At 35.8% G+C, this 68395-nt stretch overlaps 1 protein-coding gene across 1 annotated transcript; it reads right to left on the bottom strand.

Moving 5' to 3' along the window:
- Nucleotides 1–19909: 19909 nt before the first annotated feature.
- On the bottom strand, nucleotides 19910–56469 carry LOC148941543 (uncharacterized). The gene is made up of 5 exons (XM_089104693.1): nucleotides 56338–56469; nucleotides 51260–51844; nucleotides 35179–35312; nucleotides 24808–24991; nucleotides 19910–21609 (listed from the first exon to the last, which is right to left on the bottom strand). The coding sequence occupies exons 2-5, from the start codon at nucleotides 51825–51827 to the stop codon at nucleotides 21326–21328; spliced, it is 1170 nt and encodes a 389-aa protein (XP_088960819.1). The 5' UTR covers nucleotides 51828–51844; nucleotides 56338–56469; the 3' UTR covers nucleotides 19910–21325.
- Nucleotides 56470–68395: the final 11926 nt, after the last annotated feature.

The raw sequence follows: 68395 nt of genomic DNA, 5'->3' as shown, positions 1-68395 counted from the left end.
GGTTACTACTGATACCAGTAGATACATCAAAAGAATTGGATTGTTATGCTGATTTGAAATATATAAGTTTTATCCTGTTTAGTCCTACCCATCAAAAATTACGAGCCAGATTTGTCTTATATTTGAAAAAAGGGAGAATGACCCCGTAGAAGTCGTAGAATTTTAATGAAAATGACGCTATAAGATTCAGCGTATCAGAGAATCCTAATGTAGAGGTTTCAAGCTCATATCTGCAAAAATGGGGAATTTTGTATTTTTTGCCAGAAGAAAGATCGCGGATGCGTGTTTGTTTATTTATTTTTTTTTTTTTCATTCTTCCCAGGGGTGATCGTATCAACCCAGTAGTCCTAGAAAATTGTGAGAGGGTTCATTCGAACAGAAATTAGAAGTTTTAGGGCCCTTTTTAAGTGGACAAGAAATTGGGGGTCATCTAGGCCCCCTCCCACGGTCATCTTTTCCCATGTCATCCGATCAACATTTTGAGATAGCCATTTTGTTCAACATAGTCGAAAAATCTAATAACGATGTCTTTGCGGATGACTTAATCCCCCAGAGTACCCGGGGGAAGGGTTGAAAGTTATTAACTTTGCCCATTGTTTACATATAGTATTGGTTATTGGGAAGTATATAGACGTTTTCGGGGGGATGTTTTTCTGGCAGGGGGTGTGTGGTCTGGGGTTACGTGGGAGGATCTTTCCGTGTAGGAACTTTTCATGGGGGAAGAGAATTTTCAATAAAGGGGGCACCGGACTATCCAGCATTATTTAAAAAACGATCAGAAATTAAATTAGAAAACAAGTTTTTCAACTGAAAGTAAGGAGCAACATTAGAGCTTAAAAGGAACAGAAATTATTACGTATATTAGGGGGTTCGCCCCCTCGTCAATACCTCGCTTTTTGCGCAATTTTTTTTAGTACTTTCGAAAGAGCTATTTATTCTAATTAAACGGCCTTTGGCATTCAGGGGTCATTCTTAAGGAATTGGAACAAAATTCGGACTTTAGTGTAAAGAGGGAGGCATTGACGATAGGGTGAACCCCCTCATATATGTAACAATTTTTGTTCGTTTTAAGTTTTAATATTGCTCCATACTTTCAGTTAATTTTTTTTTTATTTTATTGTTATAAAAGTCCTGTTTTTTAGAGCATTTGTCTCTTTAAGCCGAGGCGTTCGCTACCTGGCGTTGCCTTGGACAATTTCATAAGTTCACGATATTTTATCATTGTGATAAGAGCGGGTTTTCATGTTAAGTATAGCTGTTAGTAAATGGTTATCACAAATAAATGTTACAAGAGGCTTCATGCGAGTGGCTTGTGCAAACAAATGCAAGGGAGGAGTAAAAAGGTTAAATCATCAGGATGCTAGGTTTTAAAAACTTCTGCCAAGTCGCTAAAATTCCAATCACAGTAGTGAGATTTTACTGATACCAAGATTTAGCCAGCGCTAATTATGTGAATTAGTTCAAACCAAACACTTTCATAAAGGAGAATTAGCTAGTTTCCAGAACTCGACCGAGCCAAAAGATAAGTTTAATCGATTTGAACCTAGTTAACGTCAAACAGAATTTTCTTTGAATTTTCTGATTGGCTACTAACCGAGCCTTATCAAACAGTTCGCGGTAACGAACTGTACGTAAGGAGCACAGTTTATAGAATTATCCAGTAAGTTTATCGCAGGTCATTTCTGGTCTTCGTTCTCGGTGCGAATAAAAAGCTCCTCCCACTTATTTCTGCATTAGCGGGTTAATCTGTTTCCGTCAATCAATGAGAAATGGTTACAAAGTGCATTATTCGTAATAGCGGGTTTCCACTTGTTTAGCGTCAAAGACAAAATCTGACTTGTCTACCCGTGAAAAGATCTAATGCCGCTTATGTTTATATCTGAAAAAACGTTCTCTGGAGCACTCTCACCTTGGTCCGGGTTTTTATAATGGGTGAGATAGGGAATGATCATACTGCTAATTCTATAAACTGTGTTAAGGAGCGACCCGGCTCAATAGTAACCGAAACCCTAAAATTGTGATACCCATAGATACATCAATAGAATCAGATTTGTATGCTGATTTCAAATATATAAGTTTCATTAAGTTTAATGTTACCCATCAAAAGTTACGCGCCTGAGAAAACTTGTCTTATTTTCGAAAAAAGGGGGAAACACCCCCAAAAACTCATTGAACTTTAATGAAAATGACGCCATCAGATTCAGAGTATCAGAAAACCCTGCTGCGGAAGTTTCAAGCTCCTATCTGCAAAAATGTGGAATTTTGTATGTTTTGTCAAACAGTTCGTGGTAACGAACTGTCAGTAAGGAGCGACCCGGCTCAATAGTAACTAAAACTCTAAAAAACGGAATTTTGATACCAATAGATTCATAAACAGAATCAAATTTTTATGCTGATTTCAAATATATAAGTTTTATCAAGTTTAGTCTTACCCAATCAAAAGTTACGAGCCTGAGAAAACTTGCCTTATTTTCGAAAAAAGGGGTAAACAACCCTTAAAAGTCATAGAACTCTAATAAAAATCATACCATCAGGATTCAGCGTATCATAGAATCCTACTATAGAAGTTTCAAGCTCCTATCTACAAAAATGTGGAATTTTGTTTTTTTTTTGCCATAATAAAGATCACGGATGGGTGTTTTTTTTTTTTTTTTTTTTTTGTTTTTTTGTTTTTTGTTTTTTTTTTTCCCAGGGGTGATCATATCGGTCTAGTAGTCCTAGAATATCGTGAGAGGGCTCATTCGAACGGAAATTAAAAGCTCTAGTGCCCTTTTTAAGTGACCAAAAAATTGCAGGGCAACTTGGCCCCCTCCCACGCTCATTTTTTTCCCGAAGACACCCAATCAAAACTTTGAGATAGCCATTTTGTTCAGCATAGTTGAAAATCTAATAAATATGTCTTTGACGATGACTTAATCGCCCACAGTTCCCGGGGGAAGGGCTGCAAGTTATAAACTTTGCCCATTGTTTATGTATAGTATTGGTTATTAGGAAGTATACAGGTGTTTTCAGGAGGATTATTTTCTAGTGGGGGGTCGAGGTCGGAGTAGGGGTTACAGGGGAGGATCTTTTCATGGGGGAAGGAACATTTCCATTAAGGGGGTGCCATATTTCCCAGCATTATTTAAAAAACAATCAGAAATTAAATAAAAAAACAATTTTTTTTTCAACTGAAAATAAGGAGCAACATTAAAACTTAAAACGAACAGAAATTATTCCGTATACGAGAGGGTTCGCCCCCTAGTCGATACCTCGCTCTTTACGCTAAACTTTTTTAGTAAATTCAAAAGAGCTATCTATTCTAATTAACCGACCTTTACAGTTCAGGGGCTTTTTTTTCGTACAAAATTCAAACGTCAGCGTAAGAGCGAGGCATTGAATAGGAGCGAGCTCCCTAATAAATGTTATAAAAATATGCAAATATGGAAATTCCTTACGTAAGTTATTTCGTGAGTTACATCAGAACACAATTTTAAGGAAGCCAATTAGCCAAAAAAAGGAAAATTAATATGCAAATTTCGTTTTAATTATCCATGTTCGGTGAGCCAAAATCAAAGCTGCATTAATTAAAAAACGTTCAGAAATAACTAAAAAACAACTTTTTTTTTAACTGAAAGTAAGGAGCGACTTTAAAACTTAAAACGAAAAGAAATTATTCCGTATATGAAAGGGTCTGTCCCCTCCTCAACGCCTCACTCTTTACGCTAAAGTTTGAGTCTGTCTCACAACTTTATTTCTTAAAACAATAAAAAACTTTAGCGTAAAGAGCAAGGCGTTGAGGAGGGGGCAGCCACTTTCACATACGGAATAATTTCTGTTCGTTTTAAGTTTTAATATCGCTCCTTATTTTCAGTCTAAAAATTTTTTTTTTAGTTAGTCAGAAGAAAGATAACGGATGCGTGTTTATTTTATTTTATTTTTTTTTGTTTTTTTTTTGGATTTTCCCAGGGGTGGTCGTATCGTTCCAATAGTCCTAGAATATCGTAAGAGGGCTGATTTGAACGGAAATTAAAAGCTCTAGTGCCCTTTTTAAGTGACCAAAAAAATTGGAGGACAACTTGGCCTCCTCCCACGCTCATTTTTTCCCTAAGTCACCCAATCAAAATTTTAAGACATTCATTTTGTTAAGCAAAGTGGAAAATCTAATAAATATGTCTTTGAGGATGACTTAATTCCCCACAGTTCCCGAGGGAAGGGCTGGAAGTTATGAACTTTGCCCATTGTTTACATATTAAATAAAAAAAAAATTTCCGAAAAATAATTTTTTAAAATAAAATTAATGGCCATTTTAAACTTAAGCTCAGCAGATACAAATACATTTTAAAATTAAAACTGAAAACGACCAGAAATTACTATTAAAGAATAAATGAAACCCAAAACGAACAGAAATTAAATAAACAATCATAGCAAAAAAACATACAACAATAAATAACATAAATTAATAAATAGATCTTAAAGAGAGTAATACTTAGATTGAATATGAAAATCGAGCTTAAAACGAAAAAAAATAGTTTGCTATTAAAGTATAAATAAAACTTAAAACGAACAGAAATTAAATAAACAATCAATGCGAACAAAAACACAATATATATATTAATGTAAATGAATAAATAAATCTTAAAACGAGTCAAACTTAAATTGAATATGCAAATCAAGTTTGAATCGAATAAAAATAACTACAAACAAGAGTTTGGGTATCGTCTCACCGCAGAAGCCTAAAACCTACTGCGTCATTGGCGCTTTACTGAAAACAATTCTTTGAAATATTTCCACTTTTGTACCTTTAAGAAATCAAATGTTAATTAAGATTTTAGGGAATAAATATCAGCATATGTATATTAAATTGACAATACACATTTTTTTTTCAGTAAACTCATTTGAATTTTTTTTTCAGTAAAATAAAAAATTATATTCTGGCTTTTAAAAAGCATAGGGGTTTTGAACACTACTCACTTTAAGTTATGCTCGTTAATCTAATATTTATTTTAATTTTTGTTATTTTTGTGTTTCATTTATTTATTGATACTGAGTTGGGGTAGTTGTATGCTTGGTAGATTATATGATAGTCCGGACGCCAGGTGTTTAAAACGTGAACCATACCATGACGGAATGGGGCTGCTACGAGAATTAGCCTACCCTCCACCCCCTAAATTGACCATGCGGATTCAAAAATACCAATGGCACTTGCTTGCGAGTGGTGGAACACTCCGAAACTTGACATTTTATTATATTTTGGTGGTCCATGCAAGAAAATACATGCTTCACAAAGTTTGAGGTGCAGTTTTCCGCTCAAATAGAAATGCCTAGAAGCCATAGAATTTTTTCATAACAAACTAACACGATTAGTTAAAAAAATGGCACAGTTAAAAAAAATGGCAAAACTTTATGAGTCTTGAACAGTATAAACAAAATCAAAATGAATATTTGATATATAATGATATTAATTGTTGAAAGATCAATCAGTTCAATTTTTTTTTTCAGTATAATTTTTATTTTCATTTTCAATGCTGTAAGAACTAGAAAATAATAAATTTGTAATATACGGGTAATTCGTTTTCAGTGAAGCACCAATGACGCAGAAGGCTCTAGGATTTTAAAGTTAAAGAAGGGGGCAATATCCAAAGTTTGCTTGTAGTGAAACTATATTTGTCTTGACCAATCTTGAAAAGAACTAATAAATTAAACTGAATAATTGATGCATAATGATATTAATTGCTAAAAGCTCATCAGTTCAAAATTTTACTATAATTTTAATATTTATTTTCAATATTAAGTACAAAAGATAACATTTGTAATATAATTCTTTTTCAGTAAAGCACCAATGACGCAGTAGATTTTAGGCTTCTGCAGTGAGACGATAACTACAAACTCGTGTTTGTAGTTATTTTTATTCGATTCAAACTTGATTTGCATATTCAATTTAAGTTCCACTCGTTTTAAGAATTATTTATTCATTTACATTAATATATATTGTATGTTTGTTCGCATTGATTGTTTATTTAATATCTGTTCGTTTTAATTTTCATTTATACTTTAATAGCAAGATATTTGTTTTCGTTTTAAGCTTGATTTTCCTGTTAAATCGAAGCATTGATATATTTAAAATCTATTAATTAATGAATATCAGTAACTGTTGTATGTTTTTTGCTATTATTATTAATTTAGTTTCTGTTCGTTTTGGGTTTCATTTATACCTTAATAGTAATTTCTGGTCGTTTTTAGTTTGAATTTAACAGGGATTGTTATCTACTGTGCTTAAGTTTAAAATGGTCGTTAATTTCCTTTTAAAGAATTATTTTTTGGAAAGTTTTTTTAATTAATTTTTGTTCGTTTTTTATTGCAAAAAGTTTAAAGTTTTTTTTTTGGTATGGGGAGGGGTGCTTACTGTCCGATTATTCTTGACTTTAAAAAACCGATCTAGAACTTTCAATTTAAATCGAATGAGGCTTTTATCAAAATCTATACGATTATCTCTCTGATAAAAACCTTATATATGAACAATAGACAGCTTGCATAACTTGTGGACAGCGATTGACAACAATGAATGGATTGAAAAAATAGCTCCAATAAGGGGGTTTAGACCATTTCAGTTGCTGACACAAAGAGATCACGACTGTTTGGAATTGACCTTAATAGGAATTTGTGTGCCAAAGCAATTTTGCATCTATCAAAGAGTATGTATTTTAACCTTATAATTGGAAAATTATAATAGATTTCCTATATGTTCTTCCATACAGAACCCCTTCCCATAAGTTATAAACCCCCCTAATAAGCTATGCCCCAGGACATAAAATACAATGCCTACCCCTGGGCCCTTGTGGTCTTTGTCACCACCGGAGTTTTTGTTATAAGAACTTTGAACTATTCTAACAGAACGCCTAGCTCAAAATTTTTATCTAACGCATTAGGGGCGCGGAAGAGGGAGGGGGGCTAGTTACCCTTCAATCTCTTTTGACTTTTAAAAAGTGAACAAGAACTTTCAATTTCCAATCAAACGAGCCCTCTCTAAAGTTTTTACGAGCATCCTTCCATAAGAAATAATATGAAGGATTCGGAGAATCCTTAAATTAAAACCCTTGCCCTGAGGGCTTTGGGGGAGCTGTAATCCTCAAAGATCTAATTTCCAGAACTTAAAACTATGTTTAATAAAATGGTTGTCTTAAAATTTTGATTGGATGTGTTTGGGGAAAAGGTGGGCGTGAGAGGGGGGCTAGTTGCCCTCCAATCACTTTCGACTATCAAAAAGGGCACTAGCCCTCGGAATTTCCAATCGAATTAGCCTTTTTTGAAGTTTCTACGACAACACCTTCTACAAAAACCTTATATGCCCCCAGGGCATAACTTAAAACCCTTGCCCTGAGGGTTGTGGGGGATTGTCCTCCTCATAAACATTTTTTTTATCAGGAAATCAACTACGCTGAATAAAATGGCTATATTAAAATTTTGATTGGATGTGTTTGGGGAATGAGGGGCGTGCGGGGGGGGGGGGCTAGTTTCCCACAAATCACTTTCGACTATTAAGAAGGGCACTAGCCCTTTGAATTTCCAACTGAATGTGCCTGTCTTGAAGTTTCTAAGACAACGCCTTCTATAAAAACCTTATATGCCCCCAGGGCCTCACTTAAAACTCTTGCCGAGGGTTTTGGGGGAGTGTCCTCCTCAAAAACATATTTTCTATCTGTAAATCAGCTACACTGAACAAAATTGCTATCACAAAAGTTTGATTGGATGTGTTTGGGGAACTGATGGGCGTAGGGGGGGGGGCTAGTTGCCCTCCAATCAATTTGGAATATTACCAATGGCAATATCGCTATTAATTTCCAATTGAATGAACATTTTTTGAAGTTTCTACGACAAAGCCTTCTATAAAAACAGTATATGCCCCCAGGGCATATCTTAAATCCCTTGCCTGAAGATTCTGGGGGAGTGTCCTCCTTAAAAACATATTTGTTATCTGGAAATCAACTACGCTGAACAAAATGGCTATCTCAGAATTTTGACTATTAAAAAGGGCACTAGCCCTTTAATTTCCAATCGAATGAGCCTGTTTTGAAGTTTCTATTACAACGCCTTCTATAAAAACTTTATATGCCCCCAGGGCATAACTTAAAACACTTTCCCTGACGGTTTTGGGGGAGTTTCCTCTTCAAAAATATATTTTCTATCTGGAAATCAACTATGCTGAACAAAATGGCTATCTGAAAATTTTTATTGGATGTATTTGGGGAAATGAGGGGCGTGGGGGGGGAGGGGGCTAGTTACACTCTAATCACTTTCGACTGTTAAAAAGGGCACTAGCCCTTTAATTTCCAGTCAAATGAGCATGTTTTGAAGTTTCTACGACAACACCTTCTATAAAAACCTTATATGTCCCCAGGGCATAACTTAAAACCCTGGCTCTGAGGGTTGTGGGGGATTATCCTCCTCAAAAATATATTTTCTTTCTGGAAATCAACTACGCTTAACAAAATGGCTATCTCAAAATTTTCATTGGATGTGTTTGGGGGAATGATGGGCATGGGGGGGGGGCTAGTTGCCCTCCAATCATTTTGGACTATTAAAAAGGGCACTAGCCCTTTAATTTCCAATCGAATGAGCCTGTTTTGAAGTTTCTACGACAACGCCTTCTATAAAAACCTTATATACCCCCAGTGCATAATTTAAAACCCTTACCCTGAGGGTTGTGGGGGAGTGTCCTCCTCAAAAACGCATTTTCTATGCGGAAATCAACTACGCTGAACAAAATGGCTATCTCAAAATTTTGATTGGATTTGTTGGGGGAAAGGATGGGCTTCGGGGGGGAGGGGGGCTAGTTACACTCCAATCACTTTCGACTATTAAAAAGGGCACTAGCTCTTTAATTTCCAATTGAATGAGCCTTTTTTGAAGCTTCTACGACAACGCCTTCTATAAAAACCTTATATGCCCCCAGGGCATTACTTAAAACCCTTTCCCTGAGGGTTGTGGGGGAGTCTCCTCCTCAAAAATATATTTTCTATCTGGAAATCAACTACGCTGAACAAAATGGGTATCTGAAAATTTTGATTGGATGTGTTGGGGGGAATGATGGGCGTGGGGGGGGGGCTAGTTGCCCTCCAATCATTTTCGACTATTGAAAAGGGCACTAGAACCCTCGATTTCCAATCGAATGAGCCCCCTTTGAAGCTTCTACGACGACCCCTTCCATATGAAGTGCCTCTGGGAGAAAAAAAAAAAATAATAAAACATTGGAGCCGTATGGCCTTTACTACAGGCAACGCTACGGCGTTGCCTCTGATAGTATTGGTTAATGGGAAGTATAAAGACGTTTCAGGAGGGATTTTTTTCTGATGGGGGGGGGGGGTTCGTAGGAAGGGGTTACGGGGAGAATCCTGCCATGGAGGATGTTTCCTTGGAGGAAGGGACATTTTTATGAAGGTGGTGCCGGATTTTACAGCATTATTTAAAAAACGATCAGAAATTAAATAAAAAAAACAAGTTTTTCAACTGAAAGTAAGGAGCAACATTAAAACTTAAAACAAACAGAAACTATTACGTAGCCTATATGAGGCGGCTTGCCCCCTCGTCAATACATCGCCCTTTACGCTATATTTTTTTAGTACTTTAAAAAGAGCTATCTATTATAACTAACCGGCCTTTGTGATTCAGGGGTTTGTGATTCAAACAAAATTTGAACTTTAGCGTAAAGAGCAAGGTATCTACTAGGGGACAAACTCCCTAATATACGTAATAAAACATACGAATATAGAAGTTTGTTACGAAAGTTAATTCGTAAGTTACGTTAGAACAAAATTTCGAGAAATCCATTTAGCCAAAAAGTAAAATTAATATGCAAATTTCGTTTTAATTATTCATGTACTGTGATCCAAAATCAAAGCTGTATTAATTCAAAAACGTTCTGAAATTAAATAAAAAAAAACTAGTTTTTTTTTTAACTGAAATTAAGGAGCGACATTAAAACTTAAAACGAACAGAAATTATTCCGCATATGAAAGGGGCTGTCCCCTCCTCAATACCTCGCTCTTTACCCTACAGTTTGAATCTGTCACACAAATTTGTTTTTTTAAACAATAAAAAACTTTAGCGTAAAGAGCGAGGTATTGAGGAGGGGACAGCCCCTTTCATGTACGGAATAATTTCTGTTCGTTTTAAGTTTCAATGTAGCTCCTTACTTTCAGTTAAAAAAAACTAGTTTTTTTATTATTTAATCTAGATAGAGATAAATCTGAATAAAGAGACGTTAATACAGGTCATGTATTGGTTCTCAGGGTTTGATCTCGGCTTGGTAATACTGGACCCAGAGTTCGAACTCAGCTGTAGCAACACACTTCAGGGTGCGGAATTCGGTTTCGGTGATGAGAGTATATGAAAACGACTCAATAATAATCCAGACAAAAAGATGAAGTAGTAGATGCTAGGAGGAGCTTGTTAGAGCTGAAGACCATTTGTGCGATAAGAGAAACAAGAACTGAAGGAGATGTGAGATAAATACAAATACATTGGATGATTATGGTAGTAGTTGATTTATATGTTTAAATTTTTCATTGTGAATGGTAAAATGCGAGCACTAGCATCAGCTACCAAAGGGGCTGAATTTCGGTATTAGTAGTCTCATTGTGATTGGGCCTTAAGCGGAACAAAACGAGACAAATATTGTTCTACTCACCGTTGGGGGATTGACGCATCAATAAAATTTGACCAGCTACAACGACTGAATAACTATAGTTGGGTTTTAACGCTATATATCTCAATTACCTGCAACTGAATGTACTATTTTACCATATCCCCCCTTCCCAAAAAAAATCGTTTTTATTATTATTTAACAAGGGTAGGCACCTGCGAAAGATTTTAACTCTAGGGACTCTCTTATGAGGAAGGGCAAGATTTCTTAAACCAACAAAAGGTAAGTAAATAACAAAGACCTAATATCTCTGAATCACTAAAACCTGCGTTTTGTTAACTTCACTAATTCGTCGCAGTGGAGCAAAATTGCCACATCTTCTGAAAAGTAATCATGAGAAAATGTTTTTGGCACGGTTTTTGGATGTCTACTGCTCTTGTATTTATTATTGCAGTAGGCAGCTTTTCTCGCGTGTATGTAATACGCCTCAAGACCAAGATTAATTCTGGCAACAGATCAATGGTGCCAATTCATCAAATATACGGGTAGGGGGCAAAATATATTTTCGAAATTTATGGGGGGGGGGGGTTCGTTTTTTCCTTTTTTTCATAAAATTGCCAAAATTAGTATGTGTAAATGAAAATATTAAGAAAAGTACATTCTGAAAACTAGGGGGGATAATTGGGGGGATTAGTGCATATGATGACATCTTGATTTGTGTTACTTTTATATGTATTAAGGCACGTCAGCGAAAATAATTTGTCTTCTTTTGAGATTATTTTAAACAGTATATCCACACACAAAGAAAAACACACTTTAATAACCGTCCAGTGACAATAGGAGACCTAAAATTTCCTCTAATTCTCGGCCACCCAACAATGCCAAAATTAGTTTCCGGTGTCCTCAATGTAATCCCAGCAAGGAATAAGATTCACACAATAGACCTATTGTACAGGCGTTACCATGTGGAAAAAGGGGACATTGTCTGAAATAAAGCATAGTAACGCATTGTGGTCAAAGCTAAGCAACTGATATAGAAGAGAGATCCCTAATTAATTCCTCTTTGGCATTTTTCTAAAGAACTAAATAAAAGATATTTGAGGAAAAGAGAATTTCATAATTATAATTATTTGATTCTTTGAACAATAAAGGAAAATTTATGTTAGTATCAAAATATTTAAAAGCATACAATTTAAAGATCAAATGAAGTCATGGTTGGAGCGATAGCTGCAACCTAATTGTCATTTATAGCTGACTCAGGAATGGTAACTGTTATTTCGATTAATTTTAGCAGTAAAAGTTTATTGCGCAAAGAAACTTATAGATATTTCAATAATGTTCAGAAAGCCTTAAAATGGTGTTGGCTCGAAATGAAAAGTTCGCCATTGGAACTGCCAGTTCCGAAATCGTATACAAAAGAATTAAATACCCTCTCCGCAACCTGAACAACAAGGATAATCACTTTTTGCGTGGAAAGCACTAATGTGTCTCCTTTTCTACGATGGTACCAGTACCATCGTGCTGGTACCCATAACCATGGAGCCAGTAGTTGTAGAATTTTGGGAGATGGCTTACTTGAAAGGAAATCGTTGCCTTTTTGCCTTTTGAATAATAAAAGTGGTCGTGCTGCTGCAAAGCAGTGTTTTCTGCTATTTTGTGCCCCTTAACGCCAAATCCAAGAAAATTGAAATTCGAAGATAGCCAATCAATTTTATATATTCAAAAACTTAAATTAGGAGGTTTTGAACCACTCGGCTTTGACAGGCCACAGTAGTAGTGGCAGATCCAGGAGGCGAGGGGGCGCACGCCCCCTAACGTAGTCTAATTCAGTGTCGTTTACTTAATTAACGCAAGTTTGCGTTAATTAAACTTGCTCCTAACGCAAGTTTATCGGATCAACCTATCTTGCGCCCCCTAAAAAAATCCTGGATCCGCCCTTGCAAAGTAGAGTGTCAAGTTCTGCTATTTTGTGCCAAAAAATTAATTTTTTGCCAAGAAGGGTTAAAACACCAAAGAAAAGGAATTCTAAGATGACCAATCAATTTTTCATTGTCTAAAACCCAATATCGGAGGTTTTTTATTCCCCTAATTTGATAAACGAGGATATATAATATTTTTTCACCACAAACTGTTACCATCGATTTGAAATTAGATACCACTAAAGGTTGAAAGCCTCGATCATGGCTGGGCGGAGCTTGAATAGTCAGTATTTAACATGTTTTGGTTATTTAAGCTATTAATTAGGCACATTTAAATTGTGTTTCTAATCTTTGTTTCGAGCAATTTTGATTTCAATTCGTTTTCTTAATATACTGAACTAAGAATTTTATTTTCAATTAAGAATTTCATATTTTAAGTTTATTTTGTCATTAATTATACCAAACAACTATTAAATAGGCTACATGGCTCAAAACTATCAGCGCAATAAATATACCTGAGGGCATTAGGAAAACTATTGTGACAAGAGAAGCTCCTAGGGTTGGTGGGCCCCGGTGAAACATTAAATAGAGCCCCCCACCCTTCCGACTCAAATATAAGCAAAAGGCTGAATGAAAGTGGGTAGTCCTCCAGTTGGAGCCCCCCTAGCGACATTGCCCGGAACAGCTGCCTCGGCTACCCACGCTCCCTCCCTTTGAAAGGCTGTGATTTTGATCAAATTCTTTATTTTAATAGATTATAAATATTTGGAAATCCACTAGTTACAAAAGATCTTAAAACAAGCTGTTAGTTATTAATTAAATGAAGGTAAAACTGGTATTTAGGTAGTATCAACATTGAAAAAAGAAGAGATTATTTTCCCATACTTCTGTTTTAAGAAGTGTAATCGGTTCTGGTGCATTATGCGGGTATCGCTACACTCTGTATCAAAGAAACCAGTCACGAAACCCCTCAAACTGCTATTTCATTAGCAGACAACGGGTGATTTGCTAGATAAATTGATGGAAAAGCGTGGTTTCTCAATATTTAAACGATTGTTTTTGGGGGTGTAGGAGGGAGAAAGGTACCTTGGTTAGGTTTCGTATTTAATATATGCTATGCTTTACCCCCCCCCCCTAATGTGCAAATATATAGCCCAAATTTGTTTCTAAACTATTATATATTCATCCTATTTTATTTTATTTCATTAGCATTAACCAAAGTTGACTTTTTCGCGGTGCCCGCATAATGCACCAGTACCGTGTATTCTAATTGCATTGGTTAATTTTTGTGACTGGTTTAAAATTGAATCACACTATTACCTTATCTGTCAATATAGAAATTCCCAACGTTTTAAAACCAGGGCAAGCCATGCTTCGAGTTGTCTAATGGTGAGTGATAACTCTAGCCAGCCTGGGAAATGCTATTTCCGGAGAGACAACTCCGTCTTGTTAAACTTCTTACTCTGGCTTCTAAAACTCCTTACTCCGCCTTTTTAGAACATGATTGGTTCTTTCGTAAGAAAAATGATGCCAGTTAAAAGAACCAAAGTTTTATGTCACGACGTTTTTTTCAAGTAAATTTTCTGTTTCTCTGTGGTATGAATAATTTAAAAAAATAAGAATTTTTCAAAAATCAGAAACAGCAGAATTTGCACTTCTAGAGTCGTCTCCATAAAAGAAGTATATTCTTTTTTAAGTCCACAGGGATTAGAACAAAAAAATTCGTCCTAATCACTATACTATAAAATAATATTATAAAAGTACTAAAGTAGAGCACAATATAAGCACTAAAAATATCCTATAAGGTTGCACTACAACAAATATATAAAACTGCTTTTTGGCAGCGTAATAAATCGGTACTATAACTTCACTATAAAATTTATAACAAATAGTGACAAAACAATAAAAGAAAGTGTGGTAAGATAACGTAAAAAAGAGAAAAATAAAACGAAAATCCTATAAAATTGGAAAACTTTTCATTATGCTATTCACTGAGGAAATGGGGAAAACGAACATTTGCACCTCTGCTAGATTTAGAAAATAGATTTCGCCCTCCTCCATAATTTTTTTTGAATTGGGTTATATTTAAGATCCTTTATCTGAAAGGAAGAGGGTTCGAATCCTAGTATACCCAATTATTTGGTTTGGGACGGGGGTCAGTGGCGTGACTCTGTAAGCTCAGCCAGGGTCGACCCAGCTTTAAATGGGTACCTGGAGAAATCTGGGGGAGGTATGCAGGAAGGGTGTGCGAAAGCACAGGTTGGTTGGCCCACAACCCCCGATTGCACTTCCTGGCTGGAGGGCCAAGAAACGGAGATCAGCATCGCCGGTAGGGACTGTAAAGTTCAATGCCGTATTCTTTACCTTTTTTTTTATTCTGAAGAAAATAGAACACTATGAGATGATTAAGATACGATTTTATCCTTTTTTCTGTGTCTATCCTAAAAAAAGAAGATAACGTCTTAAAAAGTGTAAACCCTTTTATCTAAATAAATGAAAAGTAGGTCGCGCCAGTTTTCTTTGTTGAGAGGAATTACGACTTCTTCAGTTTTCGATTCTCTGAAGTTTTGCTTCTGACTTTATTTTCTATTCTTGTGGCTGCTGTAGATACTGAACCTTTAATCCTCTTACAAAGAATAAATTTATTCAGCTTTACTGGTTTTCAAAAGAAGGCCCAGGGCAACGAGCTCTTTATCAGGAATACCATATTCACCTATTCAAATGCAAAATTGAATCCTTGGAGATGTTCCTTTAATTTGACAAACTGGGGATTTCAGCTTTACAAGACAATTTTAAAATTTGTAAATAAACTGGACTATATTGCATGGAAATTGACTGCCTTTTAAACATTAAAGCAATAAGCGAGTTACGCTCAGAATTTGAATGGGGAAAACTTATTTAAGAAGGGCCCCCTGGGTTCAATTAACCAAATGTACGGGAGAGGTGGCCAAAATGTATTTTTTAAAATTTAAAGGGGCAATTTTTCTATTTTCTTAACAAAAATTCTAAAAGAGGATTTTCAATAAAAAAGAAGCATTCTCTAAAATTTAGGAGAATCTAAGGTTTGAGGCCCCTGTCCCAATTAACTCCACCTCTTCCATTCTCAAAGCTCCGAGGGAACATTCAGGCTCACCCCTCATCTTTCAAAGAGTCATGATTCTTAGGATTTGCTCATAATTTCCTCTAAAGTTTTTATAATTAAGTGTCGTAATATTTTTTTTCAATTTCGACTCCCCCCCCCCCCTTAACATCAAAGGTTCCTAAAATAACCATCTGCTAACATGCCATAACTCATCAGATGAAGGGGGGGGGTGTTTCCAGCACCATTTTTGTGGAGAAAAAACATACACAAAAAGTCGATCAGTTTCATAATTATGGAACACACAGGAGTTTTTCTTTGTTCCTAGCCCAAAGTTTTTTTTTATTCTTTCTTGATCCAAGTAAAATCCCATGGTTGTAAAGGTCTCCAACTAAAAGAAAGACCTTTTCATCAAAATTTGCAGTTGAACATCATCCTGTGAATAATACAAAATTGGAAAGTTCCCCCAACTAATCTAGTTACTATTTTGAGTGTAAATTTAAGCATCATCTACGTAGTTTCAGTAGCATAGTCCGTGTCAGTATAGTGTCATAGTTAAATTTCTAGCGAGTGCCTTCAACATGATATTTTTGCAATGCAGGCTTTGCTGTTAATGCTCCAAAGGTTAAAATGAGAAATCTCCAGAATATTGGTTCTAACCCTTAATAGTACCTTCAATAGTGTCAGTTATAATTTTACTCTACATTAGATAATGTAGATAAATTTTTGGATAAAAATTGGATAAATTTTTATATAAAAAAATTCTCATATAATGTATTTTGCGTAATTCGCCTCTTTGTTTTCCCATATCTGGTAAAATTAACTTTTGCTGTATCGAAGGAATGAATAAGCACGTCCGTGTTAATTAGCACTCAAAAAGTTTTTTTTTTTAATTCTGTCGAAACTGAAACCTTTGACCGGCCTTAAAATTTAGGGAATAATCCCTACATTTTAAGGCCGGTCTAAGGTGTGCAACAAATGTGTTCTTTTTAATAGTTTCAATCCCACCCCCTGCTAAAAAAAACGCTATAGGAAATCAAGTTAAATATAATCGATCTGTTTTTAAAATTAATTAAAAAAAAAAAAATTACACAAAATAAATTTTTTAAAGAAAAGTAAAGGACTCCATTAAACCAAAAATTAGCAAAAATAAAATCAAATAATCTACCAAGCGTGAAACTACCACAAATCAGCATCAATAAATAAATGAAATCCAAACAAACAAAAATTAAAATAAATAAGAGCCAAACTCAAAACAAGCAGAAATTAATATGAGTAGGGTTCTAAACCCCAAGCTTTCTAAAAGCCAGAATATAATTTGTAATTTACTGAAAAAAAATTCAAATGAATTTACTGAGAAAATCTGAATTGTCAGTTTAATATATATATGCTGATATTTATTCCTAAAAATCTTAATTCATTTTGATTTTTTAAAGTTAGAAAAGTGAAAAAATTTTAAAAAAAAATTTCCAGCAAAGTACAAATTATATTCTGGCTTTTAGGAAGCTTGGGGTTTAGAACCCTACTCATATTAATTTCTGCTCTTTTTGAATTTGACTCTTAAATATTTTAATTTCTGTTTGTTTTGGGTTTCATTTATTTATTGATACTGATTATGCGGAAATTTGTCACGCCATAAAAACCGCAGAAACGTTAGCCGCCCCTGTCGTAAGGTCCGTTTTGGTTCTCAAAAACCAGGTATGGACAAGTGTCCCCTGGTTAGACAAACAAACAAATGTGCTAAGTTGTGGTACAATATCTGGAAGGAATCCGATTAACCCATATCTGGAGTGATCTTTCAACTATTTCGGAGCAAAAAGAAGGAGGTAGTCCTTCTTTGGACTACCTCCTTGGTAGTCCAAATTGGTAGTCGTTAGATTTCCAGGAAGAAATCTAACGGAAAAACTGAAAAGAGAAGAAGCTGACAAGGTTTCAGAGCAAGCCTCAAAAAACCCGAAAGTGATGTGGAAGTTCTTGAAGAGATCCCAGACCAGTGGAAAAACGTGCTCATTTGACATTCCGGAAGAGGAGTGGTTAAGGCATTACTCTACAGTATTTGGTTCCAAAGACCCCAAGTTTGAATGAGATTGTGATAAATGCTTAAACGAGAAACTCAAAACCTAATTAAAAGTGCGAAATATCTTTATGATATCAAAATCGTTTGTAAGTTAAAACGTGGAAGCATTGTTCGAGTTTTTGCCTCTACATCTGATCTACGGGTGCGAATGAAGAAGTTACTACATTATAATTTTGTTCTTTGATATTGAGTTTTCTTGTTTTTTTCCCTTTTCTTCTTTTGTATTACTCCGCTTTTTCTCTTTTTTTTGTATGAGCGGGCAAAAATAAAATCATTATTGCTATTATTATTGTTATTACTATTATTATTATTATTATAATTTCCATAACTTTCAACTATGTTGAAGAAAATGGCTATCTCAAAACTCTGATTGGATGTGTTTGGGGAAATGGTGGGCGCGAGAGGGGGTTAGTTGCCCTTCAATCACTTTCGACTATTAAAAAGGGCACTAGCCCTTTCAATTTCCAATCGAATGAGCCCTTTTTGAAGTTTCTTCAACATCGCTTTCTATAAAAACCTTGTATGCCCCCAGGGCATAACTTACAACCCTTGCCCAGAGGGCTGTGGGGGGGGGGGGGTCGTCATCCTCAAAGACATAATTTCCAGGACTTTCAATTACGTTTAAAAAAATGGCTATGTCAAAATTTTCATTGTACGTGTTTGGGAAAATGGTGAGCATGAGAGGGGGTTAGCTGCCCCACAATCATTTTCAACTATTGAAAAGGGCACTAGCCATTTCAATTTCCAATCCAATGAGCCCTTTTTGAAGTTTCTATGAGAACGCTTTCTATAAAACCTTAAATTCCCCCAGGGCATAACTCAAAACCCTTGCCCTGAGGGTTGTGGGGGCTTGTCATCCTCAAAGACCTAAATTCCAAGACTTTCAACTACTTTGAACAAAGTGGCTACCTAAAAATTTTGATTGGATGTATTTGGGGAAAGGTGGGTGGGAGAGGGGGGGGGGGTAGTTGCCCTACAATCACTTTAAACTATTGCAAAGGGCACTAGCCCTTTGAACTTCCAATCGAATGAGCGCTTTTTAAAGTTTTTACGACAAAGTTTCCAATAAAAACCTTATATGCCCCCAGGGCATAACTTATAACTCTTGGCCTGATGACTGTGGGAGGTGTGTCCTTCTCAAAGACATAGTTTCCAGAACTTTCAACCGCGTTGAACCAAATTACTATCTCAAAATTTTTATTGGATATGTTTGGGGAAATGGTGGGCTTGGAAAGGGTGTTAGTTACCTTCCAATTACTTGCAACTATTAAAAAAGGCACTAGCCATTTCAATTTCCAATTGAATGAGCCCTTTTTGAGGTTTCTACGACAACGCTTTCAATAAAAACCTTATATGCCCCCAGGGCGTAACTTACAAATCCTGTCCTGGGGGCTCTGGGGGGGGGGTTCATCCTCAAACACCTAATTCACAGAACGTTCAACTACGTTGAGCCAAATGGATATCTCAAAATTTTTATTGCATGTTTTTGGGGAAAAGGTGTGCGTGAGAGGGGGATAAGTTGCCCTCCAATCACTTTCGACTATTAAAAAGGACACTATCCCTTTCAAATTCAAATCAAATCAGCCTTCTTTATGTTTCTACAACAAAACTTTCTATAAAAACCTTATATGCCCCCAGGCCATAACTTACAACCCCTACCCTGAGGGCTCTGAGGGGGTTATCATCCTCAAAGACATTATTTCTAGATTTTTCAACTACGCTGAACAAAATAGATATCTCAAATTTTGATTGGATGTGTTTGGGGGAATGGTGGGTGTTAGAGGGGGGTTAGTTGCCCTTCAATCACTTTCGACTATTAAAAAAGGGCACTAGCCCTTTCAATTTCCAATCAAATCACCCCTTTTTGAAGTTTCTACGACAAAACTTTCTATAAAAACCTTATATGCCCCCAGGGTATAACTTACAACCCTGCCCTGAGGGCTCTGAGGGGGTTATAATCCTAAAAGACCTAATTTCCAGAACTATCACCTACGTTGAACAAAATAGATAACTCAAAATTTTAATTGGATGTGTTTGGGGATGTGGTTGGCGTGAGAGAGGGTTTAGATGCCCTTTAATCACTTTCGACTATGAAAAATGGCACTAGCCCTTTCAATTTCCAATCAACTGAGCCCTCTTTGAAGTTTCTACAACATCGCTTTTTATAAAATCACTAATCGCTCAACAAACTCTGAGAAACGAAGTTTCCGTCGTAAACTTTTAATTGGAATCCATTCCATACAGATAATTAAGCTCACAAGGTAACATGCAAAAAAAAAATGTAAACTTCGCATTAATAAACATTTTTAAAGCACTTATACAACAAAGAAATAAAAACGTTAACTACTCCGAATCACGAGTTCAATGTCTTAACATTATTTGTTGAAAAAAAAATCCAGTAGTTATATTCTATTAAGAAATGCTAAAAAATCTTTTCAAATCAACTTCAAGATGGAGCCATTGTTTAGGCCCTAGCTAAGTGCTTACTCAATAAAAAAAAAAGAAGAAAGAAAATCGAATACTTCACCGAAAATCTGAAAGGAGAAAAAAAGAGTGAGCAGTTGTAGTTGAATAATAGAGACAAAAAGAGATTTACAACAACCATACTTGATGCGAGGATGAATCAGTTTAAAATAATCATATTCTATTTTAAGCTATGAAAATGAGGTAAATTAACCTAATTCTTTAGAATTACTGATCTCTAGGGTATCAAAATATACTTTCTTTTTTGAAGCCTTTTCGTATTGGCAAACGCGGATGAAATATGATACAATCCTAGCTTGAAAAATACATGACAAGTAAATTCACAATGTTAAGAACAACAAAATAATCTAACATGGGTTTACTACGAATAAAACAGGTAGGAACAAAATTCGGGACGTCAGTACCTAAAAAACGTCTCTATTTGGTATTTTCTGCAAATTCATAAAGATGAAATGTCTGCTACGAACAGGCACTCAAAAAATCCCTCACAGAGGGTTGAAGAATGTTGAAGGGCATCTAAATCCGCAAAATAGCGAAAAAAATCTCGAATATCGTGAAAACTTTGCACGCTCCTCCTCCGTTCCAATCTATTCAAAGCCTCCCTTTTTACATCCTCCCACAAAGTTCCCACTGCACTTCCCACGAAAGCAACAATTAAGTTCCAATAGTTAATACACTCATATTATTTTCAATATATAATATTATTATATTTTCTATTTTGTACTTTTTTTAATATTTTTTTTTATTATTATCCAGCAACATTTTTTTGGGAAATCGTCATTTCTACCATAAGCAAACATTTTTACAGTCCAAAAATCATCATGGAATTTGGACTTTGGAAGATAGTTTGAACTCATGACGTAGCCAGGGGGCAAAGAGGTGTCTTAGTCCTTGGTTGAAGTATCGGTTGAGGAGCCATTTAGATAGCTGAAAGAGAAGCCAAATAATTTTTTTAGGGGGGTTGAAAGGAAGAGGACGCAAAAACAGATATTTTTCCCGGGCACTGGAAAGCCTGCCTGGGTCTTCGTTTGAACATAGGAAACTTTTATATACTTGAAATGGTATTATTTTATATACAGATGGGTTGGAATTAAATTTGCAGTAATTACCAAACAGAGATATAATTAAGATACTATGAATATAAACTAGAATATAACAGGTAAAGGACGTCGGTACTCCCCCGGGGGCTGTTGGTAGCTCTGTGCGTATTGCGGTAGTGACAAAGGTACAATTCCAGAAAGTGCTGAAGTAGTATTTGTCGACTGCTGAGAATAGTAAGAAGTAAGTGGATCTACAGCTGATTGGAAATGTGACGCTGTTGTTGACGTTTCTTGTTTAACATCGATGGGCGAGTCACTTGAAATTCGCGATGAGTCAAGATAGGCTTTAGCTGTGGCATCCATGTATGCCCTCTGCGCCTCAAGATATCCTATTAAGAAAATAAAATTTTTATATGGAAATACAGTAATAAATTTGAATTAGCAATTCAAAATATTTTATTTAAATAGCTCAAGATATACATAAAGCAAGCTTTTACTTTTAATATTAATGTTATCTGGTTCGGTATGCCGTTTTGGAATATTTGACCCAAACAAAGAGACTAGATAGATATTGTATAATTTTTTTTCCTCTTTTTCTTCCTTTTCTCCTTCAAATAATTACTATTAAGTGTTAATAAATGTTGTCAATTTATTGTTTTTCCTTGTTTCTTTGTAGTGTTTAGTATTTTGCTTGTGTTTTTCAGTTTTTAATATTTTATGCTGTGCTTTGTAGACTAGGTAGTGAAATACTCTGTACGGGTTTAATCACTGAATAAAATCATACAGACATGTAGCAACGAATATTACTGTTTCTCGGAAGTTAAACTTTTAACGAAGCTGTTAGTGGCAATTTTTCGGCTGCTTGTAGAACAGCCCGGTCTTATCTCCTCAAATCTCGTTTCGCTGAACCCGATTTTTACGAATACCATTTCCCCAAACCTCAGTTACTGTGATTGGCTTATTTTTATCCCCCCCCCCTCCCTCCTAATCTCGTGGGACAGACAAAAATAAAAGGTTTGAGAATTTCAGCATTCTTCTAGTTAAAAGTTTTCTAGGGTGGCTGATTACTTAGACAAAGTATAAATAAAGTTTTTCAAGGAGAGCCCACCGTCCAAATATGAATCAAATAGGAAAAACTTCAAAGAATTTTTAGTTACACAGGGTCCGAGTTAGGTTTAGATTTTGAAAAAAAAAGAATCAGATATTAATCTTATCATTCTGATTCGGACAATGTATAGTATGTCTATTCATAGGACTGAGACAACTGAGCAGCTTGGGTCCTCTTTAATCTCACCAAGGATACGTTAGGCCATTCTAATTCTTAGAAAGCTACCACATGTATGTTTAGGACAATCATGCCCGATACTTTTGCAGGAACTAACTTGGGTAAGTGACTTGAACGAAGTAATAACAAGCGATTTGAATAATAAGTGTAGAAAAATGTGAAAGCATTAGGTAAATGCCAAGATTTGGGCAGACTAGTCCCAATGGCACCTTTTCTATATAAATGCTTGAGTGAGCTTTAAAGAATCTAGATTCTCCCCAATTTCCTTCATTCTAAAGACTACTTTGCAGCTGTAATAAGCATATACTCAAGACTGTGTCCTACTCCCAACCTGTCTCCTCAGATCTCTTTGAGTTATGTACTTGTTTTATTTTTCCAGACACACACCAGCGGTGTTGTCATCTTCAACGGAATTTGGTGCAGTAGGAAATGGTATTTGAAAAATGAGGACTCGATGAGGTGAGGTTTGGCAATAGAGCCTAAACTGTTCAGAGTAAGCGGTATGATGTAAGCACAGGCCTCCAGAGGGAACTCCACACTTCCTCCTATAATTACAAAGGTAATGCAAAACAAAGATGCTTAGCAAAGGATATGTGCTTGTTTTAGGTTTATTACATAAAAAAAAAAACCGTGAGTTGTGTCTGACGAATATAGTAAGTTTTCAAAATATTTGCTCCACACATGACAACTTTCTAGACTAAACTGATTTCAGGTAATTTAATGGGTAGCAATATTTAGACAGCAATTTATATGTAGCATAATGGTTTAATGATTAAGTGATTTATTGTAACATTGTCCCAATCAAAACAAGACTCTCTCGCAGTGCCAATTGCCTAAAAAGTTTCCTTAGCTCTAGATCTTTAGCTTTGTAAGAGCTTAATATAATTAAATAAACTCTCAAATTTATAGTATGATAATTAAAATTCAAAACAAATTCTCTCTCTTTCTTGTCTTGAGAAATTCTTTTTCTAATTTCCCTTAAGATTTGGGGAAAACTTCACCTTGACAATAATACCACTTCTACTTATTGAGGTCTTGACTTTGTTGTTTCTTTTTTCAAGAGTAAATTGGACCAAAAAAGAAAATTTAAAAAGTTCACAAATAACAGTTTTGTTTAGATTTCAAGCAGTTAAAATAAAAGAAGAACCGTCATTACTAAAAGAAAAAGAAAAAGCAGTCACGGTAGTTCTTAAATATGGACAATGCCATAATTTTAGCTCATAAAGACAACTGTATCCCCACAAACTGACAAATAGTTCGTTTTCTTTGTATGAAGAAGCTGACAATTCTTGGACTGATTTAAGATATTTCTGAGGCCTTCTCCAATAGTACTGTAGTTTGACCTCAACAGCCATTTTGAATAGTGTAATCACAATACAAATATGACCTATAAAAAATGTATTCAGGCTGATAGAAGCCTGAATTGACCTTGAAGCGACCTTGAACGGTAGCTCTTTGTATTTGATAAGGAATGAATGGATGGCTTTTGTGTGAAAGCAAAAAGCACTATTTTTAGAAATTCGTTGTCCATATGCCTTGGGCCATATTACTTATTTTTTCGTCATAGTCTTAGAAATGTGCCATATTTTTGTATAATTTACTGTATGATATACGGCCATTAAACGAATAGGCCTACCTAAAAATGTACTACTATTATTACTAAGCCTACCGCAGCACCAAGCCACCCGGGACAAAGCAGCTATGCAACCTCCTCCTCTGCCCGAAACTATTCAAAGTTTCATCCAAGACTATCCTATACGATTTCCTTTGGGGAAAATATAGCATTATATAGTCAAAACCGTTCAAAGGGATTACGCACAGTTTTAAATTACACAAGAAGCATTTTTACTTGAGAGCTGAAAAAAGAAAAAGGGGTTTCAGGTTTTTGACTGTTATTATGAATAAGTTGCGTTTGCAAGGACGATTTTGTTAGGTGTGCCAGATGCAGCAAAATAATTTCGACATCAGTTGCTCCATTTCTCAACTATATCTGCAACATCTTTGAATATACGCATGTAATGCCTTTCGAAATAAGCAGGAGCTTCCAAACATGTATAGAATTAAATAATTCAGGAGAAGACAGAACGGATCAGTCAATAAAGATACCTTAGCTTGAGGCGGCGTGTTGTAATTATTTTTCTTCTTTTTCTTAATCTGCCTTTTATAACCCTTAACCCATAACCCTTTTTGATTTACCATAGTCGTGTTTTTTTATGGCTTTATAGGGTAGAATTTAACAAATATAAATAAATAAGTAAGAATGCATAAATAGAAAACATTTAGGCTAAAAGAAGAGCCTTACCTCTTGAAATGTCACTTCCATAAGTTCCATTTTTAAAATCAACAAATGACTTTGACATATCTGAATAATTTTTATTGGCGTCTTCCTGATAAGTCTTTGGAATGGTTGGAGATGAAAAACTAGCGGCAGCAACACGATACCGTTCAGCCTCAGCGGAATATCGAGATACAGGATCGAAGTTTGCCTGAAATTTTAAGCAAAAATAAATACAGTTGATTTTTTTTTTTATAGATTCAAAAACTTTAAAGAAAAAACGGAATAGGGCATGTGCAGTGAACAATGGTTTTTCACTGACTATGCAAATATTAGTTCTAGTTGACGAAAATCTTAGGAACGAACTAAAATTGCACAATAAAGCCAAGAAAAATATTCTTAGTTCCTCCCTTTACCCCGCCCCAGTTTATAAGACTATATTTTTATCAACTCTAATAGCTTTGTGCGATGTGAATGAAATTATTGGGACTGAATCCTGTGAAAAACACGGGAAGAATCGGATGCTTTGCCCCCAACTACGCATTGCACTTGCGGCCGAAGACAGAGAATCAGGAGATCGGTACCTGGGCTACGTAGACCATTGTCTGTATGTGAAAAGGCTTAGGGCACAGTCTATATTTGTGTCCTGGAAGGTTCGTCCAAATCATCCTATGACTTGTATCTTGCTTGTAAAGCTTCGAAGGTTCCTTGAATTTAAGTCCCGCTCTATTCCTTGAAGTGGTGTTATCAGGGCCTAAAGTCTTGCAAAAAGCCGAATCTAATGAAAAACGCTTTTGGAATCTAATGAAAAACGGTAATGAAAAACTTTTTTCTAACGAAAAAAGTTTCTAATGAAAAACTGTTTGGTGGCTTGAAACAGGAACGCATAGAGAAATTTATTGCTGAAGTAAAGTTTCAGGGATGAAAAAAACAACGGGTAGATCAAATCAAACAAAAAGGCTGAAAAATAACGCAAACTTTATTTATTTTGGAGTACCATGCACAAAGACCTCTTCCCCTGCTTATATCCTATCTTTTTAGCATTTTTTAAATCAGAATACTAAAATAACTGAATCTCTTTTAATATATCTTATTGCCTCTACTGACACCTTTGCAAAGATTCTTTAGTTCGGAATCAACAGGAATTTTCATTTTGGAGCACCCTGCAATTAGATGAGACGAAACAATCTCAACAAGATCTCCTGAAATATCAAGATTTTTACAATCTTTTATTATTTTTTCTGTTTCTCACAACTATACTTTTTTTAAGTGCCAAAAATAGTATTTTGGCCAATTTTTTTGGTGGAGAGGTTTATTTCAACTAGTGTAACAACTGAAATTCACCCACCCTCCTCCCTTCTTTGTGTTAGGGTATTATAATTAACCCATTAGCGCCCAACGTTCCCATTTGGGAACGTCTCATTATTTTTTTTTGCCAGAAAGGTAGCAGATCGGTCAATTGTTAAGCTTTTTGTAGAAATCTAGGAATAACCAGCAACATCCTTGAATTTTATGTTCCCTGAATTAGTATTGGATAAGTTTTCAGGATTTTCTGAAATCTAGCTCAAAGTCAGTTTTTTAAACAATAGTTTCTGGTGAAAACCACCAAAGGTGAGCGTTTGAAAAATCTTGTTTTTGTATTTTAAACCTCCATACTAACCTGCTTTAGATCTATGATGTGCTTAGGTTAAAATATCCACAGATTAAGGACACAGAATCGGATATCTAAAAATGCTTTCAATTGGGAGCGCTGGGTGTTTCGGTACTACAAATTATGTTGTAGATCTGGAACTGATGGTATATTTTAGTTTGCAGACTCCTAACAAATGATTTTTATTTGTTACAAAAGCTGTAACTATACTAGACGATCTAACTGATGACGAGATAGAAATTGAAATGGTCGTAATTCTCTCTAGTGTAGGGGTAGTCAGTGACGAAGAAGAGGGAGACGAGGGCAACAGAGACTCTTTAATTGATCTTCCAAGTGATGTTGCAGAGGCGATAGAGCTTGATATCATCCACGCTTCCATAAAAGACGATGTAGCAGGAGATGATCTATCCGGACTTCCTTCTGTTTTTACTTTGGATGCTGATGATTTAGACGACGTTCCACTAAACCGTCGTAGGAAAACAGCTCCAACAGTGTCGCAAAAAAAGTCGTCAAAACTAACATCTAAAAAATCTGAACCTTTGAAAGAAAAACTCAAAGAATATGCCAAAATGGAAAGAGATGGCATAGTGCTGAGGTCTTCTATCAGAATCACTACCAGGACTGGGAGGCAAGCTCATGTTAAGCATACCTAAACTCAAGGTTTCTTGTCAGTTTTAGGATGAAACTATTCGGGCAATGATCATATGGGAAACAACACGATATGCTTCTCAGAATGTTGATATTAGCTTCACCTTGAGCGTTGAAGAACTTGACAATTTTTGGGGAATTTTGCTACAATGAGGATATCATCACCTTCCCAGTGAAAGAATGTACTGGTCCCGGCCAGGCGACCTAGTCATTCCTATAGTTGGGCAAGTCTTAACCCGAATTAGTTTCTGAAGATAAATAAAAACTACCTTTTTCAAATAATAATAAGCTCCGGCACAGCGGTAAAATAGCTAAAGTGAGGCCACTAATAGACGCCATGAACACTAAACTTCAGCAATATGGGACGTTCTGTCAAAAAAACTTCCATGGACGAACAAATGATGCCTTTCTTTGGTCGTCATGGATGTAAAATGTTTATCCGAGGAAAACAGATTCTATTGGATACAAAGCATGGGTGCTATCTTTTACCAATGGGTGTCCTTACAATGATCTGTACTGTTGGAAGAGTGAGGAACAGTCAGCAAGGCCTCTAGGTCCACAGGTGGTCACAAACCTATTGTCTGTAGTTGAAAAATCAGCCCATCACGAAGTCGTCTTTGATAATTTCTTCACAAGTCACGATCTTCACACACAGCTTCACTTGCAAATATTTCGTGCCACAGTCACTCAACAGAAAAATCGCTTGAAGGCATGTTGCCTTGAAGTAAAACAAAAGTTATCAAAAAGAAGGAACGTGGTTATTATGCCTACATGTCATATGGAGGGGTTTAGGCTGTAAAATTGAAAGATAGCAGAGCTACTTGTTTAGCGGCAAACTACGACTCTATAAGAGTCGTTCTTTGCTTCACCAGCAAAGAAAATGGTTTTATTTGCCAGGACGAAACTTGCGGTCCAGGTCATGGAGGGAGCTCAGGAATACCGCACATCTACCCTTAGAAATCAACCACTCATGCACTGTGACAACAGAGAAGTAGGATTGATGCCACGAATACAGAAAAAACACACTACTAGAGTGCAGATTGTATCAGGCTTCGCTTACAAATGTGTTACGAGCAATTCCATACCTAACTTAAGTTTATCTTTTGTACTAACACTTATTAAACACACACAAAAAGATATGTATCCATATATATCCTTCAGTTTCAAGGACAACATTAACACCCAACGTTCTCACGTGGGAACATAGTACCATCGTTACACCGTTATTCCAAAAAAATGTTTGATACCAAAAATCCTTATGTTAAATTCCTATTTCACCGCACTAAAGCAGCCATCCCAAATTTAACGGTAACTGGTCTTGGGCGTTATTGAGTTAACATGGTAAAATAAAGGTAAGGTAATGGTAGACAAAGAATACGGCATTGTATTTTACAATCCCTACCGGCGGTGGTGATCTCCGTTTCATGACCCTTCCGCCAAGTGCAAAGGGGGGCTGGGGACAGCCATCCTGTGCTTTCACAGGCCCTTCCTTTTTACCTTCCCAAATTTCTCCAGGAACCCGTTTAGAGCTGGGTAAATTCAGGTTGAGCTTCCAGAGTCATGCCGCTGACTCCATTCAAACTAAATAACCAGCGAAACCAGGACTCGAACCTATGTCTTTACGCACCAAGGGTTTCAAAGGACGGCTGCGACAGTGTAAAATAGAACCTATGTCTTTACGCACCAAAGGTTTCAAAGGACGGCTATGACATGGTAAAATAGAGCTTTCTATTCTCATTAGTTGTACACAAGCAATGTAAATTTCAAATTATCATATTTTCATTTTCTGGCTCTAACGTTATTTCTTTTTACACTGAAGACGACAATAACAGAGGTGTTTTTGTTTTTCAATTGAATGGCAAATCTAGTTCTGGCTATCGTTGTATGATTTCTACTTGAGGTGCCAGTTATGTATCTCAAAACATCAATTATCGCCTATTCCCAGCATGGATTCTCTTTTTCGATTGAGTAACCACCCTGTTTCAGCCTCTCTTTAACATTTACAAGTTAAAATACCGGTAAAAAAAAACACTTCTTAGAAAAATCTCCCAAGTATCAAGTGTCTCTAAAGCCTGCTATGGATTTTCTTTCTCATTTGGGTGGTAACCATGGCCCGGCTTCTCTGAACATTTACTAGTTGACCCACCAGTCATAAAATACGTCTCATCAAGATTCCCCGAAGCTTTAACTATTTTGGAGGCCTGCCATAGATTTTCTTTTTAGTTGAGGGGCAACCATGTTTCGGCCTTTTAATATAATTACCAGATGAGGCACTGGTCAAAAGACCTTCCTTATGAAGATACAGTGAAGAATCAACTATCTCAGATATACAATCTATTTTTTCAGTTGAGTGACAACCCTGGTTCAGCCTCTCTTTAAAATTTACTAGTTGAGGTATCAGTTATAAAAAAAACTTATTACAAATCTCCCTTAAGGTATCAACCATTTCAGACGCCCGCCATGGGTTTTGTTTTTTAGCTAGGTGACAAACATGGTTCAGCCTCTCTACATAATTGCTAACTGCACACAAGTCAAAAAACATTCCTCATCCGGATCCCTCAAAGTATAAACTATCTAGGAGGGCTGCTGGGGGATTTCTTTTTAGTTGAGGGGAAACCGTGCTTCTGTCTGTTTATATAATTACCAGATGAAACACTGATTATAAGACCTTCCTTGTGAAGATCCACTGAAGAATCAACAATCTCAGATATATCAAACATTTTTTTTTTCAGTTGAGTGACAACCCTGGCTCTGGCTCTCTTTAAAATTTACTAGGTGAGGTACCAAAGTAACTTATTACATTAAAAATTTTCCCCCAGATATAAACTATTTCAGACACCTGCCACGGGTTATGTTTTTTTGTTAGGTGAAAACCATGGTGCGGCCTCTATACATAATTGCTAACTGCACATCAGTCATAAAACATTCCTCATCCTGATCCCCCGAAGTACCAACTATACTGGAGGCCTGCCATGGATTTTCTTTTTAGTTGAGGGACAACCATGGTTCGGTCGGTTATATAACTACCAGATGAGACAATAGTCACAAGACTTTTCTTATTTAAAAAAAAAAAGATAGTTATAATTAAATTTTGAAGAATAACTATCTCAGATATATATGAAAAAAACTTTTCAGTTGAGTGACAACCCTGGCTCATTCTCTCTTTAAAATTTAGTAGTTGAAGTACCAGTTATAAGAACTTATTACAAATCTCCCCCCAGATATAAACTATTTCAGACACCTGCCACGGGTTTTGTTTTTTAGTTAGGTGAAAACCATGGTGCGGCCTCTATACATAATTGCTAACTGCACATCAGTCATAAAACATTCCTCATCCCAAACCCCTGAAGTACCAACTATACTGGAGGCCTACCATGTATTTTCTTTTTAGTTGGGGGGCAACCATGGCTCGGTCGTTTTATATAACTACCAGATGAGAGAGTAGTCACAAGACTTTTCTTGTGAACATCCATTGTTGTTCATTTCTTATGAACATCCAAAAAAAAATTCAGTGGAGTAACAACCCTGGCTCAACCTCTCTTTAAAATTTACTAGTTGAGGTACCAGTTATAAGAACTTATTACAAATCTTCCCCCATACATAAACTGTTTCGGACACCTGCCATGGGTGTTGTTTTTTAGATAGGTGAATACCGTGGTACAGCCTCTCTACATAATTGCTAACTGCACACCAGTCATAAAACACTCCTCATCCCGATCCCCTGAAGTACTGACTACCAGGGAGGGAGGCCTGCCATGGATCTTTTTTTAGTTGGGGGGGGGGCAACCATGGTTCGGTCGTTTAATATAATTACCAGATGAGACACTAGTCACAAGACTTTTCTTATGAAGATCCACTGAAGAATAATTGTTTCAGATATTTAAAAAAAAATCTTAGTTGAGTGACAACCAGCTGCCTGCCATGGGTTTTGTTTTTTAGTTAGGTGACACGTATGATTCAGCCTCTCTGCATTAGTGCATTATTGCTAACTGCACACCAGTCATAAGACACTCCTCATCCGAATCCCCCGAAGTACCAACTATCTTAGAGGCCTACGATGGATTTTCTTTTCTTGTTGAGTGGTAACCATAGTTGAGTGGTAACTCATCTCTAGTTGAGGCACTGGACATAAAACACTTATTATGAAGAATCGCCAAAGAATCAACTTTCTCAGAGGCCTACCATGGATTTTATTTTAGGTTAGTAAAAACCTTGGTTCGGCATCTCTTTATGCAATTAAAGTATCAGGCGCCGGTCATAAAACACTTCTCATCTCGCATTTCAAAACTAATAGTACTGTTAGATAACAGCGTGATCTTGCTTCAAGATGTAATTCATCATTTTTAGCTTATGCAAATGAGTACAGTTTAAACCAATAAGGATATGCCACGCAGCTTGATAAGTTTACTTATGGTGAAATCCGATTTGTCCAAGATGGATATTTCAGATGTTAAGATCCGTTACCAACTGAGACGGTTACAATTTTAGTATAACATGCTAATGCAGAAAAACATTCTGGTAAAAGGAAAGAAGATTATTTAATAAATCATTGATAATATCTACATCCAATGGCATACCCAGGGGGAAGGTACTGGGATTGAAACCCCCCCCCACCCACCACCCCCCCCCCAAAAAAAAAAAGTCTGACTCTTAAAAAAATAACAAAAATGTATATGAACAAATTTTGATACGTTTTGTAAAAAGAAAAAATTTAACAGTGTCAAATCACTGGTCATCTTGCCCTGTGTCTTACCATGAGGCAGACGCTGAGGTTTGTGGAATACACTGCTGATTTTGGATAGATGGAATTCAAAAATAGCTTCCAATGTCATACCAGGGTATTCAACCCCCTCCCCCTTCCCCTGGACTCATGAAGCACCGACCCTATAACAAGAAAAGATCCCTCAAGAAGCAATCTGAAGTGGGAGAAAGAATTACTCTTTCTAATGCCGGTTGTATGGATCAAGTACCGCTTTGTGCTGATGGCTGACTCGTAGTGAGGGACATTCCCCATCCTTTTGAAGGTTGAACCTTGCCTTTCAAGGTCAGTCTGAAGCTGGCAGAGGGGGTTCTTTGGATGGGGAAAAACAATTGTGGACACCTTAACAATATCAAGGAGGGCTTTTAAACAAAGGAAAAAAAGAGATAGGCAAGGGATATCTCAAAATGACCACCCCAAAGGATGCAGCAATAGCCCACGGGCTGCTTTTGCTAGTTTTTCCCTTTTTTCTGTTCGAAGGCAATGGGCTTTGGGTACCTGATCCTCGACTCAGTTTTGACTCCACCCGTAATAATAGTAGTAATACTAATAATAATAATAAACAGAATGTTAAGACTTCTACAACCCTTACCTTGTTACTGAGAAATGAAGATTATTGCTAAAATGTTTTGTTTCTTCGTTCAAACATGTTTAATCAATCATTTGAATACAAATGTTCCCTTAAATTTGGTATAGATTGCTTTTAATACTTATTATTACTTTTATAGCTTTAAAAATCATCATGAAACTGATCGAGGAAGAATACAAATATATTAACGGGGTTAAGCCATCTTCAGCACATGGCAGTGGGGCTGTATCTTAGTACCGCAAAAAATAAATTTAGGCGGTTTTCCATGTACGATTTATCTGAAAAAAATTCCTAAAACAGAGAAATATGGTTTTCCCTTAATGCTTGCTTGGTATATTGGTTAGAGAATTTGTTTTTCATTTAAATGGTCTGAGCGATTTGGTCAAAAATATTTTCTGAGCTAAGCACAAAAATGGATGGAAAGTGGCTTTGATTGTATTCCATAATATAAAACTGTTTTGTTTAATTCCATTTATTTTTATTTATAACTAACTAGGCTGAAATCTGCAGAAAACATGGTTTTGTTGGCAGGCTCTTGCCGAGAGCTAAACATACCTCCAAGCCGATTCCAGGTGCTCAAGATCCAGACAAAGACCCATTCTTCAGCACCAAAGGCAGGACTATCATTTTAGAAATGGAAACCCTCAGGCAGGTAGGGGATTATAGATCTGGCATAAATTCAAGCATGGATTGAGCAGAATTTGTACCATATAAGCGGGGCACATGTTTAGCTCATGATATGAGGTTTTCAGCCACAAGCATAAAGAGAATACATCTTTCAATCATACAGATCAAAGATTTTAGGACGCTATAGACACTAAATTGTGCTAATTTAAGCAGTTTTCAAACGTCTTCTTTTTGTGGGTAGAGTACGCCTTAATTATGGCCATTATTAAAAGTGGTTAGAGTTCTATTATTATTTGCTTACAGCAAGAGAGTAAAATAAGGCTCAGCCATTCTGTTTACGGGAAATCTAAATTATCTAAAGTTTCTCAAAATAAATATATCAGCAATTGAAATTGAGTAATTAACAGCTTTATTAATTTAGTCTCATAGTTCTTTCAACAGCTTCGAAATTAACGTCACAGTTTTCATTGTGCACAAAAATAATTTCACAAATATTTCTATAAAATTTCATAGTTCCCTTCTGGATTAGCTCTTTCAAGTATCCAGTAATCTGAGACATTGGCATATTTCCTTTAAATCAGACATCAGGCACGTATGGAAGCGAGTGAGCGTTCAGATCCGTGTCCCCTGTCTCCAAAATCTTAAAGTATTTACTATTATTTTGCTTGTTTTCCTTGTAATTCACCTATTTTTGTGTTTTTAAAGCTTAACTCCAACGCCCAATTTTTTTTTTTTTCATTTTCCATAAAATTATTATTTAAAATCATACGATGCTATCTAAAAATATATAAATTTACTTAATATTGGGAATATTTACATTTTTGTAGCCTAACTCTATAGTTATGTTTGCGAACCACCATAGAGTAGATGAACATTATCGTCTCCTTTCTAATTTCTGATTAATTATCTAACATTATCTAACTTTCAAATTATCTAACATTATCTAACATTGAAAAATAGCCCCTGTAAATCCTTCAGTCACATTCCACAAAAACAGAACAGGCCTAAACTATATTTTTACTGAGTTATGTTTTTTACACATTCTTGTGTAAAGTTTTATGGTGGACAAATTAATATGCAATATTTCCATAAATTCAAAAATTTGGTAGTAATCCAGCCTCGAAACTTAGGTCTAAGAATTAAAAATAAATCGCTTTTGAAACTAAAAATTCTGTACGAAATGAATTTAAAATTGAAAATACCCCTCTGAAATAGTATCAAAAACACAAATTAATTTCAAGTCCCTGATTCACTAGATTACCAGCTGAGCCCAGACTCATCAGTTGTTTCAACTGGACGTCGTTGACACGTGTGCTTAGCTGGACATCAATTTCTAGCCATTATAACTAGGGACCAATCAAGGCTACTTCTGAAAGAGGAAGCAAATTGTGATTGGTCTAAAATGATTACACTTACACATCCATGTTTAGCTAAACATGTTGTTAACTGGCCGTAAGTCCCATTCACGTGTATGTTGAGCTAAAATATCAACGTATAGGCATAATCATTATCTGCTAGTTTATTCATATTTCAAAAGCACCTCAGATTGATCCGAAGTAACTATGGCTAAAAATTAGTGCATTGCTCAGCTCAAGTGTGAATGGGGCTTTAACAAAAAAATTTACTACCGCCAAATTTGAAAAATTCAATTTTGTGTTTTTTTTTTTTTTTTTTTTTTTTTTTGCTTGACACTGCAGGGTGTAATTGCAACTGCTAAAACTGCAAGGCTTGGTTGATTTGCGTTCCCATGTTTGTAAGACGTAGTACACTTCCACTTTTGTTCGTCGCCTTTTTATGATACCATGACAATTGATCAACTCCTTAAGTGTAATTTCCAATTAAATTTTAACTAAAACCAAGAATTAGCTAACACTATTTTGAGCCATTTAGAATTTTTCAGGAAATCAGAAATTGTGTGAAAAATCCGATTGGCTAAAATTAACGCTAGAAAATCTCAATGTTACTAACACCTCATTGTGAATAGGCCTTTACTTAAGTTCCTTGTAACCTTCACGTTCTATTTGGTGTAGCTTTTATCTCCACAGCACAGGCTTTAATCCTTACCAAATAATTTAGATCAGTATCTTTACCCTACAGACTTTACAAATTGAAAATACTAATTACCTGTTGGCCAGCTCCAGTTATGCCGTTAATAGCTGCACTCTGAGCAGCTGCTGCAGCCATAGTCGCGGCTGTGAAGTTTCCATAAGCAGCTGATGGATAAAATCCTCCCATCGAGACCATTGGATTGGCTACCCCTAAAAATTAGATTTTAATCACTTTGTGGATAAACATTGAGAAACAAAAATTATCAAAAAGAGACGGTTTATTTGAAGATGCAGTAACTATGTATTATAGGAAATAGTAAAAGTTGCTCAGATAAGCTTCTTTTCTTAGTAATCACCCCATAATTAGTTAAAGCTATATAATATCCTGCAAGTTTTGACAACTATTATTATTAGTTGTTGAAAAGAAAGAAAACACTGTGAAGTTTAATTTTACTTCGTTCTGTTTTCTTCTTTTCTGTTTTCTTCGTTCTGTTTTTCTTCTTCTTTTTTATATTTTTTCGCTTTTCAATTTTTGAAGTTTTAGATCAACTTGGAGTCATACCGTTCATGGTTTGGTTCCTGTTTTCTCTTCGCTGTTTTTCCCTGTATTGTTTCGCTTCTATTTGTATTCTACTGAGAACAACATGGTCGAGGATCTTATTAGAATACTTGGATGTCTTTACTGGCAGAGAAAGTAGTTTTACCTTCTTCCCTTTTTTAATTATTTTCATTTCATTCTGCTTGTCTGGAATTACAAATTATCTGAATTACATTTTTGAAATTGGTTTCGCTTGGAAGTTGTTTCACCTAAGAACCAATCTTTAGCGTAGATCTATAATTTTTTTTTTTTTTTAATATGTCCATTGCTAAAAGGGAATACGTCTAAAGACACTCGGAATTCACGAGGTCAAAAAGAGCTAAGCTATTTTTTTAGATAAGACATTAGATTCGGTCAAGCAAAACGACCGAAAAGTTTTGCTAGACATGTTCCGTTTGCGCAGTCTGGCTGAAATTTTCTCGAAATAATTAAAATATTCCAGAAAAATACAACCTAACGATTTCATTAAGCGAATTCTAGCTGATTGGTTTGGTTGATAGTGAAGTTGAGAGAAGCCTTCTTAAACAAATTCTTAAAACAAACCAAAACATTAAGCAAAGACAACCTAAGACTTTGCTAAGTGAATTCTGAATTCGATCTAGAAGTGAATTCTAGATCGTGGGTTTCATTAATAATGAAGCTCCATCAAATCATTCCAGAAGAAATTTCAAAATAAATATTCCTATAAGCAAGGAAGACATGGAAGCTTTTTTAGTGCTCAGAACTATCTTTAGAGAAAAAGAAAATTAATAAATTTTAACAAAACTAGTCGAATAAAGACATTCTAAGCCCGAATGCTTCTCGAATATATTTAGCATTATGACAAATGAACATCAGATACATTTTAAAATGGTTTTTATAGGTTTATTTTAAAAGCTGTTTCCAAAGAGCTCGTTAAGGTTTTTTCCGTGATTGAAAAGCACCGAAGGACATTACAAAGAATCAAAGACTAAATGACATCTAAAATTTTATTGATAACATTCGATTTCAGACAGATCTTAGGCTTAAATCTACGTGGTACCATTAATATTATATATCAAATATGATCGTTTTGACGAACATTGTAATATTAATATCAAATTAAGGTTTTATTATCCTCAAGGCAAAAAAAAAATTATCTATAATCAACGTTTTTCAAAAACAATAGAAAAACAAAAAAGAATTCCGTTTTTTTTATCTCCTGTGAAATTTGTGATGTGTAACACCGTTTTTTTATGTTTTTTTTATTACTAAAACTAGTATGGCAAAAGTGTTTTTATGCGAACAGACATAAATTCTACACATAAACCTCACAAAATGGTTTTTCGTCGGAAAGAATTAAATTTCAGTTTTTTCGGGAAATAGAACAGACTTTCTTACAAAAAAAAACATAAAAAAATATTGGAACTCATAGAGCCTTTGAAACTAACTGAAAATATAGTTAGCTAAGTACTAATATATAAATATTCCACAAGTTCTCTATCCGTAAAAAGATAAATTGCAGCTTATTGAGCTAAAGTGAAACAAGTAAATAATTACAATAGGATTAAATTAGCGCTTTTAAATGCAGTTAAATAACTGCATTTGGCTATTGAACACTAAAAGTAAAAAAATCATTTGCAATTAAACACGGGGTTTGTGGAAAGGTCTATTGTAGGAACCGTTATTTCCGAGTCATTTTACGAACGCTACCTATGTAGCCACTAGCAACAGCAACTGAAATGAACGGTCAGAACATACGCAGATAAAACGAAAATTGCATGCAACGCCACTTTGGATCTCTCTTTTGAATTTTATAATGGATATTTGTCCACGGAGATGGTTAATTCAGTGAGCAATAAGACATTACACTTATAGTATTTCATGAGATATTGTGATACAGAGCATAAATGTCATATAATAGCGAAAACACTGATAAATACGTTGTGATTTTTCTCATGGTCGCATTTGTTAAATTTCTCATGCATGACACACATTGCGTGATTACACCATGTTTGATGCTTAGCAGACTCATGAACTGCATTGTCGTCGTAAAATAGGAAATTTTAGCGTAACTACTAGCTTTTTTTTATTTTCTGAAAAATTATCACATTCACAACACAGGTTTGACAAATTTACTAAAATTTCGTCACGTACCAATTTCACCAAATTTTACTGAGTAAAATTTGCAGATTGTTATCTAAGAAATTGTTTGTATTAACCATACATTTTACTCAATTCAAGATACTTTTTTGTAAATTTACGAATTTATAAAATGGAGCTTGTTTATCCCTAATGAACTTAAATATTACACAAAAAAACGTTACGAATTAAAAAAAAAGTGCTTTGAAATTTATAAAATTATTAGTTAGATTTTTAATGCTCAATTTAATTTTAATTTAATGCCACAGTTAACATTCAATTTTAAATTAAAAAGAAATTGTTCGATCAATTTTCTTCTTCTTTTTTTTGCTGGAGCTGAAGTGTGTTTTATGCTTCAGTATCTTAATTGACTGCTGTTACATGTGAATGAAATTCAACGGAATTTCATCTTGAAATAGACTAAGATATTTCTATATGTAGCTTCTTAAATTAGATCCCCAATTGCATTTTTAATCATTTACAATTATTTCTACGGTCTATTGACCAAGCTATCTTTGGCTTTTTTATCCCCCTCACTCTCTCTCTCTCACTGTTGGACCCAGGGGGGAGGCCAACCCCCCTCCCCAGTTTTTTTTCTGGCACCCTCTTTCCCTGTCTTTCCCCTTTTTCTTTAAAATAAATCTGTCAATTTGGTCAATTATTGGCACCTTTGTCACATTCCCCCCCCCAGATTTTGCTCATTGGCAACCTTGTCACATTCCCTCCCCCCCCCCCAGATTTTGCTCTAGATTCGCCTCTGTCTGCCTGTCTGTCTGTCTGTCTCTCTCTCTCTCTCTCTCTCTCTCTCTCTGTTTGTCTCTCTGTCTCTCTGTATCTCTGTCTCTCTCTCTCTCTCTGTCTCTCTCTCTGTCTGTCTGTCTCTCTCTCTGTCTCTCTCTCTCTCTCTCTGTCTCTCTCTCTCTCTCTCACTCTCTCTCTCTCACTCTCTCTCTCTCTCTCTCTCTCTCTCTCTCTTCCTCTCTCTCTCTCTCTCTCTCTCTCTCTCTCTCTCTATAAAGTCCCTGAGGCTTGTAACATTCATATGTCTCAGCAATATACGATTTGGTCCATATTTGTTCTCAATGGCAGTTTTGAAACGCAATTTTAAGAAAGAACAATATTTTAACGTTGGGACTTTCAGTTACTGAACGTAAACTATAAGTAGAGAGAGTTATTTTCCAATAGATAATTGATGCTTTTGCTCCACGATTTCTTACAGATTCCCATTTTTTTGTGCAGTGACGCAAGCCACACTACCACGTATTATGGTGTCGTGTACTATCATACGTATTTACGTATTTGCGTATTTATATTTACGTGATTTGGAATTATTGGAATGAATTATCTGAGAGCCAATTATGTTTAAAATTTGAAACCATAATACAAGTTTGTTTATCATGTTTAGATATCATACTTAATCGCCAGAATCTATTTATTGCCAGAAATTGTTCGTATTTATGCTATTTAAGTACTCATAGTATATTAGTTGATATGGTTACTTTTATAATGAAACAGCCCATGGGATGAAAATCCTTAACCGTAATAGCTTGGCTATATTTAATTTGTCGAAACTCTAAGAGATACATCCAGAGATTCGTCGTCAAATAGTATGTTACTGCAAGAATGTTTTTTTTTTGTCAATAAATGGGAATAACTTGTAGTAAGAATAAACTATTCCATTTTATTTTCTTATGTTATTTTCATTTTATATTTTTGAGCATTTTTGTTACTGTTGCGTTGATACTGTTCTCATTTAAAATTAATGAGAGGTGCTGAGAATATCCAGCCTCAGACTGCTGTAAATGTACTAAGGAACTGTTGCGTCGATATACTTAGAACGTTTTTGGAAGTAAAAAAGAGGACAAACTATTTTGAAAAAAAAACACGAAACAACACAAATAAACACGAGCTTTTATGTATCTAAGGACACAATAATATAGAAGACTAATAGTAAAATATTGTACTGGCATGTTAACAAATTGAGAGGGAGTAGTCAATCCGGACGTGGCCCAGTTAAAGATAGGAATGGGACAGCAATTAGCGACAAGGAAAAAACTAAAGAGAGCTGGGCCGAACATTTTGAGAGTTTTCTAAACCGAGACAGAGTTGCAAGAGAAAATACAGAGAAAAATAAACAAGTTTGTGATACCTTGGATTTGAAGGAAGATATGTTTTGTGAGGAAGAATTAGCGACAGTATTAAAAAGATTAAGAAATTATAAGGCCCCAGGTGCTGACAGGGTTATAAATGAATTTCTTAAATATGGTGGCTCTGAGGTTAGAAATAAGTTACTGAAGATTATTAACATGATTTTTGAAAAAGGGGAAGTATCTAACGATTTTAGAAAAACCTTAATTAAGCCACTTTATAAGAAAGGTGATGAAAGCGAGCGTGGTAATTATCGAGGCATTAGTCTGGTCTCTGTAGGTAGTAAATTACTTAGTAATATGATACTTTTTAAAGTGAGAGATGCCGTAGACAAAGTTTTAAGAGAAGAACAGTGCGGTTTTAGAAAAGGTAGAAGATGTGTTGACCAAATTTTCACTCTTAGACTAATAATGGAGAAGTGCCTGAGTTTTCAAACACCTTTGGTCCTCAGTTTCATAGATTATGAGCAAGCGTTCGATCCTGTTGATAGAAGAGGTTTGGTAAAGGTTTTATCCTTGTATGGTATACCAGACAAATACATTAAAGTGATTAGTGCTATGTACGAGAAAAACACTGCTGCAGTTAAGGTAGGAAATGAGGTTAGCAGCTGGTTTTGTATTAAATTAAATAAAAAAACAAGTTTTTTAAACTGAAAGTAAGGAGCGACATTAAAACTTAACACGAACAGAAATTATTCTTTATATGAAAGGGGCTGTCTCCTCCTCAACGACTCGCCCTTTACGCTAAATTTTTTTATTGTTTAAAAAAATAAATTCGTGAGACCGAGTAAAAAGTTATCGTACAGAGCGCGGCGGTGAGGAGGGGACAGCCCCGGTCATATCCGGCCGCCGGTCGGGTGGGTGTTTTTGGTAATGTCGCTCCGTACTTTCATTTAAAAAAACTTGTTTTTTTATTTAATTTTTGAACGTTTTTGAATAAATTCAGGTTTTGATCTTGGCTCACCGTACATAAATAATCAAAACAAAATTTTCATATTAATTTACTTTTATTTAGTTAAATGGCTTTCTCGAAACTTGTTTAATTATATTTACGAACGTTTTTATTAGTAATAAATATACGTAACTTACGAATTAACTTACGTAACGAACTTCTATATTCATATATTTTTAATCTATTTATAAGGGGGTTCGCCCCCTAGTCAATACCTTGCTCTTTAAGCGAAAGTTCGAATTTTGTTCCGATTCTTTAAAAATGACCGCTTAATCACAAAGGCCGTTAATTAGAATAAATAGCTATTATGAAAGTACTAAAAAATCTTTGGCTTAAAGAGCGAGGTATTGACTACGGGGTGAACCCAATCATATATGTAATATTTTCTGTTCGTTTGAAGTTTCGATGTTGCTGCTATTGCAGTTGAAATAGTTGTTTTTTTATATTAATTTTCTGATCTTGCTTTAAATAATGCTGGGAAGTCCGGCTTCCCTTTCATAGCAATGTCCCTTCCCCCATGAAAACTTCCTTCATGTAAAGCTCCTCCCCCATAACCCCCGAACCACCCCCCCCCCCACTACCAGGAAAAATTAACATTGGGTAAAATTCTTAACTTTCAGCCCTCCCCCCGGGAATTTTGGGGGGTTAAGTCATCTTAAAAGATCTACTTATAATATTTTCGAACAGGTTTAACAACCTGGCTATCTCAAAATTTTGATCGGGTGACTTTGGGACAAAAATCAGCATTGGAGGGGGGCTAGTTGCCCTCAAATTTTTTTGGTCAATTAAAAAGGGAAATATAAATTTTAATTTACATACCATGTAGCCCTCCAAATTTATTCTAGTAACCAGGGGTCGATACGATCACCCCTGGGAAAAAAAAAAAAACAAATAAACACGCACCCGGGATATTACGTATGGCAAAAAATTAAAAATTACAAAATTTTTTATATGGGAGCTTGAAATCTATAAATTAGGGTTCTCTGATACGCTGAATATGAGGGTGCGATTTTCATTAAGGTTCTATAACTTTTAGGGGGTCTTTCCTCCTTTTTTCAAAAATCAGCCAAATTTTCTCAGGCACCTAACTTTTAATGGGCACAATTAAACTTAATGAAACTTATATATTTGAAATCAGCATTAAAATATGATTCTTTTGATGTAACTATTGGTATCAAAATACCGTTTTCTAGAGTTTCGGTTACCATTGAGCCGGGTCGCTCCTTACTTACAGTTCGTTACCACGAACTGTTTGATCAGGAGTTAAGCAGGGTTGTGTTCTATCCCCCTTTATATGGATTATTTTGATGGACTTTGTTTTAAGGAGCACAGGAAAGGCAATGGGAGACCACGGAATCAAATGGGGAGGAAAAAGTTTCCTGGACTTGGATTATGCTGGTGATTTAAGCATCCTAGGTGAAAGTGTGAGCAAAATAAATGAAGTTTTAGAGGTTTTCAGGGTGCTAGTATAGGTTTAAAAATTAATGTTAAGAAGTCTAAGTCACTAAGACTAGCAATAAGTTAGCAAGAAAATGTGACGCTAGGTAAAATAAACATTGATCCAATAAACAGCTTCATTTCCCTTAAAAGGATTATTAGTGAAGATGGCGAGAGCAGTCAAAATGTTAAAAGTAGAACAGCCAAGGCCCAGGGCCTTTTTTCACAGTTAGAAAAAGTTTGGAAGAATAGGAAGATAAGTCTGCAAACCAAGATTAAAATATTAGAAGCTACAGTGATGACAGTGGCAAATATTGCTCTGAAGCATGGACACTCCGAAAAGTGGATGAAGATTTGCTAGACGTTTTCCAGAGAAATTGCTTAAGGATTGTTCTGGGTACACGGCTGACTGACCGTATTTAAAACAATAGGCTATATGAAAAATGTGATTCAATCCCGCTCTTTAGGGCTAGAATGAAAGAAAGGTTGAGGTGGCTAGGGCAAGTTTTGCGGATGAAGGATGACACATTGCCGAAGATTGTTCTTTTCGGCCAACCGTATAGGGCTTGACAGGAAGCAGGTCGTGTGGGGTGGGAGGACGTCATAAAGAAAGATTTTAAGGAAATGGGAACTTCGTGGGTGGGTGTAAAAAGGGAGGCTTTGAATAGATTGGGGTGGAGGAGGAGCGTGCGTAGCTGCGTTGGCCTCAGGCGACTTGGTGCTGCGGTGAGTTGTTAGTAGTTAGTAGTAGTAGCAGTTTTATTTGGTTAAATGGTTTTCTCGAAACCTGTTTAATTTTATTTACGAATGTTTTTATTAGTAATAAATATGCGTAACTTACGAATTAACTTACGTAACGAACTTCTATATTCATATATTTTTAATATTTATATTAGAGGGTTCGCCCACTAGTCAATACCCTGCTCTTCAAGCTAAAGTTCAAATTTTGTTCCAATTCTTTAAAAATGACCCCTTAATCACAAATGACGTTAATTAGAATAATTAGCTCTTATGAAAGTACTAAATAATCTTTGGCTTAAAGAGCGAGTTATTGACTAGGGGGTGAACCCAATCATATACGTAATGTTTTCTGTCGCTTTAAGTTTTGATGTTGCTCCTTACTTTCAGTTGAAAAACTTGTTTTTTTATATATAATTTCTGATCTTTTTTTAAATAATGCTGGGAAATCCGGCACCCCCTTCATAGCAATGTCCCTTCTCCCATGAAAACGTCCTTCATGGAAAGATCCTCCCAAATAACCCCCGAAAACGTCTGTATACTTCCCAATAACCAATACTATCTGTTAACATTGGGTAAAGTTCATAACTTTCAGCCCTCCCCCCGGGAACTTCGGGGGATTAAGTCATCCTGAAAGACATAGTTATCATATTTTCGACCATGCTGAACAAAATGGCTATCTCAAAATTTTGATCGGGTGACTTTGGGAAAAATATTAGCGTGGGAGGGGGCCTAGTTGCCCTCCATTTTTGGTCACTTAAAAAGGGAACTAGAACTTTTATTTCCGTTCGGTTGAGCCCTCCCACGATATCTAGGACCACTGGGTCGATACGATCCCCCCTGGAAAAAAAACAAACAAACAAATAAACACGCATCCGTGATCTTTCTTCTGGCAAAAAATGCAAATTCTACATTTTGGTAGATAGGAGCTTGAAACCTCTGCAGTAGGATTCTCTGATACGCTGAATATGATGGTGTGATTTTCATTAAGGTTCTATAACTTTTAGGGGGTCTTTCTCCCTTTTTTCTAAAATCAGCCAAATTTTCTCAGGCGCGTAACTTTTGATAGGTTGGACTAAACTTGATGAAACTTATATATTTGAAGTCAGCATTAAAATCTAATTCTTTTGATGTATCTATTGGTATCAAAATTCCGTTTTCTAGAGTTTTAGTTACCATTGAGCCGGGTCGCTCCTTACTTACAGTTCGTTACCACAAAGTGTTTGATAAGCTATGAATATCAGATTAAAAAAAAGAAAAAAATACGAAAAACACCTTTTGAACTGGCGCAGCCAACATATTAAAATATTCTTAGGTACTATTCTAAGGGGTGTTGCATATTCTAAGAGATAAATCTAGGGATTCCGAGGTAGTTTGAGCATAATCCACAAGACTATACAATAGGAGGAGGATAAGAATGCGGACAAAGATACAAATATATCTGTATTTACAAAGAAATTCAACTTTCAGTTGAAGATAGACTCACCCTCCCTCTCTGATCTCAGTTCGTCGAGTCTAATGGTGCAGTTGGAATCTTCCTGTCTACTGCACTTAAAAGAGGGTGGGAGCAACCAGAATAAGCCCGGACGCCGCGGCTGGGGTGGCCCACTTTCATCAAATTTTTCATTTTGATTTGGCTTTTTTGCTTATATTTAATTGGAGAGGGGGCGCTGTAAATAATTTTTCGCCAGGCACCGCCCATCCTAGGAACATCTCTGACTTCAATTTATGAAATATGACTTTGTATCTAAAGGTAAAAAAAATTTCACCCGTTTTCCACAGACAAAACGGAGTACAGACACACCAGAATGATAAAATTTAGTATCCTTGGTCAGCATAAAATGGGTGGCAAAGACTGAAATAAATATAATCTTAGACTTTCTTGAAAAAAAACATGCATATCCTAGGTTTTGGCAGAGGACTGCCATATGTGCCACATATACACATTTTAATTTTTTCCAAATTATATGATATGAGGCAACGTGTTGAGCCGCCATGGGCTTGAGAACGTTCCATTTAAGTAAAGAGGGTGGAAATACGTGAATTAAATAAAGGGACCTTAAAAAATAATAGGAGAAATCGTAAGAAACTTCGTATTTTAAGGACGGGTCGAAGACCTTTCCCGTTATATGCCTGGAAGGATATAATAATAAAGCATCTTCCACCACCGTAAGTATTTAGAAGTCTGAGCCAAATGTAAAAAAAAAAAAAAAAAAAAACAGGAGAATTTCCCAGTGGGGTTGGAAATTCTCCCAGCCCACTGGATTTTCCCAGGAGGGTATAGGGCTAGTTTTCATACTAAGACGATTTTCCTTGTTTTAATCTTTCACCGCTATTTAAATAAGTTTTTTAAATGTATTGTTTTAGTTCTATCATAAAAATAATTATATGAGTGGCCAACTTGTAAGCTGAGGGTTCCATAAGCTGATCGAAAAGTATTATTCATTGTGGAAAAACAATTAATACGAAAACCAGAAGCTTTGACTACGCTTGAAATAATGGAGTATCTTCCATTATTACCACCCAGCATCCTGGGCATGAATATTGTATTGTTACGCTTTAGAAAATTCTTTGTACATCAATCAGCTATGATCACGAGGGTCCAAGATTAAGTGTCGCTAATAAACGATTCTCGTACCCTTGACGGTAATAAAAAATAAGCATTTTAAAGTGTTTTATTTTCCGGAAAGAGAACAAAGCATTGATGATTAGACAATGGATTGTTGTATAGCCTGTTACATCTGCTTTTAACGCTTTTGTGTTGCTGATACACTGTTTAATCGACCGCGGGAATATAGCGATCCACTCAAACATAATTGAGGAATGCCTGCGATTGACGCCTAGCTGTTTACATATTACCCCCTTCTTACCCTCCACACAATACGCTTTTGGGGGCGGAACAAACTCGAACTCTACACCTGGCTTCATGGTAAATTGTTATCCTCTTGGAACAAAGAATAGGAGGTCTGTCCTCACTAGTTTACTGGAACGCGAGGGTTTATTGTCCTGTTATGGAAGAGATTCCCAGGAAAATTTGTATGCTTAGGCAAAGAGCAATTGACGGCAATATATTCCCCTCCTTATTGTGATTAAATTTGAGCTTTTTAAGATCTATTTGTTCTCTATTGACAGGAAAAAGATTCCTGATTAGATGTTAGTCAGCTGTAAGGACTCTAAGTGAAAATTAAATTTTATTGTTTGAACACGTTGAGTAGAAACTTACACACGCATATATATATATATATATATATATATATATATATATATATATATATATATATATATATATATATATATATATATATATATATATATATATATATATATATATATATATATATATATATATATATATATATATATATATATATATATATATATATATATCAACAAATTAAGAAACACTCGATATTCCCTTTTTGATGAAAAAGACTCCTAGTCAGCTAACTCCAAAACCCAAAGCAATCTTAAGATGAAATAGAAGCTCGCTAATTTCAGCACCGTTCGAAAACCAATAAATAACATAATAGTACCTTCTTGAATATAAGGTGTCACATACTTTGATAGTTTTAACCCAAAAAAAAGTTAATTCGTATGACTTTTTGTGTATGGTTAGGAAGGGAGGGTGGTATGCACGAACGGAGAATCTACTATATATGGTCTGGTGCTGATTTCAATTTTCCTAGCTTAACCGTGGGATTAGCAAGTAATAATCCCACCGGTACTTTGTATACGTGGAAACAATATCACACTATCTGCATTACTTTATAGATTTTTCAACAAGGTAATGCACGGAAAGTACCAATCGGTATCCTAATCTTCAGATACCTTTAAACTTCCTTGGTACCGATTATAGCAATCTTAGATCCCAAGAGACCTAAAGCCAGATACTGAGGAGCCGACTTTAGCTTCAACTTGAGTTATGAAAATCCCCAGGAGTATGAACTAGAAACAAAAAAGAAAATTCGACATCTTGTTAACAGCCGTGCAAGGGCCAAAGGCCCGAACTACCGACTTGTAGCGAGTGAAATGACTGGAGTGAGGTGACGTCATTGTATACTTGTGAGGGCTGAGGGCTTAAACTCTTTATAGTTATGCAGTTTTTGGTAGTTGTAGGCGCCAAATTTAAAATAAGGAATGTAGATTCCCATTTGTCTTTGGGAATCAACGTTGAAAAATAAAGTGATATTAAGCTTAAAACAAATTTCGTATGAATCAGTGGGAGGGGAAGCCCCTGCTCCTTATGCCAAAGTATAAAAAGCGCATAAAAATGTCACAAATACAGCCGGCTGGTGACAAAAACGTTGTCAAAACTTAGCTGATTAGTTTTGCCTATGTATTTTCACAGCCCAACCTGGCATTATTTGCAAAAACGTTACAATGCCCTAAAACATCCTGATTTTAAACCACAAAAAAAAACAAAAAAAGAAAAATCGGAAAGTCACGGTTTTCTAGTATGAGATGGGTCCAGCGGGCAAAATTTTTCTATTTATTTTGGGGTCCTTTGTGCTTAAACTAATACAAAAGACTTTATTATTATACCACATAAATTATACCGAAGAGTTAGACAAATTGGTGTTGACGAACAGTTGTTTGCAAAAGAAAAAGGCTTTTATCTGACCTTAATGATAAGATAGACGTACTTATAGTAAGCATCAATTTCCATATGAGAAAAAAGACCCTGCTAAGATATAGGGATGCAAATCGGACCAGTTGAATTGATGTATGTCATTTAGTAAAACAAATCATGAATATCCTTTGACAAAAAAGAAAAGAAATAACCCTTGACAAAAATGTTAGATGCCACCTTTTGTAATATTACCGCGTCCCATATCATATGCCCCTTTTTTTAATTTTTCTTAAATGGGTTTGTGGTGCCATCAATGAGTTTCACAATTTGAAATAAAAAGGAATAGTTATTTATAGTTCATATAATTACCATCAATAAAGGTCTTAAAAACATCTGGGGTGATTATCAGGGGTTTACCAGTCCCAAGCTTTACAAGGGAGAACACAAACCTTAGTGACGTTGACTTTGACCAGCCACGTTAGTGAAGGACCCATAAAAGGTCTTTAGTCCTTGCCCACGAAAGGTACCTCAAAAAGCTAGTGGTTTTTCCGTAGTTGTATATATTGTTCATCTCGCGAGAGTGTTTCTAATTTTTTTTAGTTTTTTTTAATTGAGTCTTCTCCAAGAGAAGTTATGCTCGTCGCCCCCAAGAAATCTCTGCGTGTTCAGAAGACAGCAGTACCTGAATTACTCAAATTGCAAGCAGGGCCAGATAGAGGGGGGTAACACAGATTGAACCTCCACCCCCTTCCCACTTCCCCCAAAGTTTTGTCCGATTCTTAAGCAAGTAACAAAAATAAATATAAACAAATTTTTGTTGTGTTTTGTAAGTTTTTTTTAACTCCCCACAGACACAAATGCCCCCCCCCCCTGAAAAAAATCCTAGATACAACCCTGCTTGCAGAAGATTTTACTTTTCAAGCGCAAATCTAACGGAGCCAAAAAATTACTTTGGCAATCCGGTTTTCTAATTGAAGCCTGAAAATGCAGCCAACTTCGTAGAACTCTATTGCATCTTCTGATATTTTTCGGTACTTAACAAGGTTGAAGGTTTTAACTTTTACTGAACCAAGTTGTAACCTCCAGCAATTATTTATTGTAAGTACGGTTGTTTAGCAAGCGTTACCATTAAGACTAGCTAGATGCAAACACTTTGAATGCAGAGATTAAACCTACAATACCATTAACTGAATCGGAAACTAAAACTCATTGAGCTGAATGAGAGCTAAGCCTTTAAACCAGTCTTTAAGTAACGAGTGCATTGAAATGAAAGCAATTTTCACCTACTCAGGACCCTTCTTGGGACTATTTACGTCTACAAACCACGATTTTCTAAGGCTTTTCTTTTAGTTGTTTGAATTTTCTGAAGCTTTTGGGACGCTACCACTGTTTTCGTCAGTGTTGCCGCGTTAAAGAAAACTAATTAATTAAATTTGAGAACGCTTTTCTTCCGTAAAAAATTCAAACACTATCAATTGATTAATTACCCATTAGTCAATTTAAAGCTGAGTTACCTGTGGGGTTGCTTGGTAAGTACACCTTCGAAATAGATTGAGATTGATGGAATTAAAAATCATAATAATTGTTTAATCTTTTCGCCTTGGGATCATGACATTATGTAGTTTTATTGTGTGTGGAATATTTATGTAGAAAACTACACTCTCTTAAGGTGTTGGGTATCATATGTTTTTATGTAGTCTTTAATTGATTTTTCACCGACGCTTCTTTTTTTTATTAAATTTGGTGCCTGCTATCATCAAAAACTTCACCACAACTTAAGGACGTCCTTATGAAGTCGAATATCCGATTTCCGTTTTATATAAAATAATTATGATATTGCAACTCTTCACCAAGCTTTTGTCTTGCCTTTAATTACTTTTCGTAAATATCCTTCCAATTTCAACAGCTATTTCCTATTACAAACAAGTTTAGATTATATTTAAAATATTAAAATAATAGAACCTATGAAGATAATTTTATTTGCGCTTTGCTGTTAGTCCTATTGCTCCATGGTTGTTGCTTTCATTACGAAGCTACATCAGGTGTTCGATAACCTACCGACTATCCAGCATGTTATTTAATTAAATTCTTTTTTAATCATCACATTTTTTTATTTTTTTTCTGCTTTCTTTCTTTCCTTCTTTGTTATTTATATTACGGTATTTGATTAACGATGGTAATTTCTTCATAATCAGAGATGGTTTTCTCTTACCGATTCGAACTCTGATTTTTATTGTTTAGATATTAAATATCCTATGTATTTGATTAACTATCTGTTACCTTAATTTTGGTTGTTCTTTTTTTTGTCTAAATATGATAAATAACTAAATAAATGCTATGGAATAAATAACAATACGCACCCCCTATTTCCTCCAACCCTTGTTTCGCAGCCTGTGGCTGGTTTCTTTAAAATATTTATTTTAATCCATTATCCTAATTAGAGGTTTAGAGGGCATGTGCCCCCATTTTTTTTGCTTCTAGAGTATAATTTTTTTATTCATTATTCTATTTTGAGTTGGGCAGATCTGCTCAGGGCCGTTCAAAGAGGGGGAGGGGGGTTAACCTGAGCCTGCAACTTCTGTTTTTTTTTATTTATGTTTGAGTGGGAGGAGTTGCCGTAATTAATTTTGCCTCGACGCCATCAACCCTATATGAACGGCCATGGATCTGCTATCGATAATTTTCAGATTACTGCTTAAATGAATAAAGCAACCCTTTTTTGGCAACCTGTGGCTGCTTTCTTTAAAATATCCATTTTAATCCATTATCCTATGTAGAAGACATGTGCCCCCTAATTTTTTACTTCTAGAGTATGATTTATTGTATTCACTATTCCATTTGAGCAGGACGAATCTGTCCAGGGTCGTTCAAAGAGGGGGAGTGGGGATGACCGGGACAAGCTGCCCCGGGCATCGTGGCTAGACGTGCAGTGGCTAGGACTTCAGTTTTCTTATGTTTGAGCGGGAGGAGGTGCCGTAATTAATTTGCCCCAAATGCCACCAACTCTAGGAACGGCCCTGGATTTGTTATAGATAATGTTCATATTGTTGGTTAAATGAATAACACGACACTCGGATGCATATACATCCCATCGAGAAACACAGACCTAAATAATTTGGCCTAATATTTATTTTTACATATCCGTAAATCTTGTGTTATGCATTGTAAAAAAAATAAAAAAAAAACATAAACCAAGCGTTCACAAAATTGTGTTTTATTTTTGATGCAAAAGGATTTAAATCCAGTGGATGAAGCTAACAATTTAAACTGTCCATAAAAATCGGTTCACTTTATCAGTTCAACGCAAACGACAAAACTAGAAATAAAGGATTGGATAATATTTCATGAAAAAATCATGCTTCAAATGGCAGTGTCACGAAAATACCAATAATAAAAATACCCAAAAAGGGTATTTTCGAAAATCTAGGAAGGGGGAAAAGTATGGGGTGGTACCCCCCCCCCCGAATTCGAGTAGGGCAGTAGAAAGTGTCTATTTTTTATACAAGCATTATCATTGGCAGTATCTCAACAAAGCACGGTAGGGTATATGAAGTTTAACGAAGAGAGATGGAATCTGAAAGAAAATCTGATAGTACAACTGTGGTGTTAATTTACCTGCTCGTAGGGCATCAATGGGAACGGATGGATACGGTAAAGCGTATCCAAATCCATCTTTTCTTGTAGGTTTTGGCTTCCTCCTTGGTCTATACTTATAGTCCGGATGATCTTTCATATGCATTGCCCTTAGTCTTTTTGCTTCATCTATAAAGGGTCTTTTTTCATCTTCAGTAAGCAACTTCCACTCTGCCCCAAGTCGTTTTGAAATTTCCGAATTATGCATTTTGGGATGGTCCTGTGCTATCTTCCTACGCTGCAGTCGCGACCATACCATAAATGCATTCATTGGACGTTTAATATGTTCATCAGTTTTTTTCTGGCCATTCTGGCAAACTTTGCTGCCCTGATTTGAACTTTGATTGTTCATTGGACTAGGTGACCTTGACATATCACTTCCAGTTGGGGAAGGCATACTGTTCATGGTAGAGTTTAAGTTGGGTTGCGGTGCATATGAATAAGGATACGACTGTTGAAGTGAATATGCATGGTGACCAACAGACATGCTTAGACCGGAAAGATGGCTAAGTGCAGAGCCAGCTGGGTAAGTTGGGGTGTTGTCACACATCTTTTAATCAATAATACCTGAAATGCATGGAAATTAGTACCCTGCACAGTAAAAATAGATGTGAACTTTTTTGGGGGGAGGTGGCTCTAATGGGGTAGACCACTCTGACTCGCTGCTTTGAATGGCTAAATACTTTAACGGAAATGAAACGCTTGAAAGTGTTTAGAACCATCAATGATGTTTAAGGTTACAATATTGTCTTCCATGCAAGTGCGAAAGGATTGTTTTGCGAGGAAGAGGAAGGGGTGAGTTTGAAAAAAACGTGAAAGATAAGACAAATATATTAAAGGTTGTTAAATTTTCACAAAACCTTCTCATAAATTATATATTAAGCAAATACAACATATGATTAAACATAATACTGTGATCAATTGAGGCTTACGCCACTGAAACGTTGCTTAGGATGGCTGAGTTCCTTCCAGGGGCGGATCCAATATTTTTTTAGGGGGCGGGGGGTAAAATGGGTTGATCTGATAAAAAAAATTTAGGGGGGGAGGGGCAAAATAGGTTGATCCGATAAACTTGCGTCAGGAGCAAGTTTATTTAACGCAAATTTGAGTTAATTAAATAAATTACACTACTTTAGACTATGCTAGGGGGGCGCGCACGCCCCTCGCCCCCCCCCCCCAGGATCCACCACTGGTTCCTTCCAAGATGGAAACCTTAAAAGTGGTTAACATAATTAGTAATTTGGGATGGTACCATATTGGCAGCCATTCGCACAATTTTTTTAAGAGGGGGAGGGGAGTGAGTAAATTGGGGAACGGAAAAGACGCATAAATTGGGTGAAAACCTAAGTGAAAAGGATGAAAGCATTTAATATGATTAATAGTTTTTAATGTGTCCAGGAACATAAAAAGCTAATTATTTCAAGGGGGAATTTTTTTGAAAATACAAGAGACAGGTCATTCGTATAACTGCCCTCCTTTCCCCCCCCCCCCCCAATGATGCGACTGCTCATGAGCCAATTGATATTTTTAAGAATTAAAAACGTTGAACCCCAGCCCTCATTGAAAAAAGTCCTGTTCTAGTTAGTTCTTTTTTTAGCTCTTTCAAGTTTGCAAGACACAATTTTTATATTAGGCACCATTTATTGCTTGGGATTCAAATTGTAGTATCAATTACCGACTATTTAAGATAGACTTATGGCCGTCTTCATGGTTCCATAATGGAGGAATCCGAAACCCAATGCTCCTCAAAAGCAAAGACCTATATGTCAATTGGTCATTCTAAACAAACTGCGCTCAGTCTTGTGCCTTTTCAGGTGTCTTAACTTTCAGAAGCACATGTCAGGATAGAAGCAATCACACAAAGCAATTGCGAGATATGCATTTCTAGCCCCTATTAGGGGAACACGGGGTGTAACGGGGTAAGGGGCGAAACTGGGTAGGTGATTTTTAGATGACAAGAAAGGTACTGCGCCAAGCGGCAATAGCTACAACTACTCCAGCTCTTTTGTAGCCTTTTATATTGACTCCTTCAAATTAATAAAAATCATTTTAAACTTAGTACTTCGTTCCACCCCGTATTCCCCTATTTCCTTTTTTTTCTGAAGGGTGTAATGTATTTCCTTTGGAAGTGGAATGTGTCACTTAAATCTTTTAAGATTATTAGCAACAAACAAAAAGTCAATCAGTTTTGTTGCGTTAATGTGGCTATTCCGGGATAGCTCAAACAGAATCAGCTGTGAAGAATTAAGGTAAGGTATTGTTGTTTCAAATTAGTTGAAAACAAGGCCGTATCCAGGGGGCTTTGGCCCCCTAAAATGTTTTTCTGACCTTTATAAGGGTAACAAAAATGTATATCAAAAAATCTTTAATACGTGTTTTAAGGTTTTTACCCCCCCCCCCAAAAAAAAAAAAACTTCCCCATTAAAAAAAAATTCTGGATACACCGTTCGTTGAAAATCAAGGTTATTATTTGCAGTACCTTTGGTAGATTAAAAAATAAGGAAACAAAAGAAAACGCAGGGTAAATATTGTTATGGAAGAATTTACTCCTAGTTATTCTCCAGATAATTTCTTAAAATATCAAAGTTTTGATTGTGTTTTATATTCAACTGAAAGAGCCATAAGTAATAAAATATAAAAGAAATACGATTCAGCTTATCTAATTTGGCAAAAACATTTTATAAGTCAACAAATTATTGTTATTACCGACGGTAAATTGCTACAGGTAAAAATTAAACACTGAAACGAATAGTCTCAAATAGTGAAATTTCCTCCATACCATGTTTTGATGCTTTACAATAGTATAGTTGGTAAGTTGACTGCAATAGGTGGCTCTCAGGCTTGGCGTCCCCTTCTTGAAGCATATCCCGCTTTATTCTACTGCAAATTTGTTGAGTTTGACCTTGCATTTTTTGAGTGAATAATTGACAAAAAAAAATTTTTTTTGTCTTCAAATTGTGCCTCCAAAAGCCCTTTTGATAGTAACAATTACTATCCAAAATCTTGAAAAACAAATCTGTCAAACTCTATTTTTCTTTTTTTTCCCCATTCCCTGTTATTGTTACGCTTATGTAAATTCAAAAAATTATCCGCGTTCAGTCACTGGTCGGCCTACCCTGTATCTGACTATGAGGCAAGATATTTTGCAGGTACAGTGTTGAGATTGGATAAATTGAAGCCACTAATGCCGGCCAAAATCATGCCCGAGGAGTTAATCACAGTGCACATGTGAAGGGCTAACTGTAGTACAAGAAAGGTCCCCTTGAGGGCCATTCGAGGTGGGAGGCCATTATTTGCTTATAAAATAAAAGGACAGAATAAAAGAATTGCTCCCGCGAAGAAACAATGGAAAACTTACAAAACAACATAAACACGGACACTAACAAAAAACTTCAGACAAGCAGACTTTTTCTAGATGTGTCTAAGAGGAGGGGGGTAAGGTTTGGTTCTTGGGGGAATAGTATATCCCCTTCGGACACTGGGATATTTCTTATTTTATATTTCAATGTCACAATTGATGCAAGTAGTAGAAACTCTTTTATTTTCTTGACTCGCTCGAGGAGGCGCTGACTTCCCGCAACCTGGTATAAATATCGGAACACCCCATTTGCCGTCCAGATTTTCCACGCGTGCCGTGGAGTTCCGCCACGCTTGGCACATGCCCCCTGGTGTACATGATTTCTGAGAGAGAAAGAGAGAGAGACAGAGAGAGAAAGAGAGAGAGAGAGAGAGAGAGAGAGAGAGAGAAGTAATATTACAATATTGTTTTAAAAATCATAAGTGCAGCATCAATAATTCCAATTTCTTTTCAATAAAAAGTTATACAAATAGTACATCCCGAGACCCATTTATCCTTAATTATAGCCTGGGTTATGTTTATTATATTTGTATATGAACGTATATAGGGACCTGTATAAGAAGGGGGCAGAATGAACTCACGCATCTCCCCAGTGGAGGAAAAAAACTGTAATAACAGGACGTAAAGGGGGAGCCTTACGGGGGAGTCCATTTTGAAGTGTTTTTTGTTGTGAATTTATTGGTTGAATAAATTGATTGACTGTAACATTTGAAGATAGCATACGTCTTACTATTTTGGTAGTGGGATTCTCCCCTCCCCGGGAGAAATTTCACTTGGTGCAAACAAAACTGCACATAAACAAACGGTGACAAAAGTGAACATTACAATGCACAATTGTTATTAATTTTATTCAATTATCAGTTTAAAACTGTCCGACAATTAATTTTCTCTGAGCAGCATCTACAACACCAATGTTTTCAAAAATCTCATTTTCGATCATGTTTAAATTGTAACGCATCTAAAAACAGAGCCTACAAATTTTAAATTTAAAAAGAGTGCTATAAGTCCTATAGGAATGCCCTAAAGACGTTTTAAATTTTTGTCTCTGAAATGAATTAATTCAGAAATACCACGGTAACCCCCCCCCCTTATTTAAGCCTTTTGTGTGTTGATACTTGTATTTTTTTTAAACTACATTGCCGTCCCTATCTAGATATTATCGAACAATCTTATATCCCCTTCTTAAAGGAAAACAATGGCCCCCCCTCATTTGAACTATTACGTCTGTTATTACATCTATCTCTAACAACTTCATTTTCATACCTAGCTATTATCGCTAAATTTTCCACACCCTTCTAAAAACAAAGCTTTCAAATATTCGAACATAAATTTCCACAATAAATCAAATCACCAATATTTGTAGCCCCTTTCAACCTATTTATTTTATTTTTCTCCAACTCTACATGTCCCTCGCAAAAAAAAAGTTAAATGCTCATAGTATCACGTTTGTACCCACAGCTCTAAATGCCCAACAGGCTACTATTTAACTTGCCAATTATGCAAATAACCATCTTCCCCTATTATGGATAATTAACAAATGCACTTCTATATCGTTAAATAAGTGTAAACAAAATTCGACATAAGAAATATTGCAATTGTTAATTTTTTTCTTTGATTCATTGACAAAAACGAATTGCCATTCTATCATGATATATAAGACGAAAAAAATGATCTGAGAACAATGACATAGACAAATACTTACAAGCTCGTGTCTTCCTTCTCAAACAGATACTTGAGTATAAAGAGTATTTATCAGCTATCTTCGTCTTTATTCACCTTTTCTCTGCTTCACAATTGCACATTGAAATTGTATTCACTAAACTGGCTATATCTAACCAAAGGTGACATTCTGTCTGTTCTCGTCTTTTTGCCAGAGGCATTTACTCATCCATCATGAAGAGCTCGCCCAGGGGTGCTCTTTAGTCAACCAATGAAAACTCTTTGCGCGAAAATTCTTGGCCAATCAAATGGAAGAGCTGAGTTTCCGCTTCAAATGAAGGTGTTATACTGATATAATGGATCTTAAGGGTCTCAATAACTGATACTAGAATCTAAAGGAATTCTTTTCATGGATACACCTGGCGTTACTGTTTCTACTGTATCTATAGAGATACTCAGTTGGGGGCTTGGTGGTTGATTATTTCTTGGGTAAACCGTGGAAACGGTTGGTTTTAACCTTTCACAAAAGGTTACTTATACAAAAGAATGGAAATCTTTATTTGTGTCACCTTAAAATCCAATATGTTGGTAAATCATGCACGTGGCTGCCTCGATTCTTCACTTGATGATAGCCAATACCACATTTTGGATATTATTTAAGAAAAAATCTCCGTCAAATAAATAATAAAAAAGGGAAAATATAGCGTAAACTTTATGTTCTGTTTTTGAAAAAGGCGAAACTGTCGTAAGAACTATTTTTGAAACAGGAATTTGTGCACGAATTTATTTCAGGACTGGTAACAGAATTAAAAAACAACAATAATAAACGATTCAAAAAGGAATAGGCAAACGTTGAGGGAAACACGTCGTCCCATTGTTCATCTAAGCCCTTCATTAATTTAAATGGGGCATTTTCAAACGTCTGTAATATTGTTCCGACTTATCTGTAGGTCTTCCATCTTTTCCTTAAACTGAACATGTACATTTTTAGGGTTTTGGAGGCAGCGGTTCCAAACTGACAATGAGCCCAAAGAACCCGTCTCAAACCCACATCAAATCATTAGTGGGACATCTTATAGTGAGAGTAATACGAAGTTTGCTCACAGCAATGACAAATGCATAAACCGTCAAGGTGGCATGTAGAAAAGTAAACTCGTTTGCAAATTAATTTTGGTAATAAAATCTTTTTTAAACACTCAGCTATTTTTTTGCAGCCAATCAAAAGTTGATAAAAAAAAAACAGCCTTCGTGGGTTGTGCATGAAAAATTTCTTGAGTTTTCGAGAAAATCTTCAAGATCCTGAAATCATATGGGGGGAAGCCCCCCTGTCTACCTAAATATACTGAAAATTTGCCTTTTTTGATGTGTTTCTGTCCTGATTACATGGACAGAAGGGAATCACCCTTATTACCCATGTATACTCTCACCTATGTTATTTTGATTTTGTTATATTTACAAACACTAAACATAATTCCATGAAAAAGAAGGTAAACCAGCGTAGTTAAATCAAGGATGAATATAAATATCCATATTAAACATTTATCTTATATGGAATACGTGGCGTTTCAGGAATGAATTTGTTTTGGGAAAAGATGCAAAATTTATTTATATTGGAATGTAAAATTCGAAAGCAAATTTTTGTAGATAGGAGCTTGAAACCTCTACAGTAGTTCTCTAATATTTTTAATATAGGCTGAAGGCTTGATTTTCATTAAGACCACTTGAAATTTTGGGGGCGTTTCACCCCTTTTCAAAAATCAGTTAGTTTTCTCCGACACGGTACTTTTCATGGGCAACATTAAACCTTATGAATTTTATGTATTTGGACTCCAATTTTTTTGACGTGTCAATTGCTAACAAAATTCTGTTTCTTGGAGCTTCGGTTACTTTTGGTCCCGTTTTACTTCTTGCTTACAGTTCGTTGCCACGAACTGTTTGATATAACTTAAGCTTAAAATATTGTTCCTCGCCTGTTTTTGACACTTCTAATACACTGTCTTTGACTCTTCTATGGAAAATTAGACTAATTGATACACTAATATTTAAGCCTTTCACTGGATCTTCTTGTCTTTTAACCTAGCCTTTAAATTCGCTAGAAAAAAATTTCACCTTCTCCAGTACCTTGGCCATCATTCCGTTAAAACAGTCTCATCTATCGGGAAAATTAAAATGTTCCTAATATCAAAAAGCTCCGAAAAATTTGGTCAACCGTTTTTTAAAATCCCTTCGAAGCTCCTTCACGAGTTCAAATAACGCGTAGTCGTGTAGTAATTGATCTCTACAAAACTGCTAGCCCACCTCGTCCCCTTATTTTTTTTTTTTTTTTCATTTCGTGGAACCAAATTAGAGGTGTTTTCCTGTAAAGCTATCTTTCATCTACAATTTTAAAAGGCTCTTGCTTTTCTATCCTATCAGGGGTCAGTGCTTCTTTTCCTTTAATTTTAAGCAACACTTAAGGGAAAGAATATATAATTTACTATAGAAGAAAAGGTTCTGATTCTTTGATTCAAGTTATCAGAGCTTTTCAGCAGCAATAAACAGTTGCGTCAACTGGAGGAAGTGTGTAGGGGGCTTATGCCGCCCCTAGTTGTGAAAATACCATTTCTTAGGGGGTATTTTCATTGCAAAATTGAAAAAAATAGACAAATTTGCCCCCCTATTTTTAAAAATATACATTTTATCCCCTTCTCCTCAGCTAAATCTTCATGATGCCACTATCGATGAATGCACTGACAAAATTCATACTGCAGCTTCATGAAAAGTCAAAACTGATCAACAAGTAATTAAAAGAGAAGCGCCAGAAGCTAGTTCATGAGACTTTTGAATTTTCTAAAGAAACATTTTGTGATTTCAGAACTGCCAGTATTGATTTTTATTGTTACCCCAACCGAACAGAATCCCTGCATACAGCAGTGGCGTAATTTCCTCAAAATATGGGGGAGGGGGCAAGGTTGTAGCCTATTTTCCCAAATCATGTGAAAATGAAAGTAAAAAATGAAAAATGAGCAATATAGCACCATAAAGGTAAATATATACTAAAGAAAACTGACCTGTTTCTCTGGATGCTTGAATTATGCAGGCTTATCTTAGTTTTGACAATATTTTTTGCAGAAGCCAAACTTCGACAGGGGGTGGGGGGCAAAATCGGGTCTTGAGGGTGCAGTTGCCCCCCTGCCCTATAGTAAATTACTTCCTTGGCATACAGAACTGATTTTTGCGCTCTTAAGAAAATAAGTGATACCTACCTTCCCTTCTCTACTGCTGTACTCCATGATTGTTAGATAAGCCCCTTTTAGTGCTTAAATGTAGTTTTTTTTACATACTTATCAACATAAATCCACTTTACATAGATTTACCATGAGAACTTATTCTGCTATAGCCTACTAACAATAATCATTCAAGATTCCTCATTTTTAATTGTTCATTCTAATTAATTTACCTTTATTATACTTTAGCATTTCATAGCACAAAAAATGCCCAATAAAAGATCTAGACAATGTCTTTGTGGTATTTTTCTTCTTACGACCATGTCATAAATACCTCCACTTTTGTTTTACTGACGGATATAAATGCTAATAGAGGTCTGAGAGTTAATGGGTAGTGTGATACCAACCGTGGTGCTAGGTGTGAAAAAAGGGCTTTGTGAACACGGTGGGTGACACTTTAAGCTAGGAACAAAACAGCATGACAATTTCTTGATGTGATCTATACGACAGATTCTTTAAGATTTCACAGGTGCGGTCTCAAGATTTTAGCACTGATAGTTAGATCTGTATGCAAAATTGTTTGGTGATATTTTCACTTGCGGTCAATCAAAAGAAAGTATGTTACACAACATAAATTTTACAGAGCGGAAAAACCGGTTATTATGTTTCTTTTTTTTTATTTTTGTTTTTAATAAGCAGGTGTTTTATGAACAAAGGGAGTAAGAGAGGGGGACGTGCGCGGGAGGGGGCTTGGGGCCTATTTTCTCAAATCTTAATTTTTTGAATTTCTAGGCAATTCTTACAAAAATATATAATTGTTCCCTGAAAAAAAGTTCCTGCGTAACTGCCTCCAAAAGTGGTCTATGTCCTATAGTTCCAAGATAAACAGCGTGCTTCAATTTTGTTGATTTAGGCGATTCACATTGTTTCTTAATTGAATGTAATCTCTGGAAGGACAAATAATCCCCTCTTTTCAAATCGAGATTGGCTCTGCTGTGTGAAATTTTAAGCCAATAAAAAAGAATAAAAACAAGTTCAAATTTTTTGCAGGATTGTGGCAGAAAGATTGCACAGCGAATATAAAATGAATTTTCGCATATTGACAACAGATTATAAATTAATTTAACGTCCTTCAGCTCTCCAAAATGTCTATAGGCTATATTTGAGAACGGTAATGCTTTATGAACAACTGGATTTTATTTACCTGCAACTCCTCAAAGATACCGAGGGTAATATACCCCTTGGACTGTTTTATTTGGCAAAATTACAGATTTTTTTTTTTTTGAAAAAGTCAAAGAGAGATGCAAGGCAAAATATGTATTTTTGCCCTATTTTAAGAAAACTCCTCATGATTACTTTTGTTTTTTCACCTAAATAAGACCAAGATCTTTTTGTCAGGTTTATCATTCAAATTCTTAGAACCTAAAAACGAACAAAGATTAATTTTTGAAATACAATTCTTCTGATGGAAGTAAAGAGAGGGGTTGAAACGTAAAACTAACAAAAATTATTGCTTCACATCTTATCAGACATATAGCCTATCTACAGTACTGGTTCAAAAACTGACTTGTCATACCTCCCTATATTTGCAGAATTCTATAACACTTGCAGTTTATTAGAAACTGAGCTTGCTTGAGTTTTTTTCAGGTCTTTAGGCTACTTAAGGACTTTTGTACTCCTAGTCCTGTTTTATTTTGTGTCGGTTTTGTGTTTTCAGTAAAGCGTTATTACTAGAGAATTGTACAAAAAAAAGATGGAAATATCCTACTTGAACCAGTATTACAGATATATGTTGTATAAATAGCAAATCAATTATTTTTGTGCCTTTTAAGTTTCAACTTCACTCTTTACTTCTATCAGAAAAACATTTTTTTTAATTTAACACAAAGCGCCAGGACCAGGGACGTACGCAGGGGGGGGGGACCTCCGGGCCCCCCCCCCCCCCCCCGAAATCTCACGATTTTTTTCATTTTCCTATAATTTTCTGATTTTTCTCACAGAATAATGGGTTTGAGGGATTTGGCCCCCCCGAAACAAATTGCCCCCCCTCCGAAACAAATTCCTGCGTACGTGCCTGGGGATGACGTATCGCACAATTGCACACCAGCAAAAGAATTTGCTTAATGGGATGAACTATAAATCTTTGGTTAAAAACATAAATAAATATTCAAAAAAGCCGCAAAGTGACTTTTTAATTTGTACAGTTGAGTTTGTCTCTAGTCTAGGATTTTAATCTTGAATTGTTAGGTAATCCTTAAATTTATCATATCACAGCCTCCAGTGGGCTCTCACTTGTATGGAGGTGCAAATATAACCACTAACAACAGCCAAATGAGCAAATTACTTAAAAATAAGTCTCGACAAGAAAATATATAGCATTTTGACTGATGAAAGGGCAAATTATACACCATCATGCTGGTTGCAGTGGTAGCTTCAGCCTTGTGAGGAACAAACCACGGCCCATAGTGACCAAAAATTATAAAACGAGTGGAAAAAAAACTGGCAAGTGGCAGGTATTATCTAAAATAGTATTAAAAGAGAATTTAGAAAAATAGCCTGGCATCTCTAAAAATTCTTGTCAGATAGAATTTAAGTAAAATCCAGTTTCCGTTGATTTCGAATTGAAAATCAAGTATTTTGCAGTAGGCATCAGGACATGGTTAATTGTAGAAAAAAGCCAAGACAGATAGTCCGAGTAATTGAGAGGCAAAAATGTATAAATGGCACGGGTAAATGGGGGGAGTAAGTATGGGAGTAGTAACTATACATAGAATATTATAGCTTGTCTGAGCTTATTACATGATTAGAGGGACAAATCCCTTGCCAAAAAATATCCCATTCTTTTGAGGATACCTTACTGGTCTACTTTTCATTTCTAACTCTTTACTCATTCTCGGAAGCTGTGGGGCAGACATGAACAAATCCAGGTGCTCTTTGCTCAAGAGAAAACTGAATATATTTTAGTCAGTTGGCATAGTGCAATGGCTTCATAACATTGGCAATGATTTGAACCCTATCCCTCTCCCTGGATAATTGCCCAAACTAAGAACAAGTTCTTAAGTACATAGGATTTCCTCTATTGCAGCCTAGTATGTATACAAAATTTTGATTTTGGGTTGTGATTGACCTGCTTGATCAAGACAAACCAAGTCCTATGATCCAATTTGGCAAGCGTAGCTTTCTATCTGCTAATATTTCTAAAACGAATTTAATCCGTGTTAGTTTGATTGGTGCTACTTATTTATTAGAAAATAATATTTTTCTGAATGGTGTGTTCTTAAATGAAGTTTATAGCATCATTATTTAAGTTTTCATCTTGCTTGTATTTTGAGCTTTAAACTGCATTGTGCTGTCGTAACAGCAGAAGTGGCGAGAGGGATGAGTCTTCTAAGATGGCTAAAGGATTAGCACCTACAAAGAATTCCAGTAAACTGGTACCGTCCCCTATTGGCCCGAATTCGTCTTATGGATGTTTCCTATGGACTAGTTTTCTTGTGCCAAGTCTTAAAAAGCTAAGATTCTATAAAATAAAGTTTTTTGTTTGATTTGAAATTAATATGTTTTACTAAGCTAAATATTTTTAAACTAGGGCACCTCAACCAGTCAATCTTTTTTATCCATGTTTGTACCGACGTTCACCTTAATACTTGTAGGGAATATTTAGGTGTGGCTCATTTTGCAATCGTTATGAAATTAGGAATTCGTCAGGGATAGTGTCCGAGACTCAGAGTGCAAAAAGATCATCTTTGGTTCCGCGTTCTGCAGGAACACAGGTCTGCAACTGCTGGATAGCATAAGACTGTGAGAAAATGCTGGTCAGTTCAAGAGTAAGCTGAAGCGTTACATCCTGGCAAACTATTTAGATTAGAATTTTTGCATGTTTTTGTAGTGAGGGTATGAATCGGATTTTAGGATGAGAAAAGCCATGATTAAAAACCCCATGGGTGCCCCTGGTGGTTGTTGAAGATGATTAAACAGCCTATTGTTTTCGTTAATCAAATCATTTTATCTTAAAAACGGTGGGTCAGAAATTCTACCTGGTATAGTCTCGGAGATAGGACCTAGCATCGACAGCGGCGTAGCCAGAGAGCAAGAAGGGGGTTGCTGTACCCAGACACAACCTCTGAGGGGGTGGCAAACTATTATATGGAGTGGTGCAAAAACAAAAATTGTCACCAGATGCCGAAAACCCTAGCTACGCCTCTCAGTATCTACAGTGGTAAATTTCACCCAATTTTCCGCTGCTAAAACCTGGCATGGTCCTACTAAAATGAAAAAAAAAACTCTAAAATGAAAAAACAATTTGCTCCCGACAAAAGTCAGGGTGCCAAAAGTTGCAAAAAATTTATTGTCAAGATTCAGAATCTTTATTTAGTTCTTGGGTATCAAAAATAAAAATAATCACTTTTCGGAATTATCTCGAGAACTTGACAAATGAAGATGCTAGGTTTTGACTGAGCACAACCAATGCACCTTATTGTACTACGAAACGAAGTGTAACAATAAGAGTGTCATAATCTTAAAAATGCAAAACATGGCTGCCCGGCCAATAGTATTTAAGAACGGTTTACTTGCGTTCTTCAACATTAAATTTTTATGCCTCAGTGCTTCTATGAAGACTGTCCAACAAGTCAGATTATGTTGGTTATGTTTCAATAGATTATGCTTCAGTAATTGATTGCATTTCATCAGCTCATTTCCTTTTTCTTGCTCAATCAAGGGATATGTGCAACTTGACGTCGTAGATGCAGGGTACATCAGGCTACAAAAGCCGTAGAAAAAAAAACAGGATTTCGACTAATGGGGCGGGATAGACTTTGTGTGAGATTTTCGCCTGAGAGATTAAAAGGGGACAAGGAATGGAGCTGCTATCTGACGTGGAGAAGAGTGTAGGGATCATTGCCCTTAAATATCTTAGACACTCCACGGAGATTATTTAAGGTTTTCTCAAAGCGGAGTAAAAGAAGATCATAATCTTTTGCAACTTCAAATAAATTTCCTTATAATAATATTTAGGATTCAATGTTGGGAGTTACATAAGCAGGGGAAATATTAATTGTATTCAGAAGGTTGCCATCTAAATCTGTCCTATAATAAACGGCGGCAAAGAATAATTTCTTTAAGTAGGCCTATACCTTTTTGATGTTGACAATGCCAAGGACAAATTTTAGTGGACGATGCAACGAAAATATTTTATTCAACATAACACAATACCTCAGTATTCCCAAAAGGCATCAAACCGCTTAGGCAGAAGGATTTTTAAATTTATTTACCAACAGCAACAATTAATTTAAACAGTAAAAGCGTGGACAACATCATGTGCCCCCCGCAAGCCTCAATAGTCGGTAACGCAGATAATGGCTGGGAATGCACTGTAACCATACACATTCCTGCAACTGCAAAATAAGACGGTGAATTAGACGGATAATGGTGAAAAATGTTGTGAATCAAATGCTTTTTATTATTTTATTTGCTTAAAATTAAATTTAAAAACATTAATCAGGGTTTGAGTTTATTTTCCTCGTTCAAAACTTGACAGAGCAACAACAGGTAAACCCAACAATAGGTAAAAAAGAAATGCGTTACCAAGCTTCCCTTTCTAGCATACACTCAAGTAATATTGTAATCGGCTAAAAAAAATGTGATAAAAGATCATAAAATAGGCCTTGACATTAAACGAGTGGAATAAACTTTCCAGCAAGAAAGTATAGGACAGTAACCTATTATTTTCTTTTTGGCCTAACGGCCAAATACTTTCTATCTAAGAATTGGCCATTTCACTCTAAACATATGTGATTGAGAGAGTTCAGGGTACTTTCAAACATTTGTCCTATACCCAACAAAAGATGATGGGTTACTAACAGCCAATATCTGAAGGGTAAGTCTCTCTCTTTAAAGTGTGGACAATGTGGGATAATCTGGGATACTTGCCCTGTCATGGGAAACAGTATGGCGATTCTGTTCTTTCTACAGAGCTAAGCAGTAACTGGGCTCCGGAACCCAGTAGAAACTTTCTCAAGGACTAATTGGAAATTTGACTAGACTCAGGATTTTTCTTTTTGCATCTAAAATAGCCAGTGTATTAAGAATTGTTCTATAAGAAACATTGAATAAAAATTCTGAAACAATTCGTCCATGATTACCAAACTGTTTAGGTAGGCTAACAAACTGTAAGTAAGGAGCAGCTTGTGCTAATATTAACCAATACTCTGAAAACAAAAATTGTGATACCAAATATTACATCAAAAGTTTTTTTTATTTTTATTACGTGAAAAATAGCTAACTTTAGAGTCATTCATTAAAAGTTATGTGCCTCATAAAATTTACTTAATTTCCAAAAAGGGGGGGGGGACATACCCTCCCCCTCCCAAGAAAAGAAAGTTATCTTGACAAAAATTATACCATTCAATTAAGAATATTAGAAAATACTGTTGGAGAAGTTTGAAGCCCCTGTCTACAATAATACTATTTTTTTTTCAGAAGTTTTGTCACAGATAAAGGTTTATTAGTTTTTCAGGGATGATCGTATTGATTCAAAAATTCTAGAATCTTCGGGGAGAACTCAGTTAAATGAAATACGAAAATTCTAGTGTTCGTTTTACTCAACAATAGAGATTGCTCTTCAGCAAAGTGGCGTTCTGTGCAAACGAACAATTTTGGCTCGAAGAAGGCCATCGTGTTATCGCGTGAATGATATTTCAACTTAATTTAGAATTATATACAAAATTATATAGAGACCATCCTTGTTTCAGAGGCTATAATATCCCACAGCGGATTATCCTTACAAAAAAAAACGACTAATAAATACTTTGTAAGCTTCATTTAGCCGATTTGATTTAGTTGAGGTATCATAAAAGTTTTAACAATGATATATGTCTAATTTCATATAATTTATTGTAGAGCACTGTCAGTTCATCTTACAATGGGTGGGTGGGTGGGGGTGCCTTAATTCTTAAAAAATGCATTTTTATACTCAATTTTTGTGAGCGTTCATTGAGCCTTCAGATGAATATAGAAGGAGGGGAAGAACACCTAATCTGCCTTCAACATGGTGGGGGGTGGGACATTTTTGGATTAAGCACGTAATATGAATGCTGAAATTTAACAGCTTCATTCCTTTGCAGAAATATTTTACATATAACATAAACGATCATGTTCATATGGTTGGTTACCAGTAGACTAAGAAGTACCATATTGCGCAGACATATAGCAGATATCATGTTATTCTAACAGACATATAGGAAATATCATGTTATTCTACGACGCTCCCGTACAAACAGGTTTTTTTTTTCTGGTAGTTAATTCTACAGGTCATTAAACTCTTTGCCAAGAGGAACGAGTATAACTTGATTGGTGATGATATGTGTGTGTACTTTAAACGAATTGGGGTTACCAGGGTCATTTAATACCGGTCCTATTAAGGACAAGTTTTTCTGACGTAGATTTCTAGTTCATGATATACAAGTTGTTTTTTTTTATGTTAAATCCGTGGTCATTCATCTGTAAGTTGATTAGTAGGTTTTTTTTTTCAAAACTTGGCTATTCGTTTCATGGGTTTCATTAATAGAACGAGTAATGATCTTGAAAAGGGTAATTACTTCTTTAGTTTACGAGATTTGCGAATTTTTTGCGAAAAGGTATTAGCATAGGGGTATTACGGTGCTTAAGAATGTCTCACTGGTAATTAAAGAATGGGGTGCTTACATCAGATACTTAATAGATTTGACACGTACAAGTGACATTGCTAGAGTCAACTATATTTGGTGTTGGTGATATTATGACCCTCCAAGCCCCCTGGGGAAAGGGCTGCACAGTGTATCGGTATCGGACGGATTATTTTTGGGCGTATTGGTATCGCAGGTATCTATACAGATTTTTAGTAGCTCTTATAAAAGATATTACTCATATCTACGTTCTTCCTATAAATTCAACCATCATCAACTTCAAAACGGCACTAGAAACGGCACTTTTGGTGCAATGTCTCAAGTGGAAAAGCTGGGGCTAGTGGACTACCAGCACTTTTAGATTGACGTTTAATGACTCATTCGAAAAGCTAATGCTCGTATCTACGTGATGGTTATCATTTCTACCATCACTTAAAAAAATACTTTTGATTTAACTTCTAAAGTAGATTAAATAAAAAAAAACAAGTTTTTTAAATTAAACGCAACCCGTAACTTTAAAACTTCAACCGCCACGACCGTCGTCCTTAGATTATAGGGGGCTATCCCCTCCTCACCGTCTCGATCTTTGCGATCTATTTTTTTTTTGTTTAAAAAAAATATAGTCGGGATAAATTACAACAGAGTCCGAACGATCGATGTGTTGTGGCGGAGGCAGCAGTAGAGATGGGGGTTTCACTCGTGACATTACCACGTGGTTTATGGTTTTCTCACTGAGAATGAAAAAACAGGAATTTTCTCACTTGGAAAAACATGAATTTTGTCACATTTATGGTTGTTTTCAGGGATGGATATGTGTGTTGTTCGATTTATTTGATGTTTTTCTCGGATGTCAACATCAAATTATGGATGTTTTATGGTTTTTGTCAGTGAGAATTTGAAAAACAGGAACTTTCTCACATTTATTTCTGTTTTCATGGTTTTTGTCAGTGAGAATTTGAAAAACAGGAATTTTGTCATATTTAAGGACGACAACAGCAATTCATGTCTGTTTTATGGTTTTCTCAGTGAGAATGAACATGCTTGACGTGAATGCCATGGGATTGTTTGGGTAGCCTGATCTGAAAAATTGATTTACATAATCGCTAGGGGGAATTATTGATCCGCGAAGGGGGAATTAAGAAACAAACATGGCTTCATTGTTGTTTGGCTAGCCTGTCCTGAGAACTTGATTTACATAATCGCTAGGGGGAATTATTGATTCACGAAGGGG

The sequence above is a fragment of the Artemia sp. Qi Xiang Cuo genome, chromosome 18, assembly GCF_049724085.1.
Source record: "Artemia sp. Qi Xiang Cuo chromosome 18, ASM4972408v1, whole genome shotgun sequence".
Classification (NCBI taxonomy): Eukaryota; Metazoa; Arthropoda; class Branchiopoda; order Anostraca; family Artemiidae; genus Artemia; species Artemia sp. Qi Xiang Cuo.
This window is presented reverse-complemented; position numbering and strand designations above follow the sequence as displayed.

Excerpts from the sequence above, each read along its gene's own strand:
- LOC148941543 (XM_089104693.1), bottom strand. The coding sequence starts at position 51,827 with ATGTGTGACAACACCCCAACTTACCCAGCTGGCTCTGCACTTAGCCAT. Across the intron at positions 24,992-35,178 it reads TAACTGGAGCTGGCCAACAG|GCAAACTTCGATCCTGTATC; the intron begins GTAATTAGTATT and ends TTAAAATTTCAG. Across the intron at positions 21,610-24,807 it reads TGGAAGTGACATTTCAAGAG|GATATCTTGAGGCGCAGAGG; the intron begins GTAAGGCTCTTC and ends TTTTCTTAATAG.